The 72,089-nt window shown below is 38.7% G+C and overlaps 1 pseudogene across 1 annotated transcript; it reads right to left on the bottom strand.

Annotated features, from left to right (window-relative positions):
* Positions 1–450: 450 nt before the first annotated feature.
* On the bottom strand, positions 451–56,550 carry LOC308236019 (ubiquitin-conjugating enzyme E2 D3-like; annotated as a pseudogene). Its single transcript has 2 exons — positions 56,520–56,550; positions 451–816 (listed from the first exon to the last, which is right to left on the bottom strand). The product of its transcript is annotated as a ubiquitin-conjugating enzyme E2 D3-like (transcript).
* Positions 56,551–72,089: the final 15,539 nt, after the last annotated feature.

Here is a 72,089-nt window from a genome sequence, read left to right on the forward strand (position 1 = left end):
AATAAAGTTGCCCATAAAATATTACAGCTTTTAAGATTAATTGATGAATATGCTTGAACATGTTTGAATATTTGCATTGGATGGGTACACAAATGGCGAGGGTTTTAAAATAATTCTGTTGGAGAGATCCATTTCTTTTTGCAAGCTTCATTTTTGTTGCCTGTTTACAGAGAATAATCAGTCAACATTATCCGCTAAAAGAAAAATATTTCTGTGAGAGTTACTTCTCACATTCATCCGATATATTCTCATGGTTAAAATATTTCCTGTTTAAATGGTCATCATCTCATTTAGGAAACATTTTCCAAATATAGTGTCTGTTATAGACTCTGTGTGGAATCATGCCTTGCATACTATTCTTGTTTAGAATTGCTGAAGGCCTGAAGTTTTTAACAGTAACTTAAAGTTTATTCCAGCTATAATGCAGGTTATTCTGACTTCAAGGTAGCCTCACAAGGCATACTTCTGAGTCCATTCCCAAGATATTCTGTTGTACTTATCTCTGCCTGTTTTATAGACCCAGGCAATCTCTGTTACTCCATCTACATTTGGATCACATTTCAATAAACAAATGGATAAGATAATTTTAGAAATAGTTAGTGCAGGAGATCAGTGTGATCTTAGAATATTGAGTTAAATGCTGCCACTACTGTTAATATTTGGGTGATAAATTCTTGTTGTAAATACAACCTTAAATGGTTCAAAGGGATAGTTTAGGAAAATGAATTGTCAAAAAGAATACAGTGCTTTGATATGGCCAGTCATTATGTCCCTTAATTGTGGCTTGCCAAGGAAATATATCATCCCCAACTGGACCTGCAGAACATTGTGCTGGAGGGTCATGGGCCAAATATAGTGTCTATGTTATAGACCCTGTGTTGAATCATGCCTTGCGAACAATTCTTGGGCAATGCATAGCATCCTTGCCTGAGTACATTCTTCTCTTGCAATATATAAATTAATTAAAAATGCAGATTTAGACGCCGATCATGCTGACAATCATAATTACTATTTAAATAATTGAATATCCAGGAAGACAGAAGCAAGACTTCTTTAAAGTTTGAAATCATGCATATACACATGATTCACAATCATAAATACACAAAGACATACACACGTTGATATATGTCATACACATATATTCTTACATATTCTAATTTCTAAGAATAATAAATATTCTTATAGTCAAGAGTTTATTAAACTTCTACTTTAGTTCAAGTAGTAAGTACAACCAACACTATTTAATGAAAATGGCACTATCGGGACAAATGTGCTCGGTTAATCGGCTGTTTACTAAATTTTAGTTCTTAGAGAACTTCGTTTAGCTAGCGTTGGTGCTTTAGTGTTCCTTCTATGTGAAGCTGGGGTAATAAGCCCTCCCTCAAAGGGTTTTCCTAAGGATCAAATGAAATGTTACCTATGAAATACTTGACATAGTGAGTGGAGCATTAGAAGAATTCAGTGAATGTAAGTTTACTCCACTCATGAGTTATGAGGAAGTCAATAGTATATATACAACGTGGCTTCTGGCTCAAAGAAATATACTATCTATTGATACAGAAGTCTGGGAAGAATCATAGGAGACACTGAAGAACCATCCAGAGGCAGGCAATGTTCTTATTTTATTGTCACCTAAGTAATAAACCTTCCCTCTCTCGTAGAAATTAAAGGAAAGGAGAAACAGTTCCAGAATAGGTTGAGGCAGCCCCACTGGAGAAGAGGTTCTGTAAAAGGAAAGGCTTTGGTTGGGTAAAAATAAGTAACAACTGAAGTTATTCGTAGGACAGTTAGGCCTCCATTTTAAATCATAGCCATAACCTTCTAATCACTTCAACCTATTGAAAAGTAAAAGCCAAAACTTTTCTTCAAAATAGGCCTGAAGGAGTTTGTTTCTCTCGAATGTTCGTATTTGAGATATCTTTGCCACATATTACACTAATGGCTATGCTGCCAAGGAAAAAAGGCCCGGTAAGGAAAGGCCAGTGGAGGCCACATGGTGATGCCATCACCCTCCTCATAATCTGTTTAGCCCTGGTAACTCACTGATCCTCCCTCAGCCACACCTATTTCATGATGTTACACTAGGTTCTCCCTCTCCTTAAGACTTTGCTTTATCTGTAGAATGAGTTGGTTGCACTTCAGAGTTTATGAATCCCTTCCTGTTTTAGGACACTTTTAGTGCAAACCCAACTCTTCTACTGCCAGAAACTCTTGGGTATCCAGTGAGGTGTGAAAACAAAATTAGAAACTGGAACATAGGTGACAGGGTGAGATAATTAGATGAAAAGCACAACAGGGAAGAGTTAATAGGAAACACCATGAGTCAGAGAACTGGTGCTTAAAATCATGGAATTGCTTCTAAATGAACAAAAAAATAGATTAGAAAATATTTTCATAATGGCTTTTAGGAGAGTGAGAAAAATTTGATTCCTCTCTGCTAGTGGTCAGCACTGAACAAGAAACCATCAAACAAGATGAATGGGTTTCTAAGTTCATTATTAAGACACATGCTCATCTTGTTTCCATGCTTCCTTTTCTTTCCCCTCTCTCTTGGACATTTTCTCCTAGTTGATGCATCAGTTGGACTTGATTTAATGTATTTGGCCTCTGGAGATGATTTAGAAGTTGCTAATAATGTGAAAGGAAGGATTTCCTGATCTTCTTCCCCATTTTCCACCTTCTAGGAGCAGCCTGAAGACTATTTATTACCCAAACCACTCAAAATTCTAGTGAAGTTTACTCAGTAACCACAGGTAATCATCCCCCAGCGGGGGGAATGGCTTAATTTTATGGGCTATTCAAATGTTATCTCTTAACTCCTCCTTTAAGTATCCTATAAAACTTACAAATTGCAATTGTTTTGCCCACACAGTGCATATAACTAGGTGCAGAAAAAAATGGTAAGATTCCATTAATGATCAATAGTTTTGTTAAGGTTTTAGTGGTAGCATGGTGGTTCTGCATTTGTCATTAGATGGATGTATAGCTCATCATTATGCTTTCTTTTTTATTTCAATATTCATAGATATTGGTGTTTATATCAAGACCAAGATGTAACCCTCCTGTCGTTTTCCCTCATAGAAATAACTTTATTGGCCTTTCACTTTTGTAATAAACCCCTCAACTTTTGTGGGGCTATTTGGATAAAAAATATTTCTTATTCTCATTCTGTTAATTGGGTTGTCTATTTTATATTTTGTTTTTAGGTTACAGACACTAAAAATTGAAATTTATCATCCTTCATCTTCATGTTATCTACTATAGGGATTCATGCTTGATGTGTGCTCCACCTGCTTTTTTCAGGAAGTGGGGAGGGAGGAGGGAGGTTGAGACTCAGCAATACAGCACCTTAAAGAACATAGGAAATAATTGTCTCTCCCATGTAATTGTTCTGAGTTAAACAGACCAGGACAGTGGGTGATATGTACTCCAACAGTCATTTAACTGTCTGGCTTTTTTTTTTTTTTTTTTTTGTGTGTGTGTTATTGATGAGCTACACACAGGCCAAGCATCATCTTCATTATTTAAGCTGAGTCCCAACCACGTTTGGGTTCCACCAGGTGGGCCATGGAAAGAACTCATGGAAAAGTAGACCAATTAACTTGATACAGAAGTCAAGAGCTGGCGCACATTGCTTTCTATCAAATCCTTTTGGAGAGGTCCTTGGGATAACCCAGGCTTGTGTGGGGCAATGTGGATGGACTGTTGGATATTGAGAGAACACATGAACAGGGACAACACAGAGACTGTGACTCTGACGACTGCAAATAGCATCCAGACATATGAGTAAACTCAATTTGGACCATCAGTCCAAATGGAATCTCCAGATAATTGCAGCCACAGCACTGACCTCAGGTGGTACCATCAGAACCACCATCCAACAAAAGATCAGCCTAAATTTCAGAAAGGAGTCTAAGGAATAAGGTGCATATGCCTAGCTAAAGTTTTTGACCCATGAAAGATGTGCTTTTTTTAGGCAATGAGAAGTCTCTATTATATCTTCTATAGTTAGTAATAAGGATAGTTCTGGCATTAGGCTATAAGGAAAGAGATGGCAGAATATTTTCTGATTTCCCAGGCTCCTTATTCTGAGTTATAGCTTCCAGAGAATATTCTAGTTCATTAAATCAATTGGTCAGGATTCATGACTAAATCATTTAGGGGAAATTTTACATAAGTTGGTTAATATGTACACAGATGGAATTTAGATACAAGAAAGAAAGGAGATGCACAGGAGAATGTAGGTTTCAGGAAAATATGAATGGTCATAAGTGAAAATTCTCTGCCATAGGATACTTTTTCAGGAATAGGAACCACAGTTTGTTGGTCCAGATCTTGCAGAGCTTGGCAGGGTACACAGACAAGAGTGGGGATGATTTGGTCTTCATTTAAGAGCTTAGAATATGGATTACTTATGGGCAGAGTGAGCAGATGGCTTATGAAAAGGAAGGAGGGCTTTTCATTACATTGTGAGTGTTGGAATTGTCCTCTGGCAATATCATAGGGTAGAACTTGTCATGTTGGTACCATGTTGGTCATCAGGGTAATTTTCACTTGACTGAAGTATGTGTGTGTTCATATGTGTGCATTTGTGTGAATGGCTAGTCTAGTGGATCTCATAAAGTGAATCCTTTCTCATAGGCACAGAAGGAAAGAAAGGGCAAATGGAACTTCTAATTTCATTAAAGATCTACACTGGCCTTGGCACCATGTTCAATTATTATTATTATTTAAAAATACGTTTTTATTGATTTCAGAGAGAGGGGAGGGAGAGGAAAAGAGAGATAGAGACCTCAATGATGAGAAATAATCATTTATCAGCTGCCTCCTACACACCCTCTATGGGGGATCGAGCCTGCAACTCGGGCATGTGCTATGGCCAGGAACAGAACTCTGACCTCCTGGTTCATAGGTCAATGCTCGATCACTGAGCAACAGTGGCCAGGCTCAATGATATTTATACCAGTTTCACTTAATTGATACAAGTAAAAAAGTAATATGTTTCTTTTTTTCACATATGAAAAAATTAAAGTTCATTCAACTTCATAAAGTTGAATTACGTGCCCAAGGTCACTTAGAAGTCAACCAATTATGACCCTCTGGTGCCAAATCTAATGCACTTTCAATCCCGGCACATGGTCCCATGCTTATACTATTCAGTCCAAGAACTGAACCTGCAAACAGAGACATCTAGATACACTGATATGAGAGTTCAAACAGAGAGCTGAAAACAAAAGCAAAGAACTATATTTAAAAACAAACAGCACACCTCTTAATCTCTTCAGCATTATGAATTTTGGTTCTAACTCAATATACTTAATATACTTCCACCTAAAATGTATTTTAAAGACAGTCAACATCTCAAGGTATTCTTATAATGTTATTCTACAAATGAGTATTATCATTTATTTTGCATAATCTTGTTTCTCTTCTCAATATTTCAGAAACATTTGGAATAATGATAACATAAAATGAGTGGTGGAGGATGGTGAGAAATCTGGCGTGTTCACTATTTCTGAGTTCAGATTTCAGAGATATTATATCACACACATATTTTTCTTTTAAAAAATTAACATAGTTTTGTAATTATATGAGGATAGTACTGTGGTATTAGAGGATATCTTAGTAGCCAATCTGTTACAGATTGATCTCTGTATTTGACAATTCCAACATCTTACCCCATGTTCCTACTCTGGGGCAATATTTTACTCAGCACCCCAGTGAAGATTCTCTGAACTGGTTGATTCACTACCCCCTTATCAGTGAGTAACATGATCTAAATCAGATGAAAATACACATTTTCACTAAAGTATACATAAAGCAGAAGTCTACTGAAATAGTTCATCTGCTATAATGCTAAGGAAACCAGAAAATTGAAAAATAGCATTATCAGGCCAAACCTTATAAAACACATACATGAGATGAACTCTGAAGAGACTTTGGGGCAAGTTTGATTTATCTGAGCATATAAGTAAAATAGAGACAACACTATATATGTGTGTGTGTGTGTGTGTGTGTGTGTGTGTGTGTATGTATATATACATGTATGTATACACACACATACGCACACATATACTCTCATGAGGGAAAAAAAAATACATATATATATATTTATTTATGTACTAGAGGCCTGGTGCATGAAAATTCATGCACTGGGGGGCAGGGTCCCTCAGTCCAGCCTGTGCCCTCTCACAGTCTGGGACCCCTCGGGGGATGTCCACCTGCCGGCTTAGGCCCACTCCCCATGCTCAGAGCTCACCCTGTGGGAGCACACTAACCACCAGGGGGCAGCTCCTGCATTGAGAATCTGCCCCCTGGTGGTCAGTACACGTCATAGCAACCAGTCATCCCAGTCATTCTGTTAGGGTCAATTTGCATATTGCCCTTTTATTATATAGGATATTGCTCAAGAAAAAAATAAATAAACCTAATCTTTACTTAAATATTTCTAGTAGTAGGGAATAATATAATACTGGAAAACATGAACTCAAGTCCCACTGCCTGACTTCATATTCTGGTGCTTCTTTTCCCTGCTCTTTGACTTTGAGCAAGGACATTGTCACTCTCCACCTCATTTTACCATGCATAAAATGGGACAATAATCACCTTTGTCATGTACAGTTGTTATGACAAGTCAATGAGCATAAAGCTTGTAAAACTGTGCCAGTCACACATTAAGATATGTAACATTTTTGTTACTGAAATGAAGGGGTTCATTTGCCTGTGCACATCAAAGCCCATTAACAAGGCTAACAGGAGTTTGCAGCAAAGAAAAAAAGTTTATTTAAGGAAATGGCTCCATCCTGGAGATACAAGTGAGCTGATGCTCTAAAGCCTGGCTCCTATGGTCCTCCAGGGGGTAGAGTATAGAGGGGAAATCATTAGTCATGGAGACTAGAGACCTGGGCTCTCTTGATTGATTGGGACCAGGGTAGGGAGTAGCTGGTCAATGTGTCAGGTCCTGATATCAGCCATGGCCTTATCCTGTCTGGTTTCCTGAGGGTGTGGTTGGTGGGGTCCTTCTGCTTTGGTGACTCTGGAGCTGAAACACAACTGAGATCAGATATTATCCTTAGTTTGTCCAAAACTTTGTTTTTATGGTCAATAAAGCTGATAACTTTGTGTTAAAGATGGGTTGATGCTGACCAGAACCTATTGTCCTGAGGGCTTAATGATTAAGGGAGTGGAAATGCAGTTTGTGCCAAGGTGGAGGGATGTGGAAAGGAGGCAGGTGAGTTGTACTATTAGACTGGACAAGGCTAGCCTGAAGTAAAGAAATGAAGTTCCTGGGTGGTTACATATTTGTATAATATACTTTTGTTTCTGTGTTAGATTAAAGTTAAGGGTAACAATCCTGGGTGCACGTTTAATCATGTGAAATATATTTCTAAATTACTGATGCCTTGCCTCTACCCTAGAACAGTTGTCGGCAAACTCATTAGTCAACAGAGCCAAATATCAACAGTACAACGATTGAAATTTCTTTTGAGAGCCAATTTTTTTAAACTTAAACTTCTTCTAATGCCACTTCTTCAAAATAGACTCACCCAGGCTGTGGTATTTTGTGGAAGAGCCACACTCAAGGGGCCAAAGAGCCACATGTGGCTCGCGAGCCACGGTTTGCTGACCACTGCCCTAGAGCACTGCTATATAATAAAAATATTGCAAGTCAAATATGTAATTTTAAATTGTGTCATGGCCACCTCAGAAAAAAGGTAAAAAGAAACAGGTTATATTCATTTTGTATTAATATATACATATATTTTTAAATATTTCAATATGCAATTCATATTTAAATTATTGACATATTTTATATTATTTTATATTGTTAAAGATATATTATTCACTGGGTAGTTGGTATGACAAGACAAATACTCATCAAGACTATTGCAATAGGGGAGAGAGATTGAGTTCCACTCTGAACACAAGGAAGACAACCAGGAATTTATAGCCAAGGAGAATGGGTCAGAGGATGGAAAATTACCAAGAGGAGCCATCAAGGCTAGGGGGTTCTTGCTAAATTGGTCTAACAGGATTCTTGTCAATGGTGCAGATGAGGAACTTAATCAGTCATCAAGGTTGGAGGTAATTATAGCAAAACTAACTTAGCAGGATTTTAACTGAAACTGGGAATCGCAGGCCAAAGAAGGGGCCGAGTATTATGACCCTCCTCCCTTCCACTATCTCTTAAAAAAAAGAAAAGAAAATCAATGGATAAAAATATCCTTGGGTAAGGATTAACAAAAAAAGAGAGAGAGAATCTTTGTCAGTATGATTGTTGGCTCTACAGTAGATATTTGAAATTAGATGTGTACTTTGCACTCAGCATATCTTAATTCCACTAGCCACCTTTTCAAGTGTTTAGGAGCATCGTATGGCTAGTGGCTACTGTATTGGATAGTGCAGCCCAGGAGACTCCGATTTCATTTATCTAGGCTGGTCCCAGGCATCTCTATTGTTTTTTGTTTTTTTATTTAAACTATTGAAATGATACAAGTGTGCAGCCAGATTTGAGAACAAGGATTGAAGGGCTTGTTTGCACCATTGTGGATCCTTCATTGAGACTTTTATGAGCTTCTGGGTTTTCCTAAACGCCCAAGTGACTCCAAAAGAAACATCACTAAGAATTTTTAGCACATTATTGGCTTCCTGTCATCTTTCTGGATCATTAATGACATGTGCATTATATAAAAATATCTATTACGAGGGCATGATAAAGGTCATCTTAGGAAATCAGCATCCCTTGAACTTTTTGAACTCTTTTATAAATCCTGTTGATATTTAAAACCAGGCATATTTTTCAGAAAATAAAGTAAAAATGTGGCTTTGAGAGAAAATAAAAATATAACTTTGAATAAATCCACTGTTAGATATCAAAGACCAAACTCAGAACTATGTTTTAGATATTTAAAATGCTCTTTTAAATAAATCTTCATAGAAATCTGATTCTCAACTCAAGACCTATGATACACATTCATGAAATTCAGTTTCCATATTTTTGTTGTTTGGACTTGCAAAGCTTTCCTAATCATTACAGTGTAAATTGCATTATGTAGGGAGAACCTATGGAAAGCTGCCTGTTTGCCTCAATGCTGGGGTTGTGTTTCCCAGTCACCAGCACAAAGGCTGTTTTATCCACAGGCTGCTCCTGGACTTTTAAAAAAAGTCACATGAAAATGGAACTGTACACAAAAGCCATTAGTATTCCACGGGGAAGATTTGTGTTTTGTGTTTCAGGCAGCTCCCATTAAATTCAAGGTCTTAACACTCCTTTGAGGCCTCCCGAGGCCCCTTGGTAACTCTTGAAAAGGCTTTTATTTCTTCAACATATGTAAATTTCCAGGGGTGCAGTCAGTGTGATTTAAAGCTAACTTCTCCTTAAGAGCTCAGAGGAAACAAAGGTTTTCTTAAATGATATGGTAGAGGAAATTGAAGTTCCAGCATTTCAATATAATGTGATCATGAAGATGGGAAATAATATTTAGTGAAATTAAACGTTCTGGCTCAGAAGGTACATCACTCTTAATCTGCATCTGTTCCTTTTATTTAATTTATCTGACATGCTTTGTACCTTTCAAGGGAACTCTCAAACAAGGTCTATTGGATAAAGAATTATGAGTGAAATGGCCGTGAGGGTCACTTTTAAAACATGTTAATCAGACTTAGATGGAGGTAAATTTTAACAGAGATATAAGGAAAGTCTTATCTAATGCACATGTACTTTCACCAAAGCTTTACATTGTCATTTGGCATAATGTAATCATGTATAATGATAGTCCTCATTTTATTTTTATAAATTTCCTCAAATAGAAGAATAAGTTTTCTCCATAAAGATTTAAGCTACAAGATGGACAGATAGATAGATAAGATAGAAGACAAATATAGATAGAGAGGTAGATAGATATAGACAGATAGTAGGTAGGTGGATAGATAGATAAAAGATAGATAGGTAGATAGATAGATAGATAGATAGATAGATAGATAGATAGATAGATGATAGATACAGATCCCAGCTGCAAATTACTGTCATTAGAAGAAGCCATTGTATTTAACATTCAGTGAGAAGATGGCTAGGATAAAATGTATTTTCTTAAACTTAATGAGATGCTAGTGTTGATGTATCACCTGGACTGAGCGCCTGCTGTCACAAGCTGCACTGACCTATATCGTTAACCAGGATCTTAACCTAGCAGCAGCGTGCTGGAGTTACTGTGTTGTGTGTTAAAGAATGACAGAAGCCCTTTCTTTTATTTCCAGTGGAAGAAAACAAATAAATAAAAAATAGATCTGCTTGTGTAGACATGCCCTCCTGACTCAAATGTATTACACAAAACTGTGAACATTCCATGAAGAGGCAGGTACAGAGTAGAGTCCTCAGTGATGTGTTTGGGAGACTAGCATTTTTATAAGCACATCTGGCTCAACACAATGCTATAATGTTTAAACCACATCTATTACATGTGGCAATGATAAACTGATTTCAGCACTGCCTATGTATTTGGTTTTTTATTCTTTTAAAAAGTATTTCATGTACACCTACTATGAGTCAGTGTCAGGGCTGAGTTCAGGAAATTGAACTCAAAGGCCCACCTGATCAATTTCCTGTGTCCCTGGAGCTTACAGCCTGGAGGAGGAAAGCACATAAATAAATATGTAGATCTCACTCATCTAGGGGAAATAATGAACAACATAAACTGATGAACAAAAACAGACCCTGAGACAGGGAAGCATCGATCAGACTGTCAAACCTCAAAGGGAAGGTAGGGGAGGGTGGGGGTAAGGGGGAGAGATCAACCAAAGGACTTGTATGCATGCATATAAGCCTAACCAGTGGTCACGGACAACAGGGGGCGGTGGGGGCATGTGTGGGGAGGGGTTTGGGATGGGAATGGGGGGATGAGGACAAATATGTGATACCTTAATCAATAAGGAAATTAAAATAAATAAATAAATATGTAATTGTGCCGAAACCGGTTTGGCTCAGTGGATAGAGCATCGGCCTGCGGACTGAAAGGTCCCAGGTTCGATTCCGGTCAAGGGCATGTACCTTGGTTGCGGGCACATCCCCAGTAGGGGGTGTGCAGGAGGCAGCTGATCGATGTTTCTCTCTCATCGATGTTTCTAGCTCTCTATCCCTCTCCTCTCTCTTCCTCTCTGTAAAAAATTAATAAAATATATTTAAAAATAAATAAATAAATAAATAAATAAATAAATAAATAAATATGTAATTGCAAAGTACTAAATAAAAGGAAGGCATCGGGGACTGTAAGTATATATGATAAAATGGCCCAGCTCACCGTGGGGAAATCAGGGGAGTCTTCCTTGAGACAGGGACTTTTAAGATGAACACAGAGGCTCAGTAGAAGCTTTCAGATACTTATTTATGAAGAAGCATCTTTTAAGGCCTGAAATTCAAAGCTGAGTAAGAATTGAAAACCTACTGGAGGAACAGATGTTTGCACAAATGATTGCATGGAAGAAAAGGAATATTATACTTGAGGCAGGAAATAGTATGCAGTGGAGATGATGTTTGATTTTATTACAAAAATCTTTAAAAAATCCTAGCATTCCTTCAAACACATAATGTTGAAAGTCCTCCCTAAAAATATTGTGTAAGAGCTATATCCATCCTGAGCCATCTAGTTGAAATTGTGCCCCTTGCCCAGGCCTCCCTAAAACTTAATAATATCTAATTCACATTCTATCCACATTCACATACAACAGCGATTTTCAACCAGTGTGCTGCAAGAATTTTTAAAACATGCAATACGTGACTATTTAGTCAGGGATACTGACCTCTTTTCCCTTAGATTGTCAAATAAAAAATGACAATAGTTAACATAACAATAGCTGTTCAGTGTGAATGAATCAGCTATACTTATTTTTTTGTCAGATCGGCAAAAAAATATATTTTGTGTGAGTTATAGAATTTTAGTGATTATTTTCTATGTTCCATGAGATGAAAAAGGTTGAAAATCGCTGACACAGAAATCTTTCTCTTTTCAAGGTCATTGATAACTTGACCAACTTGGACCTCTGAAAGCTTGTGATGGAGATTAAATGGTGCATAGAGCATGTAAATTATTATTTACTAACATATGCATTATGTTTTCCTCAAAAAATGTTTATTAAAATGCCACCATCTATCAGTCAATTTTTAAAAGGACCATTAGAAAATCCTATCTAATAAAGAGTGAATATGCTAATTGACCATCACTCCATCACAAAGATGGCTGCACCCACAGCTGAGGCCAAGTTCCCATAAGGAGCCTTAACGAGCAATCAGCAGGGACCTGAGGCTACGCCCTATCCCACCTCCTCCGTGGGGCTTAACAGGGGATCTCAGGCCATGCCCCCCAATCCGGCAGGGCTTGGCAGGGGACCTCAAGGTGCACTTCCCATCCTGGTGCTGGGCTAGGGGACCTCAGGCTGCTCCCCCCGCCTCAGCACCAGGCTGGGGGACCTCAGGCTGTGCCCCCAACCAGGTGGGGCTTGACAGGGGACTTCAGTCCGTGCCCTCAACCCCAGCACCAGGCTGGGGGACCTCAGACCGCACCCCCCACCCGGTGGGGTTTGACAGGGGACCTAAGGCTGTACCCCTCACCCCAGCACCAGGCCAGGGGACCTGAGGCTGTGTCCCCCTGCCTGGCTGGGTTTAAAAGGGGACCTCAGGCCGTGCCCCCCACCCAGCGGGGCTTGATGGGTAACCTCAAGGTGCACCCCCAGTGCTGGGTTGGGGGAACTCAGGCCAAGCCCCCACCCAGCGGGACTTGACGAGGAACCTGAGGCTACGACCCCCTCCCGGTGCTGGTCCTGGGGACCTGAGGCTGTGCTCCCCCCGACCTGGCACCAGGCCAGGGGACCTGAGGCTATGCCCCCTGCCCGGCAGGGCTTGACAAGGGTGGGACTGGCCAGGTCTGGATCTAGCCCAATGGAGAGGGGGGCGGCTGGGTCTCTGTCTCACGTGATTTTGAGGAGCATGTGGGTGGGCGGGGACTTGACTCTGGGTCCTGTGGTGAGCCCTAGACTCTGACAGGAGGAAGGTTTTCTTATACATTTTACTAATTTTCTTTCATCTCTGACACTTCTATTATAGAGAAAGGGCAAATAGCAATATTAAATTATTTCCTCTAATTAATCCCCTTTTAATGTGCATGAATTTCGTGCACCGGGCCACTAGTATTAAATAAACTGACACACAGAACTTGAAATCCCTGAGCCAAGTCAGCTAAATATTAGGTACTAAAATCCATGTGTAAAAGATATAGCCAAAGGACTCATTCTTCAGCCTAAATATTTAGTTTCAATAACATTGTTCATGAAATATTTCACTGCTATTGAGAATGAAGGCCCCCAGTTCTGTAAATGGTGAACATCTGTATTATGACATATTAAAAAATAATGTGCCAAAATATTGACATTTTAAATGTTTACAAAAATAATCTTATGGCTTCCACTGGTATATCATAAAATAGATATGACTATGGAGAACTGTATATTTTATTTAAAATAAAAAAGTAATAGACTTTATTTTTTAATAATATATTTATTGTTCTAGAACAGAGTGTCTTTTAGAGATTATTTGTTATAAACTCCAGTCTTGTCTTTTTGGTCAGTGCATAATAGAGAACTGAGATCTATCCTATCCTCTTCATACAAATCTGATTTTTTAATCCTGAGCTTTACGGTAAAATTTCATGGCCCTCAGTTGATGCCTGAAATTAAATGACTGGTTATGTAGCATAGATCTGTGTAAGATATTTGAGTAATGCTGGATGGAAAAATAACACAGAATGACTGTGATACAGGGTTCTTCAGGTTGTAGACATTTTCTCAGGTTGAAACCATTAAAAGGGACACTCTTTGGACCCTATCCTGACTCAGAAGAGGTAACCTGGGCTCACTTTATCTGTAAAGGGAAGGGACATACATAAAATCCCATGTAAAAAGAAATTCCTTTTTTTTTTCTTACAAAACCACTTTTTCTCATGATTAATATGAGGGATCAAAATTGGAGTGAAGCCTCTGAACTCAAGGGGACTGCAGGGCGGGTGGCATAAAAATATAAAGTACCCATTGAACACCTCTCAACCAAAGCACTGAAGTATTGTTCCATTTTGGTTTGTTTTTATTTTGTCTTGTTTCGTTTATTGGCAACAGAAACTGTGGCTAATTCAAGGGAAAGAACGAAGAGAGAAGCATAAAAAGAAAAATAAAGTGAAATAAAGTTAATATGAGTTTATGGGACAGTTCAAAAAGTCCTAGGAAAGCTGAAGAATCAGATTTGTAAGGGCAGGGGTCAAGTGTCTGGGCAGTTTGGAGGTTTGGGATGGGGACGTCAGGGGAGTCTTATCCTGGACCACCTGGGATAAAGCAGCTCCAAGGCATGTGGTCTTTGCTTTCTCTGCTCCAGGTGCACATGCCTGTGAAGGAGAATCAGATTTTCCAGCCATGCCTCATATACACAAGTATAATAAAAAAAAAAAAAATCTAGGCATTTCCATTGCCTTTCTCACCAAGACCCTAAAGCACGTGGGGGGAGGCAATTCTCCAAGGCAGAACAGAGCTGTTGACAGGAGAAGATAAATGTATGGTAGGCCAGACAGATGAACAAAACAGCGCAATGGTGTTCACACGGGAGTCTGTACATTCGGGGGGTTCCATCAGCTTCAATAATTCTACTGAAGGAGTCAGTGAAATATTACACTGGCAAGGCTACACAGTCTATCCACAGTTATCATTTGAGGGTGGAGGCAAAAATAGGTGCCCAGTCAAACAGTGACCTTGTAGCAAATTTATTCACGTCATCTTATTATCTTCACAATTCATATATTAATTTAGGTTGTAGTATTAACCTCCAATGAACAAGGAATAGACACAAACTTTCTTCAATATTTATGATGTTGAGCTGTTTGGAATGTCAGCATTGGCCTCACAACAATTGTGCATCGGCTTGTATCTGCTGAAGGACCCGTCCTCCGACCCCCGCTCCCCTACCCACCACCCACCACACACATTCTCATTATTTCAGGTTTAGATGATATATTCCTTCTTTGATGACTTAAGCAATTTGCACACCAAGAGCCGATCATTGCACTGACTTAATACTTAGAGATTTATAGTGGTGGGTGGGAGGGAAATCAGAACATTCGTCCTCAGTTTAACATGCTTCATCATGAGTCATAAAATGACCCTGTATTTCATTTTCATGTTTTATCAAGGTATATGGAGTTGAATTATATGCCATTTACCTTATTAAGGTTTGTTTGGGGATTTTATTTACATAGTTTATTTTTCTTCTCTAGAATAGTTGTGAGTCCACTATGTGTATAAAATCGGGACGGGAGGTGGCGGAAACGGTGATACTTAACATTTTCTAGCATAGTGCCATAACACCACTGGGTAGAATAGTAGGGAATAATTATCTAGAGACACAGACTATGAGATAGAACAGTGACTTTTCTTACACACACACACACACAGTCTAGGAAATTGGAGCAGATAGAACTTTAGGTTTGTATTTTCAAACACACTAATTCATAGATTCTAGCCATGCAAATTTAAACTTCATGACTGAGATGTTATATCTCCTATGTGTAAAGTCAGCATAATGAAATCTTCCCAGACTTCATTAAGGTAATGGCTGAGGATTTAATGATCTCACTTACAAAAAAAGAGGCATATACACTGTAAAGTTCTAGATGTATATTATGAGTTTTATCACTAATGAGCTTTTGGCATTTTGTAAATGAACTTCTCTAGCCAAAGGGGATAGAATTTTACTTGAATATATTGTTCAGGTTTCAAATGCAAAAGCTTCATTTGGGAATGCCTTTTCCATGAATGCACTATTCCATTCCTCTCTCCAATCCAATTCCTACTCAATCCTCAGTGTTTGACAAAAATCCAACTCATTGTATGAAGTCTCCCCTAACTCCTGCATCTTAAACTGATGACAGTTTTATAACAGTGCAGCTGAGGACTAAGGTATTCTATGATTTCAACAATGTGAACATGGAGAAATTCAAGACCAGAAACAATGGAAATCCAGGAAAAAAATAACCTTGTTTTAGAGACTAGACCACCTTCTGTCAACCAGGGAGGGAGTGTCCAAAATGTAAATGCAAGTGGAATATTGTTCTAGGAAATGATGGTGTTGAGAATACTCAAATAGCATTTCCTAGCGATAGCCAAGTCATCAGGATTTGCCAGAACAGTGCCCATAGTTCCAAAGTATGTGCCCTTATCGCAGGCAAGTGGATAGATAAGCAGGAACATAGGTACTAAATTAAACACCACCAGGTTAAAATCTACTCCCTCTTCTTGTGAAGTTATGAATAGCTTAACTTCTCTAAGCATTATTAACTTTATAAAATGAGAATAATGCCTGCTCAATATAACTTACAGTTCAATGGAATAATGAATGAGTTGATACCACACACACACACACACACAGAATTATAATAACATTGATTCTATCTCTTCTCTGTGTACTACAGAGACAGAGTGCTGGGTGGCAACTGAGGCTGCAACTCTAGGCATGGAAGTCAAAATGTGGGGCACAAATGGAGCGCCAGAGCCCCAGATTAAATGCTCCATTACTAGGACTGCTATTACATTTTTACTTTAATTAGCTGCCGATATTTAGGTCTTGTCTCCTCATGATCGTCAACTCAGACCTCTGTCTAAAACCATCTCTCCCCCTTTTTCTCTTTTTTCTTTAATGAGTTGCTGTTTATATAGGGAGTGTGTATTTGGGATCCACCTACAATTTGCCAAATATTATACTGTGTTCCTGGAAGTTCAAACATAGAAATATAATCTTCTCTAGCAACTTTTACTCTTGCTATAAAGAAAAGAACAATGAACATCAACTAATGGAACAATAGTAAAACAAAAGTTATAAATGTTTTCTTTAACCTGAATGCTAATGCATTTTTAATGAATTTCTAACACAAGCTAGGTAAGTCATATCAAAACAAGCGAATACAAATGTAATGGATGACATTATAAATAGGTTGAGCCCTTGAAATAGTGAATAGAGGTAAATAATGATTAATGACTAATTATTATTTAAATAAATTAGTATATACATAAACCCCTTGCAAATAATTGTGATGGTTATTTCAAGAAAAACTTAAACAATTTATATATTTAAATCAACGATAGACAAAAAAGGGGACCTATAAACACACACACACACACACAAAACATAGTTTTATTTATCATATAACATTTATTAAAGTTAAATACCCGTCAGTGGTTACATCATCATATATTCACTGGTTAGATCGTTATCCAGATGTTAACATGATGATACTACGTTTGAAGCAACTGGGAAATACTATATATGATAAAATTTTCATCTCATAGTTTTTTCTTTGAACTAGCTTTTCATTTATTATAATAAACTAGAGACCCGGTGCATGGATTTGTGCATGGGGTGGAGGGATGCCTCAGCCTGGCCTGCGCCCTGTCGCAATCTGGGGCCCCTCGGCGGATGTAGCAGTGCGCCAAGTGGCAGGCGGCCAAGGAGGAGCCTGAGCCAGCGCTGTGCCACTCGCACTCATCCCGGCCTGCTGCGCCTGCCGCCACTGCTTGGTAGCCCTGCTGCGGAGTTAGGAGAGGCTCCCGCTGCCGCAGCTGTGCTCACCAACCATGAGCCTGGCTTTTGGCTGAGCAACACTCCCCCTGTGGGTGCACACTGACCACCAGGGGACAGCTCCTGTATTGAGCATCTGCCCCCTGCTGGTCAGTGTGCGTCACAGTGACTGGTTAATCGGCTGTTCCAGTTGTTCTGGTCATTTGGTCGTAATGGTCACTTAGGCTAGATATACATTCTATGCACTCTGTTAGAGCATATAAATTATAGGTATTTTTATTGATGATTAAGCAGGCAATATTTTTTTCATCAGCTCTGTACCAGTTGCTTAAGGTTATATCCTACATGTGATATAGTTAAAAATCAGAGAGAAATTAAGTCATTCTGTAAAGATCCCCAGCAGAGCCCAGCCTTTTGTCTACAACCAAACTCTCCCAATGCAGACACTCCAGCCTCTATTTTCACCTCAAATGGCAATTTGGTGCAGAGAACTAAAAAGCAGAATTTTGTTTGTGGTGGGAAATGTGGGTTTTGTGTAAGATATACCATCCAAATCATGAAAGGGAACTATAAGTTTAGTAAGTGATTAGCATTCTAAAGTATTCGACACTTTCTTCTGAAGATGTCTCACGCAATGTTGCAATAGAAGAAGTTCACATGTTTATTAATAATGATGAAATGAATAACCCCTTCCAGGAATGCTGTGCTTTACAGATTACAAGGCGCTCTCACGTCTTTGATTCTATTTAAATCTCTCAAACACCTTGTAAAGGAGGTGGGATGAATTAATTTATCCCTATCTTATCTGGAAGCAAATTAAGTTCAGTGAGGTTAAGCTGCTGCTGAAACTAGAGGGGTACACACTTCAGCTAGGAGTCTGAGTTTCAGAACAGTAATTCTTTTTCTAGTACAATAATATTTCTCAAACTGTGAACCTTTAGCAAAGCCAAAAAGAAATCATGGTTGATCATTATTTCCATGTGATTAATATAATTAAGCTTTTAGCTTGAATAAATTCCAAAAGCAAAAATCACACATAAAATACTAAAAGTAACCAAAAAGATCCCCATGTATACAGTAGAATTCAACATTAAAAAAATCTATATACAGGCAGTCCTCGGGTTACGTCAGACTCAACGTACATCGTTTCGTGGTTACATCACCATCTCCCATTTATTTATTAAAAAACAAAAGTTCTGTCATTTCGACATATGTACATATGTTCTTTATGTTTTTTATTATTTATTTACCACAAGTAAAGGTCAGGAATTGATACCTTTCTTTTAAATTTTTGTTACTGTTTCACTTCATTGTGTATGTGCGCCATGTGAGTGATGTAGGTGCTTATGTAGGTGGGTTCCCACTTATGGCAAAAATCGCATTACGTTGTGCCATAGGAACAGATCTCTGATGTAACCCAAGGACCTACTGTATATAAAAGCCTAAGCAACCCAACGACCGAACAACCGAATGACCAAATGATCAAACAACCGATCGACGGGTCACTGTGATGCACACTGACCATCAGGGGGCAGACGCTCAACGTAGGAGCTGCCCCCTGATGGTCAGTGCACTCCCACAGCCAACCTCCTGCAGTCTTCCCCGCAGCCGGCTGACACCGATCAGCCTCAGTCGGGACTGGGTGAGACGGCTCTGATCAGTCCCAATTTCTGGCCAGGCCGAGGGACCCCACCCATGCCCGATCTCGTGCACCAGGCCTTTAGTATATATATATATATATATATATATATATATATATATATATATATATATATATATATATAGCTCTGGATGATTTTCTCTGTGGTTAGAACATCAACCATGGAAGGTCTGTGGGTTCAATTCCTGGTTAAGGGCATGTACCTCTCTTATGGGTTCTATCTCCATCTCTGGCCCCATTTGGGTCACATGTGGGAGGCAATTAATATGTTTCTCTCATGTTAATGTTTCTCTCTCTCCTTGCCCCCACTTCTCTTCCTTCCACTCTGTCTGAAAATCAATGGAAAAATATATCCTCAGGTGAGGAATATATATATATATATATATATATATATATATATATATATATATATATATATAAATTATAATTTTTCAGAATTAATTATTCCTCAGAATGTGGACAAAGCACCCAATGGTAAGAATAATGTTCTTTTAAATTTGCATAGTATATATTACGGTGTGTATCATCTTAAGACTTAAGTGTTTCTTGAAATTCTACTTTTTGCATCGCTGAAGAAATTCCTTCAGTTCAGCTTGCTATATGCTGGTTCTGGTTTTACCTGGCATGATGGCATAACCTATCCATTATGTTCACTTTTGCTCTTTGTGCATTAACCAAATATTACTGTTTGATATGAATCTGATCTGACCACAAATGCAAATACAAAAATTGACACTGAATTCTGGAGAGAGCAGTCAGTGCCATGATGGTCATTCACAGGTTCCAGTATATGTTTATAGAGTTTATCTGATCTCAATAAAGTTACATAAAACAAACAAAAACAACATGCAGCAAACCTGTGCACCTTGGAGAAAATTTCAGAAATTAATGTAGTTAGGAATTTTATATTTTATATATAGCATTTGTGGCAGAGAGCAAATATTCACTAACTTTTCCTCCTATCAGTTTAGCTTGAATAAATTACAAAAGCAACAATCTATAATAATAAAAGCATAATATGCTAATTAGACTGGATGTCCTTCCGGACGACCTTCCAGACAAAGGCAGGGCTGCAAGGGCTGAGGCAGAGGTGGCCGCCGCCGCAGCGTGGGCTGAGTCCCTTGCACAAATTTCATGCATCGGGCCTCTAGTCACATATAAAATTCTCAGAACACCTCAGTAGAGTAGGTATTATCTGAACTTGACTAGTAGAAAGAATGAAGTTGGGAGAAGGTAACTTCTTCAAGGTTTCTAGAAAAAAAAACAAATGTCATAAGCAGGGGTTTCTAGAAAAAAAAAATGTTAGAAGCAGGAGTTACCCAAATTTTCACCCACACTGCTCTAAATCTGGGAATGATCTATTCCATTGACCAAGAACAATCCTGACGTTAGCCAACATCCAACAAAACATTCTTAACATACATGGGGAAACAAAACCAAAAAACCTACAAATATTGATTTCTTGTTTGTGTAGCACTACTTTGGTAAATTACAGAATTTACACCTCAAGGCAATGGAGTAAGAGACATAGGTTTCAAGGAAAGTCAAGATCAGTATTTATTAATGTTTGCAGCCTACGTTTCTTTGAAACAAATAATATGTCTTGGTTTTACTTGCCAACATGTTTGTTTCAAGCTTGAAGAAGAAAGTGATGTCATAAAAATGTTGAAAAAGTGTGTCTTATAGGTTTGCCAGAAATCTATAGGTGTTAATAACATAGAACTTGCAAATGCAATGGAATTGATATGCCAACACATGTATACACATGGACATATTGAGAGATAAGTAGAAAAACACACAGGGTGACAATGCCTCCATCCAGGATATCTATATCTATCTATGTCATCTATGTTCAAAAAGAGTGAGAGTTACAGTGAGGGCTAGTGAGAGACAGAAAGAAAGACAGACAGAAAGAGACAGAGAGAGATTAAGATTTTGTATCATTAAAGTTTTCTTCTCTTATACTTTAGCCTGTTGGAGAATTGGAAACATTAGAGTGTTAGTAGCAGAGAAACCTTATTGTTCATCTTCTCTTTTTGTGACGTGCCTCCATTCCAATTGCACAAATTTGTAGCCTTCATTAAATAATGTCTCTGAGATATTGTTGCTCATAATTAAATTGTAAAAGAAGGCTTTGGAGACTAATTTTATGTATATGTATATAAAGTAAAGTACCCCCAGTGTATATCTCCTATGTCATTGCCTGAACCAAACTGGATATGAAGTAGGTGATAATTAAATTATCTAATAATAGAGGCCCAGTTCATGAATTTGTGCACTGGTGCAGTCCGGCTGACCCCGGCCCTAATCAGGGTGGATCAGGGCTGGGCCTGTCGGGAGGAGGAGATGGTGGGAGGTTGGTGGGCTGGCCCTGCCCCTGATCAGAGTGGGGTGGGGGAGCTGATTGGGGTGGGAGAGGCTGATCAGGGGCGGGGCCAGCTGGGGGGAGAGGCCACACACACACATATATACACACACACATACTAAAGGCCTGGTGCACAAGATTTGTGCACTGGGGGTGGGGGAGCGGTTCCTCAGCCCGGCCTGTACCCTCTACCAGTCCAGGACCCCTCAGGAGATGTCTGTCTGCCGGCTTAGGCCCGATCCCCGGGGGGGCAGATGCTCAATGATTTAATTATCATCCCCGGGAATCAGGCCTAAGCTGGCAGACAGACATCCCTCTCGCAGTCCAGGGCTCTCGCAGTCCGGGATCCCTCGCTCCTTACCACCTGCCTGCAGTGGAGGCAAGAAAGGCTCCAGCCACGGCTGTGCTCGCCACCCATGAGCCTGGCTTCTGGCTGAGCAGCGCTCCCCCTGTGGCGATAATTAAATTATTGAGCATCTGCCCCCTGGTGGCCAGTGCACGTCATAGCAACCAGTCGTTCTGCCGTTCGATCGATTTTCATATTAGCCTTTTATTATATAGGATATGCCACTGCATATATGAATGATAGCTACTACTTTTAGGATTGGTGTTAATTTTCTCTGCAATACAAAGAAGTATATCAGAGGAAAAATATTGGATGGAGGGTGCCCTCAGGGAGGGGGTGTTGTCTTGGTCAAGCCTGCTCATTCCAACGGATATCACATCCCCAAAGAATTAGCTGCGATTTGTCAGCCCATCAGCACTCTCCTCTTGGGAATGGATTCTTCAGGTCCACTGGAGATGGATCATGGAATCTGACCAATAAGCGTTCATGTAAGGCTTCTCATGTGGGCAATTCTGTAGAGTCGTGCACGCTGAGATGCATGAATGATTAAGTCTTTCATTTTTTTCTTTGTGTGTTTATTTTTAAATATAAAATCAACATTTGGAAGTTGTACTGCCTCCATGACCTTCAATTGGCTTGATATTGCAGTTGAGGACTTCCTTGCCCAGTATAGATAATCATCAGGAAATCCGTTTGACTTTTTAATTAATTCTATCATAGAGTAAACACCAGTTTCTACCTTGTGACTTTAAAAAAGTAGGCTGAATACTATGCTGTGGTAAAAAAGAAGGAATTCTTGCCATTTGCAACAGCATGACTGGAATTGGAAAGCACTATGCTAAGCAAAATAAGCCAGTCAGAGAAAGATAAATATCACATGATCTCACTCATTGGTAGAATATAATTATCAACATAAACTGATGAACAAAAACAGATCCAGAGACAGAGAAGCATCGATCAGACCATCAAACCTCAGAGGGAAGGTAGGGGAGGGTGGGGGTAAGGCGGAGAGATCAACCAAAGGACTTGTATGCATGCATGTAAGCCTAACCAATGGACACAGACACCAGGGGGGAGAGGGCATGAGTAGGGGTTTGGGGATAATAGGGGGGTCAGGGCACATATGTAACACCTTAATCAATAAAAAGAGGGAAAAAAGTAGTCTGAGCCTGGTTTCCTTAATGAACCTCTATCTTCAATTCCTCACTCTAAGTGCTGACACAGATCACTATCCCTCCCTTCAACCATCTCGTTAGGATAATACATCTCATGTTCCCTTTGAGAAAACAATTAATATTTAATTGGAAAAACTCTTAAAGTGTTAGGAAAATATTAAACCAAGCACTGAATAATGCCCAAGAGAGGAGGCAGCTTGATTTGTGCAATGAAGTTCAGTTGTTCATTTGCATTTTTTTCTAATAACTGGGACCTACTAAGTGGATCTTTTTCATGTCCCTTTTCGGAAGGAAAGTTGCATTGAGTAAGAAAATAAGTCACAAGAGGGGATGCCAGTGTATGTTTCTGTTACAAAGATCTCTTTGAAACAGTGCCTATTTGAACACATTACATTTGTTCCAAAAGTATTCAGGTCATGCATAATTAAAAATGTAGCTTTTAGCAATTTTAGTTCTTCCAAGATATGTTGTATACTACATAATTCGTATTTTTCAGTGAATATTACCATTTCATTCTTCCAGATTTCTATGTAATTTGCTATTCAAAGGTTAATGTTATGCAAGTATTGAAGGTCAAGATTTGCTGGAATTTTAAATGATAAAAAATGTATGCGTTTCAACACATACATTAGTGAAAAATGTTTGGCAATAAAAATACATTCAGAGAATGGTTCAAGTTTAATAAGGATTAAGGGCTATTTTAACATATGAAATTAAACATTTTATTGGTGATTCTGAATAATTTATATTATCTAGGTTATAAGTGAGAAGAAAGGATAAATTGGGAGGCCAGTCCATGCCCATGAACAGATATTTTCACATCCACACACAGTTACCTCCATGTTTCATCAGGATATTTTTTGTGTATGGTGATTTTTTTTTTTTACTCATAAAAATCCCAGAATATGATATGCAATACAAAGTATCTTCCTACATTAGTAATAAAAGCAAAAATAGCTAAACTATTTGTGTCTATCAGGCAGTATTTATACTATGTTCACACATCCTTTCATCCTTACAAAATGTACCTGATTTTCATTTTACCATCATTTCCTAGGTAAAGAATCTTGGGCATAGACAGATTTCATAAGTTGCTTTCATGTGCCTAGTTAGAGCTATTGTAGGGTTTTTAAGCCAGAAACATAGGCTTCAAAAACTGGCATCATAACAAATAAGATATATTCCATCTTAAAATAGGGATTTACATATTTTATATGTACATTTTATTTCTTACAAAGAATGATCCTTTGTTTAGGACATCATGCTAATTTATAGCCCTCTGCCCCCAAACATAGCAGAGCAGACTTATTATTTTATGACCTTCCTCTCATCTCATCTGGATTGTCAGTAGAGGCCCATGGGATCTTGGGAAGCAGAGTGGGTATTGATGAATTGAAACAAGGTAAGGTATTCCTGGAGGATAATGCCACATGATTTGCTCTTTTTTAAAAAAATATATATTTTATTGATTTTTTACAGAGAGGAAGGGAGAGGGATAGAGAGTTAGAAACATGGCTGAGAGGGAAGCATTGATCAGCTACCTCCTGCACACCCCCTCCTGGGGATGTGCCTGCAACCAAGGTACATGCCCTTGACTGGAATTGAACCTGGGACCCTTCAGTCCACAGGCTGACGCTCTATCCACTGAGCCAAACTGGTTAGGGCATGATTTGCTCTTTTAATGTTCATTTTTACATGGTGAGGAAATGATTTTTAAAAGTATCTTCAAAAAATGGATAGTGTTGATGTAAATAACATCACTCTCAAGATTCTTTTTATTGCTTAATTTAGGATATCACAGAATTACACTGAGAGTTACTGAGGGAGAAAGAAGATAATGTAAGGATAGGCCAAGTTCTGATATATGAGTGATATTCACTCATCTGCCAACTACCCAATTACACAGGCTTACACCAATGGGAGCGCCCATGAAATCAAGTGGCACAGGTAATGCCAACAACCATATTAAAAAAAATAAAGTTTAGCAATCTCGTGTACATACACACACATACACACATGCACACTCACTCACCAATGTGTGTTTTATACAGTAGGAAAATGCATCATTGCATGAACCCATGATCAGATAGAAAGGGTCCTCATGCTTCCAACGACATTGGAAACAATATTGTGTTACTTCTGAAAGCTCGGAAACATCACAATCAGATAAAATCAAAAGGTATTGTCAGCCTGGACAAGATATGGATTTCTTATAAAAGAATTCAGAGGAAATTCACAATATCCAATAAAGGCAACCTCATTAGCTCTTGACTTTCAACCCCTGTTTGAGAATCTAATCAATCACAGATCAGGGTAGCCAATGATGTGAAACTCACACTCAACAGCATGCGATCACCTGTTGAAGAAATGTGACCTCAGGACCAAATCACTGGGGTTGATTGGACCTAAGTTATTCAATGCAATGTGTTCACTCTGTACTTTCTACCTAGCTAATGTTTCCTATGGCTAAAGCGCACACTTCCTTGTTTCAGGGATTTTATCTTTCACAATCTGATCTATGGCACCAGTTACTTGAATTATTATTATTCCTCTTTTATAACTATTTTTTTAAAAATATTTTGCATTGTGACACTAATTGAAACAACAGCATAAGTCATAATTCAGAAAGTGTTAAAAAAAAGTTTAGATTTTGCTTGGATTGGGGTGGAAATGTCTAATTTGTTGCATCTTCTCCCTATTCTTACCTCATTTCACTGCCTTTCCTTTCGTAGCCATATGGCTCTAGAACTCTTACTTGCTTATATTAGTGGAAATGGAGACAAGTGAATATGGATAAAACAGTCAATAAACGACTTCCAAAAATAAGCTAATATGTATTTACAGGGAGAGAATGGAAAGGGGTATATCTAGGAAGTGTGGGAAAGGGTAGACAGGTGTGCACACGCTAAGTTTTTAGGGAGATGTGATTCCGCAGAAGCAGGAAGAGATGAGGTGTGGCAGCTGGGGATAACTGGATGAAGGACAGCTATCTTGGTCCATGAATTAGGTTTGCAGAAATAGATGAATGGAGATGATTTAGAAGATGTTTATTTTGCCTTATATAGGGAATGTCTTATTTGCATTTTCTGAAGGGTCATATTCAATATTAATTCCTTGTTAGCTCCCCCAGAATAGTCAGAAAATATGCTTATTTGGATGCCTCCTGGAGTTTGTGGAGTTACAAGCCAATCACTACCAGATGTTTATCTGGTTTATCATCTTTGGGCACTAGAGTCTTAGATGCCATAGTCAACTAGAATATATTACATCTAGATTTCTATCTATTTCAGTATTTTCTTACTTAGGCTCCTAAAATGTGTTCCAGATGTCGTTTCTATGTTACTAAATATTTATGATCAGGAGGTGGGAAGTATAAAAAAGAGAAAGAAAAACAACTGTTCTTGATGCAAGAGTTCTCAGAGTTTATCGTATGTTCTTCAACATTGCAAAGCTCTGAGGAAAATAAAATATGCTGCATTACTCAAAAACAGATAGCAACTGATCACATCACTGAGAGTGTGTGTGATGTCACACATGGCACTGGCAGTATGAGAGACATACTTGGAAAACTGGGCATTACTAGTGTTTAACTCAGGATGTCCTAAATCAGCAAGCACTCCTCCTGCACCCCCTGTATTTTGAGAAAGACTGAATTCGCAACTCAAATACAAACTACATTTGGTTAACTAAACAGTAAGCTTGAAAAGCTTGTGTGTGTGTGTGGGTGTGGGTGTGTGTGTGTGTGTGTGTGTGTGTGCGCGCACAGACACATCCACAAGAATTGACTGAAATAATGTATCCTATAGTTCCGGTGTCGGCTTTCCACTACGGACTAAATAGTTCCATACAATTCTTAGCAAGCCTGGCTGACTCAAACAGTGCTGCATCGTCTGGATTACTTTCTTTAGTTATTGAAGTCAATGGTATGCACAGATCCCATTAGATGTTCCAAAGCCAGTCTCTAGAGCAGTGGTTCTCAACCTCTCTAAAGCCACGACCCTTTAATACAGTTCCTCATGTTGTGGTGACCCCCAACCATAAAATTATTTTTGTTGCTACTTCATAACTGTAATTTTGCTACTCTTATGAATCGTAATGTAAATATCTGTGTTTTCTGATGGTCGCGACCCACAGGTTGAGAACTGCTGCTGTAGAGCCTAAGACCATTGGAAAACACAGATGTTTACATTTCGATTCATTAACAGTAGCAAAATTACAGTTATGAAGTAGCAACGAAAATAATTTTATGGTTGGGGGTCACCACAACATGAGAAACTGTATGGAAGGCTTGCAGCATTAGAGAGGTTGAGAACCACTGCAGAGGAAATGAATATTACATGTATGATTTCCTTTATTCACTCGAATCTGTTTTTATTGCCAAGCATAGAAGCCTGTCATTCTTTCCCCTCATTTCTAAATGTCAGACTTTAAAAGCAAAGGTTGTGTCTACTGAGTCATTAGTGTTGCCTTTGTTTGAACTTACAAAGATCTGTCCAATGGTGTCCCATCCAATGAAACCTGAAGCCTTTCTTCTGTACCTTCCATCTAGGAACATGTCCCTGTCTCCTGTTTTGTAAAACGTGGACTGCTGGCTTCATCTCCATTCTGAAGAAACTATGTTTCTCTAAACCTGGCCGTTTGAAAGGAGTGAATCCTGCTCTAGATTTTGTCCACAGATCAGCTTCCTAGTGAGAGTACAGTCAGTCATAGAAGTTCCTTCATCGCACAACAGTGGACTGCATGCGATTATGCTGTGTCTCCTCTTAGTTAGTTTAGGCATTTCTTAAAGAGCACACAGCTATGTCTTGACTCATTAAGTTAAATATCTACAATTAAGTTAGACGGTTATCAAATTTGGAAACCCTATGTTTTAATGGTTTCTAAATTGGTGGTCAGTGGAGAGGTAGGGGGTGGTTGCAAAAAGGTCATGGAAAATGAAAATCCTTTAGGTGCTTAAACAAAACCTAAATGTAATGCAATCTAAACGTTACAATAATTCAGAAAGCAAGGATAGATCCAAGTTTGAAGTACAAAGGAACTTCTCTCTCTCACCCCCCCTCCTCTCTCTCTCTTATATCATAACATAAAAATTCTTATTATGGCCCTGGCTATTGTGCCTCAGTTGGTTGAATGTCATCCCATCCCATATACCAAGTCCTGGTCAGGGCACATGCCTGGGTTGCTGGCTCCATCCCCAGTAGGGGGCATGTAGGAGGCAGCTGGTTGATGTCTCTCTCTCCCTCCTATGTCTGTCTGTCTGTCTCTCTCTCTCTTTCTCTCTCTCTCCTCCCCCCTATCTCTCCCTCTCTCTCTTCCTCTCTCTCTTCCTCTCAAATAAATAAAAACATTAAAAACAAGAAGACAGTGAAGTAAAGTGATGTACTAAGTTCACAAAATATAGGGTTGGGCAAAAGTAGGTTTACAGATGTTCATATGGAAAATAATGCAATGATTAAAATAATACAAGAATAAATTGTTTTGTATACTCACAACTGTAAACCCACTTTTGCCCCACCCTGTGTAGTTCTCTAATTGCCAATTGAATTTGCAATTAACATAATAATTCATGCTAATATGGTAACATAAAAGCATTTGCTTATGTGATTACATTTTCACTTATTTCTTGCAATTATTGATAGACGAGAAGATGGATATTAACTTTTCTTCTTTTGTTTCATGAATAACTCATTAATTTTGAATAAATTAATGTAAAATATATTAAATCAAATTAAAATGAAAATGGCTTCTTTCTAGTCTTGTACCTGTGAAACAGTCTCTGATTAATTTTCTTTGATGATGTGCCAATTCACCAGTTTTTAATAAGCATATTTTTAAATACTTTCTTTGTGCTTAACTTTAGTCTTTATTTAGATCATTCATTTAAGGGTTGTTACTGTAAAAAGGGAGTGATCTCAAATATACCAATCAAATATACCCATATGCAACTTTCTAAAAAATAAAAAAAATGTATATATTTAAGGTGTAGAACATGATTTGATATTCAAATATATAGTGAAATGATTGTAATTAAACCAATTAACTTTGCATCTCCTCACATCATTACCATTTTTGAGCGTTTTAATGGAGAGCACCCAAAAGCTACTCTCAGTACATTTCTGGTATTCAATATGGAATTATTAACTGCAATCAAATGTTATATAGTTTTACATCTTTAGACTTATTTATCTTACATAATTGCAACTTAGGTTGTTTCCATATCTTTATTAATGTGAATAATACATTTGAATGCTGATACCTTTTTGAGGTACTGAATTCTTTTTCTTATGGTAGATAAACAGAATAAGATTTTTGGATCATATGTTAGTTCTATTTTTAATTTATTGAGGAAACTCCCTACCATTTTCCATAATGGTAATTTAAATTCACACCAACAGTGTAGTAGGGTTCGTTAGGGTTCATTTTACTCCACATCCTTGCCAAAACTTCTCTCTCTCTCTCTCTCTCTCTCTCTCTCTCTCTCTCTCTCTCTTCTCTCTCTCTCTCTCTCCATCTCTCTCACTTCCTCTCTCTCTCTCTCTCTCTCTCTCTCTCTCTCTCTCTCCATCTCTCTCACTTCCTCTCTCTCTCTCTCTCTCTCTCTCTCTTTCTCTCTCTCTCACTTTCTCTCTCTCTCTCTCTCTCTCTCTCTCTCTCTCTCTCTCTCTCTCTCTCAATAATAACCATCCTAACAGGCATGGGATATCTTATTTTGGTTTGGATTTATGGTTTCCTGATGATTAGTGATGTTGAACACCTTTTCATATATCTGTTGGTCATTTGCATGTCTTCTTGGGAAAAATTTATATTCAGGTCATTTGCCCATTTTTAAATCAGGTTGGTTGCTTTTTTTGCTATTGAATTACAGGAGGTCCTTATATATTTTTATATTAACCCCTTATTAGATTAATTCATGGTTTACAAATATTTTTCTCAGTTCATTGGTTGTTTTTCCATTTTGCTGATGGTCTACTTTCCTGTGCAGAAGCTTTTTACTTTGATGTGGTCCCACTTATTTTTTGTTTTGTTTTCTGAGCTTTTGGTGTCCCATACAAAAAAAATATTGCCAAGGACAATGTCAAGGAGCCTTTTACCTATTTCTTCTCTAAGAGTTTTATGGTTTCAGATCTTACATTTAAGTCTTTAATCCATTTTAGTTGATTTCTTTTGTAGGGTGTAAAATACGGGGCACACTCAACTCCTGTTTCCTCAAATTAGGCATGACTGCTGACATAAACTGCTGCCCTTTCTTTATCTACTTGCAGTCTAACCATCACCACCATTCGGTATGCACAAAGACTTGAGGTTTTGTTTATCAAATGGAACTATAGGAGCAAAGAATTAACTTTCAGACCCTAAAAACACACTAGTATATAGATAAACACCCATTTCCACCCAAGTGACCAGGTGATCTGCCTTCCTCATCCTGGATTAGGGAAAATGTTGGCAGGTCTGTAAGGGAAACAGCTTTTTGGTCCTTCCACTCTTTTATTCTATGTATTTGAGTGTCACCTTTGAAACTTGAAAGGAATGAACATAATGCATAGAAACCAATCATTTTGATCAGCCTCTAAATAAGTCTCTTTCTCCTTGTTGTGCTTAGGAAAAAACACATCCTCACAATACCATTTTTTACCACATATCTTGAGAAATTAAAGGACACTTCTCTATGTGGTTTAAACAAGTGTTCTCAAATGTCAGCATGCATCTGAAACACCTGAAGGTCTTAGTAAGTGACAAATTCCTGCCCTTCCTCCCCCAAACTTCCTTTCTAACAAGTTCCCAGAGGATGCTGTATCGCCTAGGGATCGAGCTTTGAGAAATGTGGCTTAACACTAATTGCCCTGTAGATCACATGAAGTCATTATATTTTTTTAAAAGAAAATGTTAAAAGATTAGTGAATTTTGAGATTATAGAACACGTTTATTTCTTATGTTGAGTTACCCTAACATAACCATCACTGCATAATGTAGACAGTATATAGATTGAATGTATAATATATTTATATTTTAGTTGATATTTGAATCCATATACATTTGATAACACTGTGATTAAATACTTTCCATTGGTAATTTTTTCTAATTTTAAATACATGATTTTAAACAATCTATAAGGTATTTTTTTCTTTCCCTTTATTCTCCTTTCCTCCTTCCCTTTCTTCCTTCCTTTTCCTACCCTCCTCTCATCTTCTTACCTTTTTCCCTTTTCTCTCTTCCTTTCCTTATCCCTTTGTTCCCACAAAAATTAAATATAGGCTTTCATGTTCAGACGAAGGTGAATCTGATTTCCAAGTGTAATATACAGGAATAGAACTTTGGGGGGCTTGGAGGTGGACATTATTACAATGTACACTCATGCCCTCACTTGTGGAATTTAACATCTTAACAATACAGGCTAATAGGGAAAGCATTAAGCAACTAAATCAGTTACATACACATAAAAACTGGCCACAGTTTTATTTGCCCAGCAATGTTGAAAATATCATAAACAGTGCTTCCAAGTTGACTTAAAAAAAACCCTGTATAATCTCTATATATAAAAGCCTAATATGCAAAGTGTCCCCTCAGGAGTTCGACCCACTGGGAGTTCGAACACTTGCTATGATATGCGCTGACCACCAGGGGGTGGCGCAGAATGAAGGAAGGCCCCGGCTGGCAGCCAGCAGCTGGGGAAGGGAGGCCCCAGCCAGCAGCCACAGCCACAGCCACTAGGAAACCTACCCATGAACGAATTTCATGCACTGGGCCTCTAGTCTTCTATAAAAACCTTTCTTGTTAATTCCCTCTGATTGTGACCTCAAGGTAGGATAGTCCAGATGCTGAGGAGGTAAGGGAAGTAGAGGTATTTCTCCCACGCCCTTTTGACTCTATCCTGTGAGTCTATAATTTAAGTTTACTTCCTTTGGATCAATGAGAGGAAGGGCTGGTGAGGTTTGCAAGCAACTTACTTTTTGTTTATCACATTCTTGTGAAAGTTCACAAGAAATAATTTATAGCTTAAGTCTCCCTCCTCCCTCTTGGAAAAGGCCTAGAAAAATACCAAAGGAAGTTTTATTTTTTGAAATATGTTTTTATTGATTTCAGAGAGGAAGGGAGAGGGAGAGAGTCAGAAATATCAATGATGAAAGGGAATCACTGATTGGCTGTCTCTTGTACACCCCTTACTGGGGATTGATCCTGAAACCCAGGCATGTGCCCTGACCAGGAATTGAACAGTGACCTCCTGGTTTATAGGTCGATGATCAACCACTGAGCCACCATGGCCAAGCTAAAAAGAAAAAGTTTTGACGTTGTTTTTACAATAACACACACTTTCTTGTGACACTGAATGCAGCTTTATCATCTGTAAAAAGGGAACAGATTCTTCTAGTATCTTGCATAAAATATTTTAATACCTTTATCTTTTAGACATAATGATGGTAAATAAGATATTGAAATCCCATTTAATCAACATCTTGAGGAGCTCACTAAACAAGTCTGCACCTTTTTTCCCCAATTACAGGGGTGCTTCCTCACATGGGTCCTTGTTTGGCCATCCTTCATGATGCCTGTCTGATAAATAAATCCTTATGATTTTTTTTCCCTCAAGACTGACTTGCATTTATATTCTCCCCCTAAACATTTGTGCATAGTGTGTTATTGCTGTTGCACAATAATGTACAAATATTTGAAATAATTGAGAGTGCAGCTTTTGAATTCTGCCACATTATGCTCTCATCTTTGGGCAAGGATCCTGCATTCTTGGTACTCCTGAATTCAGTTAAGCCTTGGCTAGAACACTTTCAATTTCACTATATTTTCCATTGATAACCCACAATTACAAAAAAAGAAAACACATATCAAAACTAAAATACTAATATGATATGTGAAAAAATTCATGAGTTTGACCACTGGTACTTAATTAGGGTTCTTTTATATGTGTTTCTGATATTTATTAAAATATATTCCTATTAGCATCTGATTCTTGCATGTTGAGGCACTGATTTATTTCCTATTATTTTTATGCTGTTTAAAAATGTGCCACTTTCTTCTGCTTCCAACTTCACAAATCCCTGATGAGGTCGGTACTTTATGAGTAGAAGGCAATTTTATCTGCTCTAAGTGAACAATTAGCATAAATTCATCTTTCTTCCATAGGATGAATTCTCCATTTAGAGCACCATGGTTTATTTTACCATCTTCTTTACACTTCAATTGCTTAAAGAATTCTGCATGCTATTATCCCAAAATGATTCTTGGCTTTCAAATTGCTCATCCTAATAAGATGGGCTTTCTTCATCTCCTGCATTACCATATCATACCTAATGAAATCAGGCTCAACCAATCAAATTCCTGGATGACTGACCTTTATTAACTGGTAATTCAGAAACATGATTTCCAAAAGCCTGTCTTATAATGGGAAAAAAAAAAGTTACATATGTACAATGGCTTTTCATTGGCCAGGGAAGAAAAAGGTTCTCTGGAGGCCAGTTAAAATTAAGTTTAAAAATATGATAGAAGGATAGAGAAACAATGCGTGCTCTTCCAGAAGATGACATTCACTCAGCTGGTTTAATTATGTGGCTTTATGTCTATTGTGTCTGCTTTATTATCCTTGGACAATACACATGTATGCTTGAAAAATGGGATGTGATATCTATTTTATTGATTCTATTAAGTCTTCTGTAAGGAAATACATTTTTCTTTAAAGATGTTTCTTTCAGGAAACAATATACCATACAATTATTCTTTCATCAAGCATTTTTTAATTCATTACGTAAAAGTCACTATGTGGGCATAGAGGGAATATATCCAAACCCTTTCACCAGTTACTTTCTCTTTGTGAGGGATTAATCTAGGCATTGTGTATATACAGACCAGAGACCAAGTTTATGCTTTCACAGGTGAGAAATGAATTGTTATAATATGCTTTAAATGGTAAGACAGACCAGCCAGTGTGGCTCAGTGATTGAACATCAACCTATGAACCAGGAGGTCATGGTTTGATTCCTGGTGAGCGTACATGGCTGGGCTGCAGGCTCGATCATCAGTGTGGCGTGTAGGAGACAGCCAATCAGTGATTCTTTCTCATCATGGATGTTTCTATCTCTCTCTCCCTCTCCCTTCCTTTCTGAAATCAATAAAAAACAAAGGTAAGACAGAGGTAATAATTGCTTACAATCAGAGATAATTCCCAAGCTCAGTATGCTTCCATTTCCTCTTTTTCCCAGTCATCATAACACTGTTGTACACCACTCTTCTCCACTCACATTCTAAGTTGGAGAGTACTTCAGGCCAGGAGTGGAAGGCCTGGCTTTGCCTCTGCAAGGAACAAAACAAAAACAAAAACACCCTGACAGTTCCCCACCCAAGTGGAGCCTCATATAAATGTAACAAGGAGGGAGTGTATGAAATATGGTGAAGGGAGTGAGAGGCCAGAGGCATTAAGACACTAAAGTGTCAAAGAACCAAGGAACAATAGTTTTGATGAGCAGCATGGTTAACTGTCTAAGTTTCTAATAAGGGACTAAGAAAATGACCATTGAATGTACTGATGAAAAGATTATTGATGATCTACCCGGAGGCAATGTAGTTAGAAGTTATATGAGATTATATGAGAATCAATGAAATGTAATACTGCTAAAGAAATACACATTAATGTTTGTATGTTTGCTGTGTAATTAGTGAGGATGATGATGATGACAATGACAGTAATGACATCTATATGGACAGACAAGTGTTAATTTATTCTCATAGCCTATACGGATCTTCTGATCTTTTTGTTCATATCCTTATTTTGGTAACTGAAGGAGGTAAAGAGTGCCATTTTAAAGAGTATACCCTGAAAATTGGGATACATCACAAATGAATATAGATTTTTCTCTTTTTATGTATTTATTTGTCTTTAAAAGTTATTGACTGTGTTTTACTCATGAAGGACTTCTGTCCTACCATGTAAGCAAATGAAACTTAGAGGTGTGTTTCATACCCTTACTAGTGGCCTGGTGCACAAAATTCGTGCAAGGGGGGGTGGTGTTCCTCAGCCCGGCCTGCACCCTCTCCAATCTGGGACCCCTCGAAGGATGTCCTACTGCCATTTTATAGGGATCGGGCCTAAACCGGCAGTCGGACACCCCTCTCACAATCTGGGACTGCTGGCTCCAGTCGTTCGCCTGCCTGCCTGATTGCCCCTAACCACTCTGCCTGCCGACCTGCTCACCCCCAACTGCCCCCCACCACCGGCCTGCTTGCCCCCAAATGACCCCCACCAGCCTGATCACCCCCATCTGCCCCCCTGCTGGCCTGCTCACCCCCAACTTCCCTCCCCCCTTGCTGGCCTGCTCGCCCCCTCCTTTCCTACCCACTGGCCTGCTCACCCTCAACTGCCCCCCTGCTGGCCTACTCACTCCAAACTGACCCCCGCCCCCGCTGTCCTGATAACCTCCAACTGACCCCCACTGACGGCCTGCTCACCCCCAACTGGACCCCTGCTGGTCTGCTTACCCTCAGCAGTCCCTGCTGTCCCATCGTGGCCTGATCACCCCCTGGCGACCCAAGGTCCCAGCCCCTCCTTTTTTTCTTTTTCTTTTTTTTTTATTCAGCGCCTCCTTGAGTGGAGGCCAGGACTGGCTGGAAGCAAGTATCTGGGATTTATTTATCTTCTATAATTGAAACTTTGTAGCCTTGAGCGGAGGTCAGGGCCAGCCAGGGAGCTTGGCTTCCTCCATCACAGGGGGCAACCCAACCCTCCTGCTTGCTCCAGCTCCATGGCCGGCCGCCATCTTGGTTAGGTTAATTTGCATACTTGCTCCTGATTGGCTGGTGGGCATGGCTTGGCGTAGTGGAGTGATGATTAATTTGCATGTTTCTCTTTTATTAGTGTAGATACTCGAGTTTCATTTTGGAAAATAGTATTTATATTTGGAGGAGACATTGGATATTTCAAGAACTTTTAGCTGTTAGTGCATGTATGTGGACATTTTGGGTAAAAGGGTATTCAACAAAAAAAGAAAGGAATCAAGTTGGGTACATTCACAATTATGTGGAAGTCTGGTGGGTTGAAAACATAATCCATGTTACTATTTTAAATATCTATACTACCTATCAATTTTATTCATTCACGTATTCAACCACTCACTAAATCCACATGCATGATGGACAACCACTCCTCTGGTCTTTAAGGGATAAGCTCCTCTACTGAGCTTATATAGTTGTGAGGGAGAAATACCTTAAGTGTACGTCCCATGCCATGATAAACACTATGAAGATATAGTGAAGGAAGGAAGGAATGATCTAAACAGCCCTTTAGAGAAGACTTCATTTACTGGTTATCTGATTGGAGGGAGGGACACATTAAAAGATATCAGGGTCATGTCCACAAAGACCCTGACGTGGGCATGGCCTTCATAAGTTCAGAAGCAGAAATACAATGAGCATGGCTAGAGGTGAGTGGGAGATCAGGGTAGTTCCAGGGTATATGGTCAGAATGGTATCTAGGAACTATATTATACTTGATTTGGTAGGCTGTGTAGAGAATGTAAATTTTATTTTAAGTGAGATGAAAAGCCATTGAAGTTTTCTGGGCAGGTAAGGAACATGATCAGATTCATATTCAGAGGTGCTCACCCTGGCTGCTGAATGAAGCATATGGTATAGGATGGTAAAGGTGGAACCAGGGAAACCAATTAGGATGTGAAATATTCCAGGCAACAGACTAGGGTATGTTGCACCGGAATGTAGCCATGAAGGTGGCGAAAAGGTAACCTCTTCTGTACCTGGTATGAAACATGATCCAGATTTTCTGACTGATTAGATATTGGTGTGAGGAATAGATAGCAGTTATACTTAGATTTTAGGCCTGAACAATATAAAGAAAGGCAATGCCCATAGTTAGCCACTCCCCTCAAAGGCACATTTTTATTGTGGTGCTACATTTGGTGGCCATTCCCGCTGAAAATCAAAATCATGCTGTGATTGTGAAAGAATGAAGTTTATTTTCCAGAGTTCCTACATTGCACAGAAGGCAATCATATATATATGATTGGGAGTCAAATTTGTCAATTGAAGTTTCATTTTTATACCCCTTTGAAGTTTAGTTTGATGTTTAAGTCAGACACTTAAGAGACCCTATTTTAGATTCAGTAGTGCAAGAGTTCATGGTAGTATTTTAAGATCTTAAAACTATTTAAAAAAGAAGTTCTAAACTCTATTCTCTTCTTATACCACCTAATAATTATGACTATGTCTCATACAAATCATCCTTTCAAGTATCTTGTCATAAAGGACAAGTCACAGAGTGTCTTAACAAGAAGTTAGTAAAGATAATAAATGCACAATACTGCAGCTTTCATTTGGCTTAAGCCTACAACCCTCCAAATTTATCACTAAAGTTAATTTCTGATAAGATGTCCGAAAACTACTCTTTCTAATTCATCTTCACCTTGTAGTTCATACTAAATTCTGAAAACCCTTTTATGATGCGTATAAAATGGTTATGAATCTATGGTAATTCTATCCCTGGTTTTCATTAAAAAAATCAGAAAGGTGGGATGGGGTGATTTACATATGGCCACATAATTATCCTGGCACAGAGCTTCAGAAGAGACAGAAACTGAAAGGAATGGCACACCCTGTAGCTTTAATAATCATATCATCATCAATTAGTGTCATGAATAAATTACCCTCTTAAGTGAGAAATTACAGACAGTCGACCAAATCTGGCAGTAGATAGCTCCTGCAAATAAAGTCGAAATACTGTATTGTCTTAGCTTTAATTTTAGAGACTTCATAAAAATAGATTTTTTTTAAAATGACAGTTGAGCATAAAAACATCCATATGGCATGTATATGGCCACACATACCAAGGCACCTGCTGTTAGTCCTATGGGAAATACCTTAAGCAATTATTAACATCTAGAATGATCATTTTTCTTATTAAACTTGGTTGCACAGAAGCATGGCAAATTAGAAAATATAAAGCACCCTCATTTTTCTTAGATTATATCTTGATGGCCCATCCTGATTACCTCTCATTTTTTACCTTTGCAAAATGGGGATACTCAGAGGAATAATTGAATATTAGACATTTAGAATAAACTAGTTATTTCCTTAATGTCACATTTATAAGTATGCACGGCTTTGAATGCCAATCAATGTATACAACTCATCGCCATTAAAAGCTACAAACTTAGCTAGAATCTTCTTGGTTCCACCATGCCTCTCTTCTAGGAACGACTCGAAGCCAGGCTGTGCAATAGTGGTCTATCCATGTAACCGTGTTGGATAGGCTCTTAATGATCTCACTGCACATCCTCCCTTTGATGCTTTGAATCTCCTTAATGGTGTCCCTGCAAGTCATCACTGTGACCTACCTGAGTACTTTTACAGGAGAACCAGTTCTTTCCATGCTGGTGCTGGGAAAAGAGCATGGATCCAGAGAGAGAGGGGTTCTTATACTTAGGATCCTAAAGTAGCCCTTTGACCACTCAAAATTCATTCTTCACAAAGCATGCTTATCTGTAGAAATTCCATCAAACTATTCCTTGAACCCTAAGATTCTGATATTTTCATTTCATATTTTATCTTCTGTTGTCCAGAGATCTTCATACATACATGCTCAATAGCAGAAAAGTGGCTCAAAATGGTGAATACAAATCCATGTGGAAGTCGCAGATTATAATATTAAATAAGACATGCCATTGCATGTACCATAATACAACTATTTTTAAAGAACATACACCTGCCCATGGGAGAAATCAGAAGAGAGTATACAAATATAAACATGTATATTGAAGATAAGAAATGTGGATACCATTTCCCCATATTTAAAATAATATTCCTATTATATATCGTATAGCTTTTTTAGTAGTACAAGGAAATAAAGACACATCTTTAATTTCTATTTATTTATTGAATTTGAGAGAGAGAGAGAGAGAGAGAGAGAGAGAGAGAGAGAGAGAGAGAGAGAGCGCAACATCAATTTGTTGTTTCACTTATTTATGCATTCATTGGTCAATTCCCGTGAAACTGAACCTGCAACTTTGGTGCATGGAAAAGCTGCTCTCACCAACTGAGCTACCTGGCCAGGGCAAGCCACGATTTCTGTTGAGACAAAACAATCATATTACAGCTTTCAAGAGCCCCACTCTTCACTCCTTCCCCCCACAGAGAATCTAGTTATTCTTTCAAGTCAGTCTTCCAGTAACTTGAAGCTAAATTTTATACTGGGCTATGTTTTTTAAATCAATCTAAGTCAAATACTCTGTATTTTTTGCTTATTTCTTCTAGCACATGAGCTTTTAACCTGGGCCATTTCATTTTGTTTAATATCTTTTTAAAGTATTATCTTTATTGTTGAGAGTATTACAGATGTCCCCATTTTTTCCCTTTTGCCCCCCTCTACCTGGCTCCCACGCCACCCCAGGCCATCATCCCACTATTGTCTGTGTCCATGGGCTATGCAAATATGCATATACATTATTTGGTTAATCTCTCCCCACCCCACCCACGCCCTCTTTATGCCACCTGTCAGTCTGTGCCATGCTTCCATGTATCTGGAGCCTCCCAAGGTAGTTTTGAAACAGGTGATCCAGGAACCTACTATTAAAAACTCTAACTTAAGAGAACGTCAGTTTTCTGAGCTGTATTCAGACACCAAATTCACCAGTTCCTTAGATAGCTGTTAGTTTTAAGACCCTGCCAAACAGATATTGTAGAAGAGCCTTCTAAGTCATAGACTCTGGGATGACTCTGGCTCACTCAGTTTCCACTGCGTACCTGAGCACAGCAAGGTCTGAAAGGGTGGATTCCACCAAGGGCTAAGGCTCTGTTGCCAGTCTGCATGGGTGTACACACCTACCAGTTTGTTCATTTGTGTTTGTTTGTTCATCTAACACACATTTATTCATTGAACATGTGTTTTGTGTCAGATACTATGCTGAGTTATAATATAGAATGTCCTCTTCACATTAATAAACAAAGAAAAAGCAACAAAACCACCAACCAAACAAAACCACAGGTAGCCACCAGGCATGCGTAGACTTCATCCTATCATGGGCATAACAGTGCCCCTCTGACTGCTCTTTGAGGTGGCTCCACATTCTGAGTGTACTCCAGCTATCCCAATCCGGTCCTATCTATTATTTCCCTGCTGGCTCTTTCCTAGTTTCTTCTATCCAAATCTGTTGCCCAGGGCTCAGACTATTATTATTCAGCGTCTCTAATATAATTGAACAATGATGTATTCAGCGAGATACACCACCTTCTCCCCGCTTTACAGATGCAGAAACTTGGATGAAAAGAAGGTAGATATACCTTGACCAAAATACCGGTGATAATAAGTAGAAGAGAGGGGTTATGATGTGTGTCTCTCACTTGCCTCTCAGTTTATTTCCATTTGCCCATGCTGTTTTCAGATTGGCATGGTGCCTGGCACATTTTCACCTGACAGATGCTCTTGTGAAAAGAATGCATATAGATATGCTCCTGACAATACTAGGCAGTTTCATACTAGGACTTAATCCAAACAAATATTGATGGCTAAATTCAATATGAAATGCTTTCTTTTTGAGACCCACAGAAGGAAATGTGGGTGATTAGAATCCAGAAAACTCAGGGTCATTTAAACAGAAGTAAATAAGTGTATTATGCCTCTATGTGATCGACCCCTGATTTACCCTCAAAACTAACCCTCCATGCTCAGTGACTTCCAGCCATAATAGCTTTCCTCCTGTTCTGAGAGCCTGTTATTTTTCAATTGACTATTTTGAGGCTCTGTCACTCTCTTTCTGAAACACTCTCGACCCAGTTCATCAGATGGCTCCTTCCTGTCATTCATGCCCCTACACCAATGTCACCTTCTCACTAGCATCTTCTCTGACTACTTTATCTAAATGACACCTCTCTCCCAATTGCCTGGTATTGATTCACCCTTGGCCAGCTTCTTCACAGAACTTTTGAACACCTAAAGCAGTGATTTTCAACCTTTTTCATCTCATGGAACACATATACTAATTACTAACATTCTGGGGCACACCAAAAAATACATTATAACTTTTGCTGATCTGACAAAAAAAATAGGTATAATTTTGATTCATCACACTGGACAGCTATTGTTTTGTTAGCTGTTGTCATTTTTATTTGATAATCTAAGGGAAAAGAGGTCAGTGCCCCTGATAAAATAGTCAGGTATTGCATGTTTTCAAAAATTCTCGTGGGACATCAGTTGAAAATTGCTGATCTACAGTAATTTTTATTATTTATTTGTTTATTATTGTTTCCCTCACTAGATTCAGCAGGGACAGTTTTTAAAACTTGCTTGCAAGTATAACCCTACAATAAAAACAGAAGTTGTCATACAATAAGTACTCAGTAACTATGTAGATGAATGCAGTCGTGAATGTTAAGGTGATATATGGAAAAACAAACTCAGTGTGATCAGAGACAGAGTAAGGTAACAAGGATCACTCTGCATTTTGGGAAGTTGTATGCATGCTTCATTGAGGAAGTTCTGAGGTCTTCTTAAGATAAATAAGAGTTGCATAATAAATTTCAAATCCCCCTTTGGCTTAATTTTAGAATTACCTGTTTTCCTATATTCTAAAATTAAACTGACTAATTTAACTTGAAAGGTTTTGCAAGAATATTCCTCCAACTTGTTTCTAATGGACTTTTCATACACATTAAAATGTGTCCATTGTTAAGCTAACACTTTTATTATTAAATCTTTTAAATCTGATTCTGAAAGTCATTATCAGTTGTTATCATCTCCTCTGAGAGCTATTTATTATTGATTCCTTCATCACTCCCAATCATCTATAGCAGCTACAAATGATACATGATAGAGGGAGATCTAGCCACATTTTCTCTTCAATTTCATGAGAGTCAAGAAGAAAAGTCAGACTCTTTAACACAAAATTTCACTTTTCCTTTTTTCTTTTATTTTTCTTCCTTTTTTTGTACATTATCACTGAAATTATTTTTATTATCGATAGCATCAAGATTTCTGTAGCTCTTCCTTTGCAAAGTCTTGGCTTGAGCTTTGGGGTATTTTTAAGCTTCCAAAGGTGATTCATTGTAGAGCACAGTGTATAAAACTAGTTAATGATATTAGGGCTTGCTTATTCAATACTTAATTTAGTTTTCTCACTTTATAACCAGGAAATATCTGTTTTAGAAACATTTGCCTTTCAATAGTGAGATATACCTCTCCATTTGGGTTTTTCTACATATAGTCTGGTAGCAGCTCTTTCTAAATTTAGAAAATCAATGCATTATTCTTTGGAAAATTCTCCATAGAGCTCTAGGGCTTTTGTTGAATTGATTGGATTAATGTCAGAGAAAGAGAATATGAAAGTCTATACATGGGGTAGAGATGATTGGAAACAATACAGATTTTCCTTTTTTATAATCCTCCTTTCAATTTTAAATTTAATCACCCATTTGACATGTTACCTGGGGTTCTTTCTTAATCTCTCTAAACCACCATTCCTTCATCTCATACTGTGAAAATACTTCACAGGATTATTGGGAGAATGAAATGGGACAAGTAAACATTACATGTGCTAAGAACATTTGTTTTTTCTTTTTGGAAAGGATGATGTTGATGGTGAGGTTTTCATTAAAAGAAATGCATACATATATAAATACCCCATAATACACACACACACACACACACACACACACACACAAATACACTCACACTTGCATAAGTGCACACACAAAACAATTGTAATTTGGATAACAATAAGATTTTTTTAAAATTTTATTGGCATGACATTGGTTAATAAAATTATATAGGTTTCGAGTCTACAATTTTATAATGCATCATCTGCATATTATATTGTATGTTCCCCACCCACCCCAAGTCAAGACTCCTTCCATCACCATTTATCTTCCCTTTGCTCTCTTCTACCTCTCTTTCCCCCTTTCCCTTAGGTAAGCACCATACTATTGCCTGTGTCGATGAGTTTGTTGTTTTTGCTGAATCCCTTCATCTTTTTCACCCAGCCCAAATCCCCACCCCTCTGACAGCTGTCAGTCTGTACTCTGTATCTATGAGTCTGTTTCTATTTTGTTTGTTTATTTTGTTCATTAGATCCCACATAGAAATGAAATCATTTGGTATTTGTCTTTCTCTGACTGGCTTATTACACTTAACATAATACTCTCTAGGTCCTTCTATGCTATCACAGAAGATAAGGTTTTCTTCTTTTTTACAGCCGAGTAATATTCCTTGGTGTAAATGTTCCACAGCTTTTTTTATCCACTTATCTACTGATGAACAATTGGGCTGCTTCCAAATATTGGCTACTATAAATAATACTTCAGTGAACATGGAGTTGGATATATTCTTCTGAATTAGTGTTTCATGTTACCTCAGATATATTCCCAAACGTAGAATTGCTGGATCATAAGGCAGTTCTGTTTTCCATACTGTTTAGGAAACTCCATACTGTTTTCCACAGTGGCTGAACCAATCTGCATTCCCACTAACAGTGAACAGGGATTCTGAACCTTTTCTCCACATCCTCATCAACACTTGTGGTTTGTGGATTTATTGATGTTAGCCATTCTGACAGCTGTGGGGTGATATCTCATTGTAGTTTTAATTTGAATTTCTCTGATAATTAGTGATGTTGATTATCTTTTCTTATGTCTATTGACCACTGTATGTCCTCTTTGGAGATGTGTCTATTCTGGTCATTTGCCCATTTTTTTAAATTGAATTGTTTCCAATTATTTCTTAACTGTATTGATTAGACTTTCATCAGTCTTTCTCTTTTTAATGATTTAATCTTATCATGTAACATTCAGGGGTCAGGCACTTCTATTTTTCAAGGAGAGGTGGTCAACATTATAGTATTGTTAAACTAGAGGCCCAGTGCATGAAATTTGTGCATCAGGGGTTGGGGGGTTGTCCCTCAGCCCAGCCTGCACCCTCTCCAATCTGGGACCCCTCGAGGGATGTCTGACTGCCCTACCAGGATCCGGCCTAAACGGGCAGTCGGACATCCCTCTCACAGTCCAGGACTGCTGGCTCCCAACTGCTCGCCTGCCTGCCTTCCTGATTGCCCCTAACTGCTTCTGCCTGCCAGCCTGATCACCCCCTAACCACTCCCCTGCCATCCTGATTGATGCCTAACTGCTCCCCTGCCAACCTGTTTTTCCCTAACTGCCCTCCCCTGCAGGCCTGGTTACCCTTAACTGCCCTCCCCTACTGGCCTGGTCACCCCTAACTGCCCTCCCTGAAGGCCTGGGTCTCCCCCAACTGCCCTTTCCTGCAGGTCCAGTCGCCCCAACTTCCCTCCTCTGCCAGCCTGGTCCCTGCCAACTGCCCTCCCCTGCAGGCTTGATCACCCACAACTGCCCTTCCTTGCAGGCCTGGTCCCTCCCAACTGCCCTCCCCTGCTGGCCTGGTCACCCACAACTGCCCTCCCTTGCAGGCCTGGTCCCTCCCAGCTGCCCTCCCCTGCTGGCCATCTTGTTGCAGCCATCTTGTGTCCACATGGGTGCAGCCAAATTTGCATATTACTCTTTTATTAGATAGGATAGAGGCCTGGTGCACTAGTGGGGGTGGGGGCCAGCAGGTTTGCCCTGAAGGGTGTCCTGGATCAGGGTGGGGGTTCTCTTTGGGTGTGGGACATGGGGCAGCCTGGGCGAGGGGCCTGTGGTGGTTTGCAGGCTGGCCACACCCCCTGGAGACCCAAGTGGAGGCCCTGGTATCTGGGATTTATTTATCTTCTATAATTGAAACTTTGTAGAGGAGGCCAAGGCAGGCCAGGGCTGCGAAAGCTTGGCTTCCTCCATTGCTGTGGGCAACCCAAGCCTCCTGCTCTCTCCAGCTCTGTGGTTCCAGCCATTTTTGGGGGATTTATTTATCTTCTATCATTGAAACTTTGTAGCCTTGAGTGGAGGCCTGGGCTGGCCAGGGTGTGCAGAAAACTTGGCTTCCTCCATTGCCGGGGAAACCCAAGCCTCCTGCTCGCTCCGTGGCTGTAGCCATCTTGGTTTGGTTACTTTGCATACTCGCTCCTGATTGGCTGGTGGGCATGGCTTGTGGGTGTAGCAGAGTGATTGTTAATTTGCATATTACTCTTTTGATAGGATGTTTGGAGTATGTTGTTTAAGTGAATGTATTACCTGTAGAGACCTATGGGGCCATGCCGCACACCACTGTAAGTGGCGAGCAGTATTCTTCTGCAGAGACCTGAGAGAGAAAGAACTAAATATGGGTTTCAAGAGGATGGTTTCAAAGTCAAGGAGGAGTTGTTTGCTTTAGGAAAAGACTATGGTTGTAAGCAGAGACTAGAATTAGAAGAGAACATGTATTTGAGTAAACAATGTTGGAATTTGAAAATACTCATTTTTACCTTGTCTTTAAAAGTGCTTCTGGTCTGAGGCCTGAGATGTCAAAGTCATGCAAAGTGAAATTATTAAGCAGATGAAATGATTTCAAGTAGATTTTCATCAGCAGCTGACATTGTTCTCTGGATATAATATTCTGAAAGTGAAGGTTAACACATAATATCTTATGACCATGATCTGCAAGGCATAAGGCTGCTGTCTTGTGCATGAAAGGCTGGATAGAAAAGGACATATTGTGATTCCTATCTGATAGCTAGGGAAATGAGAATGATAAAATGGACATTCTCATTAGAAGGAAAACATAGGTTTGACTTAGAGGTGTTCATTGTTCTCTGCAAACCCAAAGAAGAGAGATAAAGACATAGGAGAAGGAGAACAGTTAGTCTGATTGACCATTAGGCTCACTTGAGATCACCTTACAAAGATACAAACCATATTGGAGCTTGGGTTTACCTCATCTATGCAATTTAGCTGTTACACTGGCCATTTGCATAGGTCCCTGTGTTTATTTTCATTGTATTTCACATATCCATCATTATAAATCTAGTGCAATATTATAAGTTGAGTGTCTTTTATTATTTAATGACACATACTATAATGCATTAAAACATTGATTTTATTTAACCATCACTAAATACTTTTATGAAAATTATTATTTTAATAATTTAAACATAAATTACCTGTGTAGCATTTCTAGGTTCACAAATCTTGTAAAGTGGTCAAACTTTTCAGCATTAATCAAATGAAGGTGGAAACATAGCAATAAGATGCTGAAGAAAAGTCTTTGATGTAAAATATGATGTTGATATCCTCAATTTAATATTCATTAATTCAAAATATTTTGTTTTAATCTATCTGGGTATAGAGTTTATGATTTATAAGGGAATATGAACTTTCAATAGAATTTGAAAATATAATTATCAAATTTTTATTTGAGGAGTGCAAAACATCAGTATAGGTGATATTAGAAAACTAGTGTCCTAGTGCACGGATTTGTGCACATTGAAAGGAAATTAATTAGAATAAATATTTTAATATCACTATTCGCCCATTCTCCATAATAGAAGTGTCAACCAAATTCATGATCAACAATGATAGATCAAAATGCACACATACAATTGGTACCAGCCAGAGCTTTATATGTATCGCGCATGCGCAAGTTAACTTAGCCTTTTATATATGTGTAGATAAACTTGGTTAATTAGACCTGCTTACTGATTTAGCTAAACTTTTTCCAGCCCAATGAAGCACCCCAACTTCTCTTTCATGTAATTATCAGCAACACAGCAGTAAATGTCAACACGAAGCAGATTATTATTGTAAATCATGCAGGGAGAACAAAGGGTAAAATATTTAACTGCAGCAGTGTTTGACTATATTCTGTGCAGTGAGAAAACCTGAAGTCATTTTCAAGGTCCACCATTTCTTAGTTCTTTTCAGTGGGGTCAAGTTTCTAAGCTTTCTAAATCTAATGAAAAGAAAATAGGATTCTACTGAGTCTCCTATCTATCTACTCCAGGACTTCTGTGAGGATCAAATGAGATGAGGCATGGGAAAATGCTTCACAAACATTTGGTTGAACTGTAAAATGTTTGCACCTGACTATAAAGCAAGTCATGTTCTTTGGCTGAAGAAACTGCAAGGTGGCTAGTCGCTAGGGAGAGGAAGCCGGGCATTGCTATATGACGTCATTACCCGGCACCCACAGTGACCATTTCTGGGCTGTGCTTGGCTGTGGGTCGCATTTTATGCCATGGAGTCTTGCAGCATTGGCTGTGATTTGATGGGCTGTCGCTCCGGGGTGGTGGTGGGACCTGTGTCCCGCTTGGGGGAAGCCGAGTGTTGGTTTGTCGGCACCAGGTCTGAGGTGTTGTTTCTTTTTAAATGGCCAGTGCATGTCATGGCAGCTCCTACGTTGAGCGTCTGCCCACTGGTGGTCATTGCACATCATAGCTACTGGTCGGAGGGAATAATGGACACTTAGCCTTTTATATATATAGAAAACCCAGGCAAGTGATCTTATTTGACCTGGGAAGGGCACTTAGGGTCAACTCTGAAATATAAATAGGTATTTTCAAGAACTATGTGTGTAGGAGAGGAGAAATAGGGAAATGAGTTGAGTCAGAATTACTAAGGTTTCAAACCTTAGTCTAGGAAAATTAATTGTTGCTGTAGCAGGCTACCTAAAATAATACTAAAATAGCTGTTTCACAAAAAAATAATACAGAAAAGAATCTCAAAGAGTCCCATAAGTCATGGTGAGGAGTTTATATCTCATTTGAAGTTCAATAAAAAATCAATGAATAATATTAGAGAGGAGAGTGATATAATCAGAACTGAATTCAATAAATTCTATTCATGATCAATTGGCAGTCATTTCCTCTCTCTGTTTCCATTTCCTCATCTGTGAAATGAGAACATATGGTCATTTTTAATGGTTGCATTTTTTATAGTCTATTATGATATAGACTCTTCCGTGGCCACACACAATAAATCAGTCTATCATGAAACTGTGCATTTTATGAGTCATGAAGGAGATATGACATTTAAATTTTATTCAGACCTGGCCATTAACACGAAGTAGTGGAAAAAGGACAGAGCAGGAGTTGCAGTTTCCCATTCACTGGCTTGTGGGGAGCTTGGAAGTTATTCAACTTGCAAAGTCTAAATTTTTTTCATTTGTTAAGTGGAAGGATAATACCTCATTGGTAAATTTCTTCATTTAGGAAGTGGTCTCTCTTAATGGCTTTTAACTCATTCCCTTCTCTGAGACAAGTGAAAATATGATTTAATGCCCATAGGAATTTTTCTCCTTTAATCCATCTTTCTATAAATGACCATTATTTGTCTTGAGAGATTTCTGGTCACATCTTGACATAGGATCATATAAGAAAATAGGATTGAGTATTGTAAAGTTGTGAATGTAACTATTTGGGAATTAAAGATTAATCATGTAATTTATGTAAAAATATTTATTCAGCGCAATAAATATGCTACACATTGTATTAAGCACTGAGGATAAAAAGATTTATAAGGATTTTTAGTTCCTAAACTTCAGTAGCTCAACAGTCTGGAGTAAGAGCTTCACTTGAAAAAGATCCATAGAACAATTTAAAAATATTGAGCAGGGGGGCACAAGTAGACATGGAAGATGAGTAAACAAGGACTACTCCTAGCTAATGGTCAAGGGTAGGATGCTTGATCTAAGTAAAATCATTGAGATAGGTGGAAGCTCATAAGGAATTGAAAGGGGTACATAAGGAATTTAAGACTCAGGGAAAACTGATCAATAGAGAAAGGACTTTACTTCCTTTGGGTCACTGAGGATAAGTGCCAATGATTTTACTCTATATCCATCATTTCTAGAAAGGATAAAGCCATGTGATCTCAGATATGCTGTGTCAAGTCTCTGATTCTTTATCTATTAGATGGGATGCTAATATATAACTCTCACATTACTTCTGGAGGAATAAAATGAAACAGTTATATAAGTACTTACATAGCAACTCTGGATGAATCAAATCCAATATGGTGGGGGTGGTGAGGTTATGCTGCATTCATGGAGGATGGGGCACAGTTGGGGAGGGGGGGCATACAATCCCAGAGGTGTCCACAAAAATGTCAGTTTTACTTTCTAAAGTTTTGCTACATACAATTTAAAATGGAGGAATACTCTTATTAATACCATGTCATAACTTTGAACTACAGTAGTGATCTGTAAGTATTTTTATTCTCAAGCTAAGCTACAATTACCTATTTCAGTCTGAGAAATATCTAGCCATCATTTCCCTCCCTTGGAAACTGCTAAGATTAGTGTGATATGATAGGTACAGTATTTTTCATCCAGCCAAAAAGCCTTTGGTTCCATATATAGCTTAGTCATTAATTTGGCAGTTTTATTATATACACATCATTGACCTTATCTGAGCCTACAGTTTTCATACCAATAAAGTAGGTATAATAATACCAAATTTGCAAGGATGCTAGGATAATTAGAGTTAGCAAGGCAGTTGACACAAAATAGACTTCATATAAATTAAAAGTCTAACATTGCCAATAAAACAAAACAAAAATAATTGACTTGATTAAAAGTAATGTCCATAAATGCAGTTACCTGTTCATCTTAGTTATCACTATATTTTCAGTGCCTTACACATAGTCATGGCTCAATAAAAATTTGGAAAACAGATATCAATTTAATTAAATTATAAAAGTAAGAGTCAAGAAATTGATTTATTGAGGAAATTAAAAATACTTAATAATCAGAATATCTACATTTCTCTACTGTAGGCAAATCTATGGAAATGATGTCAAATCACATCAAATGAGTTAAATTAAAACTTTTTTTTTTCAAATTTTTATTAAGGTATTATATGTGTACATATCTTACCATTGCCCCCCACCCCCACCCCACTCCCATACATGCCCTCACCCCCCCATGTTTTGCATCCGTTGGTTACTCTTATATGCATGCATACAATTCCTTCAGTTGATCTCTTTTTTCCCCCACCTCTCTCTAACCTTACCGCTGTAATTTGACAGTCTGTTTGATGCTTTACTGCCTCTGTAACTATCTTTTTGTTCATCAGTTTATAATGTTTTTCATTATCCCCAAATGAGTGGGATCATGTGGTATTTTTCTTTCATTGACAAACTTTAAACAGATTTAGGGAACAGTTGGTAGTGCTAAAGTACTAATATATTGAATATTGGTAACAGCTAGAGATCTTTAGATTTAAAAATATTTTAAAAATCAAAGTTTTATGTTTTCTTTGCAATTGCAGGGAACTAAATTATATAAAACTAGTGAGAAATCAAAAGGGATCCACCCACCAACAAAAGAGTATTGAATCTTGATGACCTCTGGCTAACACAAAAGCACTACACCTCCTGTTGACAAAACATTGTCACTTAATCAGGACTTTATTGAAATACAGGCAAAGCTGCCATTCAGAAGAAGGAAAAATAATGTGAAAAGTTTTACACTGTTTACCCAATGTCATTCTGTCTGCCTATCAATCTCCTTCCAATCATTTTAGCAAACGCAAAAAAATACCTTATACTACTTTTTTTAGAGTTAAGGAGTATATCATCAAACTCAATAAATATTGTTGAAATCATAATTAATAGAATAGTTATTTAATTGTCATTTTTCCTAGTAGCATTGGCATTGATAACAGATACCATAATACAGTAATGATCTCTTTTGTCCTTTTACCATAGTTCACGTTACTTATTTATTGAGTCTTAGCTTCCTAGTTTCCCATATACAATGTCCTTTCCCTTTTCTGATTGTCCCTTGGCGGTTTATCTTTATGGTATACTTTGTTTGGAAGCTATATACTGTTAGACCACGTACCTAAGTCAGCACACCTCCTTTTTGAACAATCCATCTTCACAGTCATGTCAGGGAATGTGCTATTTCCTGCCTCTAAGTCCTGCTGGAGCAGTTCTAACCAAGAGTGATTTGTGCTGTGAAAGCCCACAGAGAAGATTTATAGGACCTCCTTCACCAGTGAACTGTGTCAGGGCTAGTGATGTGCACTGAACCCTGAGTACTGGGAAGAATGTCATTCAGGAGTCACTGCGCCCACTCTCACTCCTGGTCTCACCCATAGGTAGCTGTGGGCTAGTCCCGCCACCTGTACTCATTAGGGATCACTTAATGAATTTTCAGGGCTCAAGAATTCATTAAATGTGCCTCAAAGGTCAATAGGTAGGGTGTCTCAGATACTTAAACATAGAGTTATGGGTCCACATGCCTGCCTAAACTGAACCATTTTGATTTTTCTGAACTTTATACACTTGTAATTGACATAGAATTTTATTTGAACAAAGAATTGATCAACTTTAATATTCTCAGACCTAAAATAGGGCAGAAAATCCCAGGTTCCTAGATCCCACAGTGCTCTTAGATATAATTTAACAACTGAGTGCAAATTATGATGTACTGTGGGTTCAAAGCTTTCATCTTGCTGCTGATTTTAGGGAGTGCTATGTTGAAGATATCGAGTTATTGTGTGACAAGTCATTCATGGAACCTCGATAGGAGGGGGGCGTTATATTTGCTGATACTACTATTAGATCAGCATTCCCATTTTTATTTTTGTTTGTTCATTTTAGATCACAAGTGTGAATCTCTAAGCAAGAAATCATTTTTTCCAATAACTAATAATGACTAGATAAGATTAGGGATAATTTTGAGAATCATAATACAATAATTTTACTTCCCTAGACGATTATAAATAATTGATATTTTATGATATTAACAGCAAACACAGACTCCTTATTTATGCACTACTTAAGAAAAACTCGAAATGCTTTCATTCACATTATTATTAGATTTTCAAGAGGGGCAAAATGAACAAATTAGGAGAGAAAGAAGGGACGTTCCTTGTTTCATCTTCCAAACAATGTACAGGGTCAACACACATTGTGCACTGAATGAAAACAGAAAACTCATGGAGAACAGGATTTTTGCAGCTCATTCGTAAGCACTAACCACATTCTCTCACCAACTCCTCACCAGTGACTGATGGGAGTAAGAGGATAAAGCCCGGCTTTCTTGCTCTTTTGGTGGGATAATTCTGAGGCCCAGTCTCTACTATTTTTCAGGGTTTTCCAACAGGCTTGAGCCCTATTTGCTCATAATAGCAACCATAAGCACATTTAATCCATTTACTTCCCTTTTCTTCATCATTCCCCTACTTCTTACTGATGTTCTCTGTGTTCCCTTCCCAATTAACTACTTGCACGTTAATACTGACCCCAGAGTCTTGTTTCTAAAGCACTCCGAATTTAAGATGTCCAGTTGCTAAATGATGCACTTGCCTTTCCCGTCCTGTTTCCTTTAACTCTCAAGCCCATGGTTGGTCAACTGTGCAAGCTGTGGTCCCTATATGGAGACTACAGATAGTCTTTGATTGTATTTACATCTTTTTAGACAAGGTGAAATTTTCCTGACGTTGTGGTTTTAATTTTAAATTTATTTTTACAAATTAACACTCTTTTACAAAGTGTTAGGATGAAAACACACATGGGCTTATTTAAAAAATTGGATGTGGCAGCATTCACAAGTGGGCTCTGCACTACTGCCTCTTGCATTAATTAAGAGAAAGGGGAGGTCTCTGTGACCATCCGGAGTATCCTGTCTGTTATCACACCGCAGGCCTAATTTCCATTTTTGGAGCCTGATTGTGAGGGCCTTCTCAAAGAACTGGGTCTTGCAGGGAGAATGAGTTACTTTGTGAGGAAACTTACAATAGAAAACCCAGGGAATTTGTAATTGGCCAACTAGCATGTGTAGTGAGCCCTGTCCTTAAAGAGTGAGATTTGAAGTAAACTGGGCTCACGGGAGGCTTGGTTTGAACCAAGAGCAGCTATAGATGTAAAATTTAAGGGATGAATTAAGTTACAATAATTACAAACCGCACTAATACATAGAAATATTTTCCTAACCCAAAGAACCTCCTTAACCATGTGGGATTAAGTGAAGATAATTATTTTTCCATATTAAACATTATATAACAATACTGAAAAGTTTTAGAAGTCTAAAAAACATATAACACATGATTCCATTACTCATTTGTATAAAATAAGAGAAAATAATATAAAATACTAGTACCAGACTTTAGGTTTATTTGTGGGTCAGTTAAAATTGACACCCAAACAGTTCATATTATATGCTATGTATCAGGTGTCCTCAAACTTTTTAAACAGGGGACCAGTTCACTGTCCCTCAGACCATTGGGGAGCCGGAATATAGTTTTAAAAAAAAAAAACTATGAACAAATTCCTATGCACACTGCGGGCCCAGGACAAGTCAGCTGCTAAGCAGGACAGGAAGCGGCACCCGGCGGGCCGGATAAATGTCCTCGGCGGGCCGCATGTGGCCCGCGGGCCGTAGTTTGAGGACACCTGCTATGAATTGTAATCTATTTATTTTTAATTAACATTAATTTTATGGGTTTTTAAAAATATATCTTTATTGATTTCAGAGAGGAAGGAAGAGGGAGAGGGAGATAGAAAAATCAATGATGGGAGAGAATCATTGTTTGGCTGCCTCCTGCACACCCCTCACTGGGGATCAAGCCCACAATCTGGGCATGTGCCCTGATCAGGAATCGAACCATGACCTCCTGGTTCATAGGTCAACGCTCAACCACTGAGCCACACTCTCTGGGCTAATTTTGTGGTTTTCATTGTTGATACTTAATGTTAGAATGCTATGAAAATTTTATATGGACCCCTGACACATAGGTGAAAAACATGTCTTAGGTAACTGAGGAAAGGCTAAACAAACAAACAAAAAAATGTAATCCTTGCATCTTAGTCCTCCTTTCCTGTTATCTATCTGTGAATCATCAGGCTCCTGATAGCTTAGAATTCAAATGTGGGGCCCATTCATGTCTCACAGGTTAATGGTGGATAGTGTCTAAAATAGCCTGTAGTCCACATGCAGTGTCAAAGGAATGTGTGCAATAATTAGACCAATCTCAGGTTTTCTGTTCCTATTGCTCTTCCCTTAGTTCAGTTCTCCTTAGAGCTCCTTCTTCCTTCACTGTCAATAGCACAGTCTTCTCTTTTTCATCTTCAGCACATAACCCAGAGAAAGTAGAAAATGTAAATGATTTTTTAGCAGAAAGTAAAGCATTACATAGTTTTTGAGTCCAATGAGCCCATGCAGGATTAATGCCTAGCTCTGTTTGTCTCAGCTATATGAAATTGAGAAGTAGCTTAACTACCCATGCCTTCAGTTTTTGTCCCTATAAAATGGGGACGCTCATACCTAATTGGCAAGGCTTTCTCAGGATTCATGATGACATTCATTACATTCCTAGCAGAGAGCTTCTGAGAGAATATTCTGACTGATGGAGTCCTCCCTTCTTTTGCGGGCAAGTTGGCATTTAATTGAGGGCAAACATTTTTATGGTAATAATTCCCAAACTAATTCAAAGGTCTGTCTGACTTGTCTATCTCGGGCAAGAGAGAACAGCAGGCTGTACAGTCACTTCCTAGAACAAACCTATGATCCCTGCTTTTGCAGATGCAGAACTGGGGACTAACTTTGTCTGTGTCATAACTGCAGATTAAAAAATGGCCATGCTAGAAAGGTAAAAACTGTCCAAAATAACACATTCTGGAGAATTTTTATAGCAAGAAAAAGTGAAGTCTTTTATTAAATCCATTGTATTAATTATCATAAAAATGTCTAAATACAACCCATTTGATTCCTGAAGCTCTGAGAAGTGATGTTTTTCTTCTCTGATTTCAAGTCTTCTGTCATTCTTATATGAAATCAGATGAATCACAGCATCTGAAAAGATGAAGTGGCTGTGACTTTCTCTGAGGAAGACTGATGATAAAAATTGTCCCGGACAAAAATACCAGTTATAATCACTAGCCAACTGGTAAGGGGGAGGAAGTGCTATTCATCTCTAATTCCAACTGTTAATTACCTAAAAATATATACATTTCTTACTTATATTTTTGGCATATTATGATTTAATCAAAACATGGTCTGTCGTACGTTTAAGAAAAGCTTATTCAATTTGTAGGGGATTTTTTAACAGTGCAATGTGCCTGAAGATTTAGTGCAGTCCCTGGAGTTTCTCCCCTCTGCTCTCTTTTAGGGCTGAGGTTTGCAGGGAGAAAAAACCCACAAACTACTCCCACCCTCAGGGGGAGAAGAGAGAGCAGTCATGTTACCTGCATTGCACAGTACATAATCCTGTCTGCCAGCTGCTTCCAGGGTTCTGTTCTAGGATCATATGCATCAGAGCTCTCCCTCACCAAGGGCCCATCATGCCCACCTGTGGTGTACAGCTGTCCCTGAGGACCCCAGCCCCTGAAAGGCAGAGCACAGTGTCCCAGCTCCAGGCAGACTGTAGTGGCCAGACACCAGGAAGCCTGGCATCCAGTCCTGAACAGCCGTCACCAGCAGGGGATGTGGTGAGTGCTGTTTTTGTTCCCTTGGACCTCCGTGTCCCCATCGGGAAAACAAATATAAAGATACCCTGTCGCCTCATATGATTGTCAACATGTAAACAGCAAAATAAAAAAGAATACTTTAAAAAATAGAAAAGAGTAACAGGGGAATACAACATTTAGGGTTGTTACTATGCTGATATCCTAAGTGAGGAGCCGGGTGACAGAATGCTATTCATATTTCCAACCTGTTTTACAATTTACGTGATGACATCTGTGCTTTCCAGAGACATTCTGTTAGGTTGGGCAGAGGAGGCAATTACAGGTGTGTGGAGGTAATATCCAGCATCCTCCAAGGTGCTCTGGCTTGCCAGTGGAGTGTATTCTTTCACACTTCATGCCCTAGCTCAGTAGCAACTTCACCTGGAAGGCTTTGCCACACGCAGTTTCAGTCAGATAGTAGAAATCCCACATCATTTCCTAGCTAGCAGAACCATGTTTAGATTTCAACTGAGCCAAGGTCAGGTATAAGCATCATAACCTTGTGAGAACTACTGAAATTCTCTATGATTCAGGTTATTTGTCTGTGAAATGGGAATAATAAAACTTTTTTGGTAATGTGAACCTATTTAGTTAAAATAATCATGCAATATTTGGGAATCTATTTTCCCCCAGATATTTTTAATAAGCACAAAGACATACATCCCACCCCTCCCAAAATGTTCAAATAATGACTGTTTTTCATTCTTTGGTCAATGTGACAAATGTTTATTGAATGCTTATGATATGTCAAGCATGCTTCTAGGTACTGAGGTGTCACTTTTAAAGAAACACACAGGTCCTCACTCTCTTGAAGCTTATTGTTTAGTGGTTGAGAGAGATAGCAAATGAGAACATACACAAGTAAGGTGTTAGAGGAATCTATTATTATTTGACTAGAGGCCTGATGCATGAAGATTCTTACAAGAACGGGCCTTCCTTCCCCTGGCTGCCGGCACCACCTTTGCTCTGGCCAGAGCCGCCTTTTCGCTCTGGCCCGGAGCCACCTTTCTGCCTTCCCACGCTGCCCAGAGGCCTGGAGCGGCTGGAGCTGTGCGGAACACCTGCGTTGTCAAACACCTGCGTCATCGCCATGGCGACGATGCAAACATCCCACCCTGCCACTCAGCACTTGTGTATGCAAATTAACCTGCCATCTTTGTTAAGTTAATTTGCATACTCCTGATTAGCTGGTGGGCGTCGGGAAGGTACAGTCAATTTGTATCATACTCTTTTATTAGTGTAGCTTAGCTGGTTTCTAATTATTTTTAATTTTAGAAGAGGGTTGTATTGAGGCAAAGTGACAGTCCTGGTTGCATGTGCATGTGTCTGCTCCTCCCATCCATGCCAGATTCCTTCACAAACGCAGTCCTGACTTTGACGCTTGTGTTATATCTCACAACTTCAGGGGCTCTCCAACAGGCCACTATGATTTGACTCTTGTGAACAGCTGTTGATGGAGAGAGGAAGCACCACGCTGAATCATAAGTGGAGAGAAAACAATCTTCTTGTTACAACAGACAGTTGCTCTGTAGTTCCAAAAACAAAGTGTACATATAATTATGAGAAATATATATATATTTTGCATAATAATCTGACCACTCAGTATATATCCTATATAATAAAAGGCTAATATACAAATTGTCCCCTCGACCAGGAGTTTGACCAGCAGGCAGGCCGGACAACCGCCCATGTCCCCTCCCCCTGGCCAGGCTTGCTGGACCCCATCCATGCACAAATTCATGCACTGGGTCTCATATATATATATATATATATATATATATATATATATATATATATACACACACACACATACACATATACACACACACTGAGTGACCAGATTATTATGCGTTCAGAGATCATAATAATCTGGCCACTCGGTGTATATATTTCTCATAATTATATTTTTGTTATTTAGAAACCACCATATTATTTAATCAAGAATTCTCTTCAACAATAAATGCTAAGACTGAAGATCAGAGGCACTATAACAAGCCACTTTGAGACAGTCAGCCCCTCATCTACCACACTTAGTGCAATGTAAACAATGACTGGTGTCTGTTCTCTTCTTACCTTTTATGTCTCATGTGTCCATTCTTTGCTCTCTGTTGCAGTGAGCTCCCATGACTCAGTTATTGGGGTTGGATTGGAATTAGGGAGCCCTGGTCGGAGATCTGAGGCAGAAAAGAAACGGAGGCACGTGCATTTAGGTCACTGGCTTCCTTTTTGCAGGGTCATCTTTGGCCTGCTGTGTCCTTCAGTAAAGGTCATTGTTTTCCTCAACATGGCCTTTTACATACAACTCCGTATTTCAGTCACTGTGTGCTACCCTTGTTCCTTTAGGTGCAGGGATAGTAACAGCTCTTCTATTATGAGCCCAGGGCTTTGCGACATTCATTGTGGTTACCCTACAAGTCCTACTTTAATAGAGAGTCCCTTTTTAGAAAAACTTTCCTCAAGTTATCCTAATTTAAGCATGCCATCTGTTTCCTGTTGAGCTGCTGACTGTTCCACCGATCACCAGTAACAGCATCCATTCAAACCCATTAAGTGAGTTGGAGTGGGGGTAGCAGAAAGCATATCAGAATTGGACGTTTGGAATTCAGATCATGGCTACCGTTTTAGTACATTTGTGCCTGAGGCCAGTTGCTTGGGCACTATGAGTTTTAAGTCTCACGTCTGAAATGGAGAAAATTGTATAATGAAAGTAGGAGCCAAAGTTATTGTATGTAAAAAAAAAAAAAAAAAAAAAAAAAAAAAAGCTCTGCATGAGACCTGAATAACAAGCAGTATCCCCAGTAATGTTCATATTAATAGCAGTTATATGAGGAGTCCTTATATGGCATTCACCCTTGATTTCAGCAGCTTCATAACATTAAACATTCTTAATTTGCATTTCATCCCAATGATTCCAATTTGGAGTGTGGGTTGATATTTCTAAGAATAAGGAGTTATGCCAATGCCTAATGCCATGCAGCAACCACTTATGCACATCTTCTGCTACTTAGAAACCCTTGACATACTTTTTTCTGAAAGTGTAAATTAATTAACACATATAACATGTTTAAATGCCCGTCACTGAAAGCTGAAAAGAAATGCTAGTGTTAAAAGTCATCCACTGCTGGCTCACTAATTGCCCCGGAAGACAACTATCACCGGGAGGAAAGTGTCTGTCTATCTCGTGAAATATTACAAAGCCAAGACCTCCTGTTACAATCTATGTTCAGATGTTATGGGTCTCTAAACTTTGTTAGGGAAAAGCCTGATCTTTTTTAGAAAACGAATTTAGAAATCAGAGCAACAAAGTGGTTCACTGATGGCCATTCTGTGGCTGAGCTCAACACTGCCAGCTGTTTCCAAAGAAACACTGTGTTTGCAGGGAAGGAGTCCAGCTGAGGGATTTATCTCCCAGAGAAATTCAGACCAATGTTCTCTCACTTCTTCAACTATAGGTCCATCTATACTAAGATTATACTTTTCCTGTCTTTGGGTAATTCTAGTTCTGTGTTGTATAGTGAGAAATTGTGTGAGGTTGGCAAACTTGGCAAACTCACTTAGAGTGATGTTATTAAAGAAAGTAATACTTATTGAGTGTCTCTTATGGGCCTAGAACTATGATGAGCTATTTGATATGAAGAATACACTCGATGCTCACAATATCCCTTTGAGGTAACTACTAACTCTACATCAGGATTCTAGTGCGAGCAATCTCACACTAGGGCTGTGGTCTTCACCTTAAAGCTATTAAGGTATACTGACTTTTGTACATTATATTCCCATCTTTCAACAAGATATGATATTTAATTTTGTATATGCAAATGAAATGTGTTACATTATTTCATTTTATTCTTGACACTTGGGTTCCACAAATATCAGATGTCTATACTTTCAACATCAAGTTTTATTGGATTAGACTCCACATGTCAGTGCTTTCATAATTCTAATGGTACCTGCTTTCAGAGCTCTCTATCTCTTGGTATTGGGCAGTGTCCCAAAGGCCCACTGGTCTGGGTTATTGGAGCTGATTCTGGCATTCAGTGGCTTCAATGATTACCTGCCAATCCATTTGCATAGACCGTTTCTGCTCAGTCCTAGCTTGTGCACAACTGCATCCCCACCAATCCTTCCACAAGTGGTTGTGCATATGCACCTCGCAGAGATCTTTTTGCTAATAGGTTCAGTCTCAGAAAATATTAGCCACAGCTCCTGTGGCCACCATATTTAATGCCCACCTCTTCCCAGCCTTCCATGCCAGTATCCACTGTGCCTGTCTTTGACAGTGCTTATATTCTTTTCTGAGACCCCTGTCGTTCATGGTTGCGTCACAAACCATCCCGTTCCCTTTCTCTGGAATATGATCTCATTATGCAGGTGAGCCACTATTTCAATTAAATTAAAACATTAGACTTCTATGGATTTTTTTTCATTAGGGAAACATCAGATGAAATTATTGTATGGGCTGGCCTTTGCATCATAAAGCTTTTGGGGCACTATTCTTCAGCTGACTTCTAACATGCAAAGAAGTTAACTCTGTAAGGATAGAGCCCAGTTCTCAGACCAGAAAATTGGAGGATGGGAAAGAGTAAGGTTGGAGGTTAAGCGTGCTTTCTGTAAATAATATATGGCTTGGAAATGATGATTTAGTCTTTCCTCCAGCAATTAGTTCAATCTACTGATTATAAGGCATGAGTTTGTAGCTAACATTAACAAATGCATAATGTAACTGAATGATTTTACATTAGAGTCATGCAAACTGAAATCCCATTCATAACATCTCATTCATATATCTCTCATTCATAAAACCCCATTACTTCTCCACTATACTGTTAAGCCCTTTTCTCCTCCTCCTCCTCCTCCTCCTCCTCCTCCTCCTCCTCCTCCTCCTCCTCCTCCTCTTCCTCCTCCTCCTCCTCCTCCTTCCTCCTCTTCTTCTTCTTCTTCTTCTTCTTCTTCTTCTTCTTCTTCTTCTTCTTCTTCTTCTTCTTCTTCTTCTTCTCTCTCTCTCTCTCTCTCTCTCTCTCTCTCTCTCTCTCTCTCTCTCTCTCTCTCAATTTCTGCTCCCTATTCCCAATGTTCTCTTAATGTCCTTCTATTATTATGTGTAAATTACTTTTTATTCTCTATTCATTTCTAGGCCTACCTTTGGATACATTTTTATTCCTGTATGTTATTAAGACACAGAACATCTTTTCTAGATTCAGCTAAGTAGGACACACATCCAGGTACAGAAGGTCTAGAGACAGCTTTAAAATAGCAATCCTCTTCTTTCTCCATTCTCTACTGGTCTCTGTGAGAATAAAGGGGAAAAGTCCTTACATTAATAATGAAATATATTATCTCTTAATTATAATGTAGAATTTTTTTAAAAAACAAAGTGTCTCCAAACCTCCTTCAACTCCATTTTAAATAACTACAAGGTAGATATTGTTATCCCAACTTGACACAAATAGAAACAGATTCAGAGAGGTAGTTGAATAATGTAATTGATTTAGTTTACTTATCAAAACCTCATATCTAGTAAAGTCCTGGAGTTGGAATTTGAACCCGGCCAGTTACATTCTGTCCATTTTCATTATATATTATGTTGTAGATCTGTAATGATAATGCATCTTCAGTATGAGCTATGCAGAAGAAATAATTTTCAGAAATATCCTAGAATTAGTAAAGGCATGTCCTAGTTTCTGGCATGTCATACAGAATACATTTGGAATATAGGAGAACATATTCAGAGGTAATTCCCACATGAAAATGACTCTTACCCTGATTGCATTAAATAGTATCTGAATTATGATAGTAAATCATTTTAAAAGTTCCTGAGCTTTAGAGTGATATGAACATTCAAATTCTGTCTCAAATTGTACAAGGTTTATGATTTTGAGCAAATAATTCCTTAGAGCTTCAGTTTCTACCTCTATTAGAAACAAATAAAATCTCTTCTGCAGTCCATTTTTATTTTATTCTTGTATCTGAATCTTTAAGTTATGCCCTCAGAAACCCAGAACATTTATTCGACAATATTCATTAAATCTCTTATCTCCTCCCCAAACATCCCTCTTTTTTTCAAGGATCTTGCCTGTTGTTCTCTTCCATATGTGATGTACAGACAAAGCAGGTCTCTCAGTGCCTTTATGGTTTCTGCCTGGAAAATATCTCACCTCCTCTTTCAAAGTCCTCACACTGAAACATCATGCCAAATTAAGCCTTTGTGGTGGTCATCTTCAGGTTCCCCTTTATTGCTTGAAGACATTAACCCCTGGCTCACTGTCTCTCTCCCCATCACAACTGCATTCAAACCCTTAATTAGTTTCACATCCATGTAGATAATCTTTTCAAAACCCTCCCTTCTCAGTTTCTTGCCTTCTCTTCCAGGAATCTGGCCTTCAACCTTGCATCAGTCATCTATGCTCATAACCCAACTTCAATATTAACAAAAGGTATACCCTTCTCTGGCAGAAATTTCAGGCATCTCAACTTCTGACCATTCCTGTTCACTGCCTCAAATGTGTAAATTTCACCCTACCCAGACTTTTCATATTTTGACACTATTATTTTTTAATTGTTGCTCATCCCTCTCACATTTTCACTTCACTTCTTACCAACTGCAGATTGCAAAGTCAATTATTGTAATTACACCATCAACTCTATTAGTTCCTTCTCCCTTGTCAATACTTTTTTGCCTAGCTCTGGCATTAGTTAAGTCCATTTGCAATCTTGTAGCTTAATGTAGACATAAAGAGAGGGGGTGCACAAAACCATGCGAGTGATCTCATGTTAAATTCACCATGGCCAACTTGAGCCAAGCTTCAGTGCTCCCAGGAAATCCTGTTCTATTTGCCTAGTCCAGTGGTTGGCAAACCGTGGCTCGCGAGCCACATGCGGCTCTTTGGCCCCTTGAGTGTGGCTCTTCCACAAAATACCACAGCCTGGGCGAGTCTATTTTGAAGAAGTGGCGTTAGAAGAAGTTTAAGTTTAAAAAATTCACCATTTGTCCACCATCCAGAACTGAAATATCATTGCTGACATGTACACATAAGGAACTGTTTGACATTGAAATTGGGACGCAAAAGAACTGTTGGCCCAGAAAGAAACTCACTACAGACCGATTCATTTGCCTCTCAGCATAACCATTATTGCTTGTCTCATTTTTGGTTCTTATAAGTGTATTTCTAGTATCACATGATCTCACTCATCTAGGGGAAATAATGAACAACATAAACTGATGAACAAAAACAGACCCGGAGACAGGGAAGCATCGATCAGACTGTCAAACCTCAGAGGGAAGGTAGGGGAGGGTGGAGGTAAGGGGGAGAGATCAACCAAAGGACTTGTATGCATGCATATAAGCCTAACCAGTGGTCATGGACAACAGGGGGGTGAGGGCATGCATGGGGAGGGGTTTGGGATGAGAATGGGGGGATGAGGACAAATATGTGATACCTTAATCAATAAAGAAATTTAAAAAAAATTGGCTCTCAAAAGAAATTGCAATCGTTGTACTGTTGATATTTGGCTCTGTTGACTAATGAGTTTGCCGACCACTGGCCTAGTCCATTCTCTTCTATCTCCCATTTCACACTCACTCCTCTTTCCTCAAATCTTAGACTTTCTCTATCTTACCCTACTCATAGCTGAGGCTATTGCATCCTTATTCGCTGAGAAAATAGGAGCAGTCAGAAAATTAGGATCTGTAAACTTCAATTACTCCATCTATTTTAACACTTGTGTCTGTATCCCCACACTTATCTTCCCTCCTATTACTTTAGATGAATTATCTAGGCTCCTAGCTAATACCATGTATTACTCCCTATACCCTACAGGCCTACTCAACCACATCGCCTAAGTAATGGATTTTCTCTCTACTGCCTCATCAATTTTTCTCTACAAGGAATCTCAGCTCTTGGCATATAGACTTGGTATTATTTCTCTCATTCAAATCTATGTTGAATATATTACCTTATAACTATCAACCCATTTCTGTATTCTACGAATAGCAAAACTATTATCCTTCTATTTTCTCTTGCACTTACTCCAATTGAACTTTTGCCTCTTCCTCCACCCAGATCCATCAACACTGTTCTTGCCAAAGATTCAATAGCCTCAGTGTTGCTAAACCCAATGATCAAGTCATGTTTCTCCCCTTAATGGACATATTATGTTTGACATGGTTGATCAGCTCTCCTTCTTCAATTACCCTCCAATAGGCACTTTCTCTTGGTTCTCCTTTTCCCTAGCTGGGGGCCACCACACTTTTGCTTATTTCTGTCTTCTAATCAACCTGAAAATAACAGCTCTTCTCCTCTCTCCCTCTACTCACTCCGCAGGGTTCAGGGTCAAGGTGATGTCAGCCAGTGTGATGACTTTAACTGCTATCTGTAAATGGATATCTGTATGCATATTTGGGGTATCTTCACTGACCTCAAAACAAATGTAAGTACTGCCTAGCCCTGTTGAAAACTGAATATCTGATTTTCCATTTGCCCAAATTCACTCTTTCCCTAGTTTCCTTATCTCAGTAAATAATAATAAAAAACACTAAATTTCACAGAAACCAGTCATCTTTAACTCTGTTTTTATCAGGCTCAGGGAAACATCTTTGCCTTCCACCTTCTCTGCTGCCCTAAGTCACTGGACGAAACATCTTATGTTAACTGTCAATAAGTAGTGTTACTGGTATGTCCCCATTGTTTCTTTTGTATCTCCTAAAATATTAGTCATCCCACATATATTCATCAAACTTCCATGCACACAAATATTAAAAAAATGTTTACTCATACTTTTCTTTTTTATTAGGGTATGTTAAGTCAGTTATTTTACATCTGCCATTACTGAAAGAAGAGGGTGACCAATAGAAGACACGGCCCATAAATTGCTGCCTGCCTACCTGCCCAAATGTCTTCAATACTCCACTCTGCTTTCACTAACACTATGTCTGATTCTAATTAATACCTTTACTTTAATATTGCCTGTAACTTTGTACATATTTAAGGAATGAGTACAAATCTATTGAACTCTCAACTAGTAATATTAAGGGAAAGGTTGCATAGAACTGTCAACATCTTTGAAATAGAGTGAATGAGTATGTATTTGTCAAAGAAAACTTGCACCAGACACAGATAAGGAAGACTATTGCAATAGGGAAGGGAGACTGAACCCAGTTCTGCTGCAACTAAATTTGGAGGGTTTCTAGGTCTAGGATGATTGAGTGGAAAAGTACTAAAGGATACTGGAGGGGAAGTTGGTCAATGGGTTTAGACATCTGTGTTTCCTAATTACAACTGTAGAAATTAGGCCCCTTCCCTCCCATAGATACTATTGCAATAGGGAAGGGAAACTGAACTCAGTTCTGCAGAAATTAAAGTTGGAGGGATTCTAAGTCTAGGATGATCGAGTGGAAAGTACTAGAGGATACTGGAAGGGGAGTTGGTCAATGGGTTTAGACATCTGTGTTTCCTAATTACAACTACAGAAATTAGGCCCCTTCCCTTCCATAGATACTAAGAGATAGATGGTCTGTCTTTCTTATTGATTACATTTCAAAGAATCACGCCCAGGACCTTGAGAATAACATTCCTGGGTTGTAAATTGGCAAGAGCCTGGGACAAGATTTACATCTTAAAGAGTAAGAGAGAGACTTTACAACTGGAAGTTTTCCAAAGCAAATGCTCTAATAAAAGAGAGGTCAGGAGCCTAGAGTCAGGAAGAAGGATGTCTAAAGTTTAGTCAATCTGAGGGGAAGGTTAAGACCATCTTAGTCACATAAAAGGTTTTGTACCCTAGGCACCTTCTCTTGGAACACCTTATAATATTCCTGGAAAGAAGGGAATATAATGTACGGGAAAACACACTCAACATTGTAAGTAGTCAGTGCAATAGAGAAAAAGGGGAGGGGTGAGGTTCTAAGATGCTGTAAGAAAGCCTTGTCTCCTTACCCTTTCTCTATCCAAGTTCTCCTTTTTTCAATATTTCATAAAATGTCCAGGGCAGACACACAGAGCTGCTAATGCTGCCTGCCCTGTCAGCTCGACCACAATATCCCCAATATTTCTGCAGAACAAAAATGCTTTCTAACTCTGCCCAGGTCCAACTCAAGGAATGCCAGCCTCTCCTCCCCCAGGCTTGGGCCTCCCTGTGCTTCCTCCCCACCTGGAAAAGATTATCTTCTTCTAACTCCAGGTGGTATGCAGCAAGCATTCTCTAAACAGGAACTCACTTCAGAGCCAAGTGTTTTTCCTAATAATTATCAAGGAAAATATTTTGGAGAAAAGAAATATTCCAGGGGTGCAAAAAGCTATAAGTGATGATGGGTGTGTTTTTTTGTTTATTTGTTTGTTTTGTTTTTTGGTTGATGATACTAAGATCAGAGAAGACATAATTCAATTTTTCTTGAGCTAATTTCTCCCTCTGAAAGCCACCCCTAAGCCTATTAGAGTGTTAGTCTTTAGCTAAAGGAAATCTTCCATACTGGGAAAATTCTTGCATGTTTGAAAAAATATCTCCATCTTCAAAATAATTTCATAAGTCCATTCCCCAATGAATGCTAAAGAAATGACTTAATTGAATAACTTTTACTCTAGCTGTGATAAGCTCTTGTTTACTAGGTCAAAGCTGTGGTTGATCATTTTTCATGCCACCTTAGGTGGTAGGTAGAGTGGAAGTGAGTCTGTGGTGCATTTGATTAGCACAGACTGTGATTCTAGATGACTTAGGTCAAAGCCCCGTGTTTATTCCTCTAGAGGAAGTATTTGAATCTGGATAAGCCATACAAATGTGATTATGTATGATTGTGTAAACTTGGCTTTAGTGAGAGTTAGAGCAATTTAACAAGTATTTACTGACTTCCTATTTACTTCTCCCCTCTAATCCATCCTCCACATTCTCAGCCAGAGGGATCTTTTAAAAATACAAATCTGATTATGCCACTCTTATATTTTAAAGATTCCTATAGCTATTTGTCAGCTGAGGACCTAAACACTAGGATATGAAGGGGGCTGCAAAGGCTATGCAATAGCACAGAATAAGCATGTGACTATTTTTTCCTGACTATACAGACGCTATATATCTTTGATAATAAAACCAAACCAACTACGCATAGTTGAAATACAGCAGTCATCCACATTTTTAAGCTGAAATAGGACATTTTGAAAAAAACAAGTGCCTGTATTGGTGGCTTTGGGGCTATATTTCTAGTCCTCTGAGAGCAAGTATTCTAGCTTACCTTATATTAAGAATACTTGAACAGAAAAAAAAATGGAGAATCATTGACCTGGGTGAAATCCAAATTCTTTATCAATTCCCACTAAGCCCTGCATGATCCTCTGGGCGCCTTTGGTTCTTATTTTATTCTTCACTGATTCCAATCTACACCCAGGAGCCAGAACACAAGGCTTTGCTTTCATGAAAAGTTTTACTCACCTACAGTACCTCCTCCTCCTCATTCTTGTTCTTTCAGTGAGTTTCTCCATGTCCATTAGGACCTTGCTTAGGAATCATCTCTCTTAAATCTTACCTGAAAATCCTGCATGTACTTACTTCACTCCTACCGCTTTAAAAACACTATGGCCACCATATATTCTGCACACTTTTATTATCGCCACTTTATATTCTTACAAGTGCTTATCACTCCGATTCCCAAGAACCAGTAATCTCCCTTTCTGTATTGCTTTCAAGGAAAGCATAACTTTTTTTTCTAGTTCACATTGCCCTCGCCACCTCTCTGCTCTCATCTAGAACTCCTCTCTCCATCCTGCCTTTCAACTGGACTATCATTTCATCTGCTTCATGGTTTTTATATATGCCCTTATCTCTACCTGGCTGCCTGGGACACTGACCAACCTTCTCCCATGCCCAGTCTTTACTCTAGTTAACTTATGCTGCACTACTGTTCCCTAGAGAAAGCTCTTCCTAATCCCCCTACTTACACGCTGCTAATATTTTCCACGTATTGATTGATACTTATCTATTCATATGAATATTTAAACAATTTAAGTTTTCCTCTGCCTCACAGAGAATGATATGGTTGCCAAGACTACATAGAACCTAGATAACAACTGCAAACTAAAATTGCAAATTTAACTATACCCTAATTACAAGGACGATTATGCTATATCCCTGTGAAAACAGAGGGTTTGCAAGATGGCACAAAACACAAAGTTGCTCTAAGTATGAACTCAAGAAATGCTTAGCCAAAATATAAATAAAAATAGAATGGTAGTAAAGCATAGTGAGTATCATATAAGAGAGAGGACTGTAGAGTGCAAAGCACAACCAAATCTATCACAGTTACCTGAAAAAAAGAGAAAACAAACAGGAACTAAAGGGAAAAAAAAACGGTTACCTTCAGTGTCCGGCAGGTAAGACTTCCCTCGGTTTCTTTACTATCCCTCCATTTTTCTATTGCATTTTAATACCCCTGAGCATATTTTGTTCCTTCCTCTCATCCATCATTCCCTGCCCCTGTGAAGTTGTTTCTTTCATTAGTACAACTATCTTGTCTTCTGCAGTTGAATCCACCAGCATCCCCGCATGACAGTCTTTGCAGCTTACTGAATTTCAGGCAGAAATGAATGGTTCACAAGATGATGATAGATAAAAATAAACAGAGTGCATATCGAGTTATTGTAAGATGGCAGTGATCCTTAAATCATTCGCCTTTCACATAAATGTGTAACATTTATCTAGCACATACCTGCCATCGCCAAATAATCTACTAGGTCCTTTATCATTTAATGCTTAGAATATAGCAATAATTGTTAAAATCACCCAAGTAACCAAAGGATGACTGATTAGAAAAGTGAGAATACAGAGCTGCTGTAGGAGCTTGATCTTTGGCACAAACATTCTGGGGACTGAGCTCTTGAATGGAGAAGTCCAAAGGATTCTCACTATCAGCATCCAAAAAAATGCAAAAACACTGGCAACTTGGAATGGGCTAGGGCAGTGGTCAGTAAACTACGGCTCGCGAGCCACATGCGGCTGTGGCTCTTCCACAAAATACCACGTGCGGGCGCACACGTACAGTGTGATTGAAACTTCATGGCCCATACGCAGAAGTCTGTTTTCGGCTCTCAAAAGAAATTTCAATCATCGTACTGTTGATATTTGGCTCTGTTGACTAATGCGTTTGCCGACCACTGGGCTAGGGAATCACCTACTCCTCCTTTTTATTACCACAAAGGGAACTCCTCAGATTCTCCCCAACACACACACACACACACACACACACACACACACACACACACACACTTACACACACTCACCTCACACGTGACAAATTGAAAAGTTGAACCTAAGTTGAAATATGAAAAGAAAAAAAATGACAAAAAATAATATGTTTCCTTGGTATTGTGGAAGTTTCTTTCCTTCCTCTCTTTTTTTTCTCTCTTTAGCCTTTCCTCTTCCTTTTACTAGTTTTCTTCTTTCTTCCCCTTCTTTCTTTCTTCCTTCCCTGTCTGCCTCCCTCACTCCTTTCCTTTTCCCTTCCTTCCTCCATAATGTACTAGGCATTTGCTAGAAATTAGAATACAACATTAAACAAAATAAATAGCTATTGAAACTACCCTAACTCCTCAACATTTCCCTCCCATGGATATCATCTATTGTAATTTCTTCGTCTCCATCCTATGAACCTGCATGTTAAGTGACAGCTCAGCTGATTCTGCTACTGACTAAGCAGTTCACTCTTTGAGAGAAGAAAAAAGTATATTTCGTGGGCTACATAGCTAGTTTTCAGATTGCCTCACATTGCAAAAATGAGCTATCCATTCTTATTATTTATTATTTATAATCCAATTTATGATATTTTAAAACTGTTCTTATTTTGCCTATACCTACTGATTTAAGATCTTACCCCTGGCTACCTCTCACCGGGAGCGCTCCACATGTGCCCGGGAAGACCTCCCCAGTCTCAGGGCCTTCCAGGCTGCCTGGAGTTGCTGCTCCAAACCAGTTGATAGTGTGTCCCCTTCCTCAGATGTCTAACAGCGCCGCCAATAACCCTGGCCAATACAGGCTAACAGAGCAATTACAGAGGAGCAGCACAAAATAAATAATGCATTGTAAAATATTTCTCCAACATAGGAAGTAAATTCAGAGCTATATCACATGGTTTTACCCATAAAGAAGCCAAACCCACAAAGCCAGTTCACTGGGAAAATAAAAGTAACATTTTTGAGAGATGTGAGCCCTAACATAGTTTAGGATATTGGTGTGGATTTCTGTCTTTTCTTCCTTTTTTTTTTTTTTTTTTTTTTTTTTTTTTTTTTTTTTTTTTTTTACTTTAGTGTAATTTCTCCCACCTTTCCAAATATACTTATTCCATTAATTTGATTGTTCCAGGAGAATTCCTGGGTAAGCTCTTCAGAAACTTGGTCAGGGTTTTATTTTTTGTTTTGTTTTTACATATTTTTAATTGATTTTTAGAGAGAGAGAGAGAGAGAGAGAGAGAGAGAGAGAGAGAGAGAGAGAAACATCAGTGGTGAGAAAGAGTCATTGATCAGCTGCCTCCTGCACGCCCCACACTGGGGATCAAGCCTGCAACCCACGCATGTGCCCTGACAGAATCAAAGAATCAACCACCGAGCCATGCAGGCCGGGCTAGTCAGTGTTTTATTTATCTTAGTCTTCTCAGATTACACTGGGAATTCCACATGTAATTTGTTAAAGGAACTAACAGAGATTTATCAGGGGTTGAAGAACTAAGTGCCTAGCAGACAGGAATAACACAGAACAACAGGATATTTAAATCCTTAGTGCTTTACCTATGTCTACCATTGTAGTGATATATCTGTATTTATATCTAACCTCTTTATCTTTAAATGGTATTACTTATGCCTATAGGACTCAAAAAGCGTCTATTGGTGCATATAATATACTCACTACTTCTAAATTTATTTTTCTATAAAACAGGGAAATATATTAAAAAAAATTCCAGCCAGAACCGGTTTGGCTCAGTGGATAGAGCGTCGGCCTGCGGACTGAAGGGTCCCGGGTTCGATTCCGGTCAAGGGCATGTACCTTGGTTGCGGGCACATCCCCAGTAGGGGGTGTGCAGGAGGCAGCTGATCGATGTTTCTCTCTCATCGATGTTTCTAACTCTCTATCCCTCTCCCTTCCTCTCTGTAAAAAATCAATAAAATATATTAAAAAAAAATTCCAAACAGGTAATGATATGCATTTGCCTAATAAACATCAACTTCTATTATTATATTATGATCCTGCTTTTACACTTCTCTCCTTTTTATTTTGGGCCTCTTGACATCAGAAACACTGCTTTATTCAACTCTCTATTTCCTATGCCTGTCACAATTCCTGCTGACCTTTAAAAACCTTCCAACATATATCTTGTACCTGCCGTTTCTAACAAATGTCAGGTGAAATCCCCAGGTATTTTTTCTTAGGAAGTTTCTTTTAAAAATATAATACTGATGGAAGTGGCTTGGAAAGTGATTGGCATATAGTAAGTTTAAGTAAACATGACTGGTAATTATTATCCTTAATCTTTCCCCTCTAGTGTACAATTCTGTCATTAAATGGGTAGTTGGGAGCAGGTACTTGATTGTCTGCTCTTGACCACAAATAGGTTTGAGGATGGGTCTCTAGTATGAGTGATGAAAGTCTTGCAGGAAAGCTCTGACCCAGTCTTAAAACGCCCCAAGGAAAGTAATCTTAAAAGCAGAAAGATAAAAGGTACTAGTATACATGGAAGCATGTATGCATTTGAAATATAATTATCCTTGCCTTGGCATTGAGCCAGATTACTTGGGACTAATGATCAAATGAGTTTTTATAACCTTCTTCTTCTTCTCTGTCCTCCTCCCAGATCCTCTCATTTTCTGGTTAGCCTTTCCCAGAGGAAGTCAAAAAGAGATCCAATGAGGACAGAAGCACCAGTTCAATCACATCCTTCCTGTATACAAGGCACTTCACCTGCATAATCAAGGTGCTTTCTGTATTATTCACTTAATCGCTGAACTTAACAGTTATAGTCATTGAGGGTCAAACACACTAAATCATCGGCCCAAGAGAGTGTGGCAGAGTTAAAATCTGAACTTTGGTCTCTCTGTCTTTGAAGTCCTTGCTCTCTCCAGGACACCACACTTCCCCTGAGTTTGCCATCTGTTTCCCCAACATCTGCCCAGGTTTCACTAAGTGGCACTCGCCCACATGGTGCAAGAAATATCAGGACAAGAGGTCCTGGATTCCTTTGTTAATTGCTTTTTTCTTATCCCTAAGGTGCCCAGCCAAGGACTCTGACTCATACAGGTGGTGGTGACCTCAGAGAAGTTAGTCCCCTAGCCCCCAAAGAGTCATCTGCATAGATGACTGGAGGACAGCCAGTGGCTTCACAGGGACAGGAGTGAGGACTCCCCCGATGTACCACTTAGTAGAATGCTTGTAATAAAACAAGCTAATTGCAGCATATCATTTAGTTACCAGGGATATTCCTTTTTTTTCTTGTTGGTTTGAGTTCTCCATGAAAAATATAAGAATAAAAAGAGAACCAACTCACATTTTTGGTTGCTTGTTTTGTTTACTAATACATTATATTGAACAGAGGAATTCTGAGGAAGATGATACTTATGTGTTTATTAGGACTTTGTAAAATAGATAGTAAAAATAGGGAGCTTACATGA

The sequence above is a fragment of the Plecotus auritus genome, assembly GCF_963455305.1.
Source record: "Plecotus auritus genome assembly, chromosome: 10".
Lineage (NCBI taxonomy): Eukaryota > Metazoa > Chordata > Mammalia > Chiroptera > Vespertilionidae > Plecotus > Plecotus auritus.